The sequence below is a fragment of the Silene latifolia genome, chromosome Y (assembly GCF_048544455.1).
Source record: "Silene latifolia isolate original U9 population chromosome Y, ASM4854445v1, whole genome shotgun sequence".
NCBI lineage: Eukaryota > Viridiplantae > Streptophyta > Magnoliopsida > Caryophyllales > Caryophyllaceae > Silene > Silene latifolia.
The window spans coordinates 135,237,421-135,309,509 of record NC_133538.1 but is presented as its reverse complement, the minus strand read 5'-3'; the positions used below and the strand labels follow the sequence as shown (position 1 = coordinate 135,309,509).

General features: G+C 38.4%; 4 protein-coding genes across 4 annotated transcripts; 1 reads left to right on the top strand and 3 right to left on the bottom strand.

Annotated features, from left to right (window-relative positions):
- Positions 1–9,897: 9,897 nt before the first annotated feature.
- LOC141626378 (uncharacterized) lies at positions 9,898–14,691 on the bottom strand. The gene is made up of 6 exons (XM_074440231.1): positions 14,496–14,691; positions 12,964–13,091; positions 12,175–12,341; positions 11,819–11,896; positions 11,149–11,293; positions 9,898–10,495 (listed from the first exon to the last, which is right to left on the bottom strand). The coding sequence occupies exons 1-6, from the start codon at positions 14,629–14,631 to the stop codon at positions 10,082–10,084; spliced, it is 1,068 nt and encodes a 355-aa protein (XP_074296332.1). The 5' UTR covers positions 14,632–14,691; the 3' UTR covers positions 9,898–10,081.
- Positions 14,692–17,970: 3,279 nt separating this feature from the next.
- LOC141628987 (uncharacterized) lies at positions 17,971–20,493 on the top strand. The gene is made up of 4 exons (XM_074442067.1): positions 17,971–18,618; positions 18,726–19,001; positions 19,137–19,649; positions 20,359–20,493. The coding sequence occupies exons 1-4, from the start codon at positions 17,971–17,973 to the stop codon at positions 20,491–20,493; spliced, it is 1,572 nt and encodes a 523-aa protein (XP_074298168.1).
- A 17,575-nt stretch (positions 20,494–38,068) lies between these two features.
- Positions 38,069–42,512, bottom strand: LOC141634126 (vesicle-associated protein 4-1-like). Its single transcript, XM_074446418.1, has 7 exons — positions 42,080–42,512; positions 41,112–41,182; positions 40,902–40,983; positions 40,689–40,807; positions 39,220–39,297; positions 39,015–39,134; positions 38,069–38,637 (listed from the first exon to the last, which is right to left on the bottom strand). Exons 1-7 carry the CDS (start codon positions 42,390–42,392, stop codon positions 38,578–38,580), a joined length of 843 nt encoding a protein of 280 aa, XP_074302519.1. The 5' UTR covers positions 42,393–42,512; the 3' UTR covers positions 38,069–38,577.
- A 17,488-nt stretch (positions 42,513–60,000) lies between these two features.
- Positions 60,001–60,780, bottom strand: LOC141628986 (uncharacterized). Its single transcript, XM_074442066.1, has one exon. It carries the CDS (start codon positions 60,778–60,780, stop codon positions 60,001–60,003), a length of 780 nt encoding a protein of 259 aa, XP_074298167.1.
- Between the last annotated feature and the right edge of the window lie 11,309 nt (positions 60,781–72,089).

The window sequence follows — 72,089 nt, the reverse complement described above, 5'->3', positions numbered from 1 at the left end:
TGCCCTTTACACATCCATGTGGAGGGGGATATGGTACGGCCTAAGAAAGACCAGGCCGAGGTAAAAGAAGCCGCCGCAAGAAGCCGATGAGAAAATTTTTACAAATTACTTACGCAGAATATACGCTCAAACGTACATCGGAGCCCATACCACGGCATAGACTACGCCGGGGGCAAATTGATGGGGCATATTCGCACCGTGACCAAGTCAACATATCGAGCAAGGTCAAAGATATCCACAAAGAAGTCAACGACGTGACAAATTAGCCGATGCAGACCCATCGGCTGTCGCTGGTCTCGGCATGGCAACTCGCCACAATGGGACACATACCCGCGTACTCATATCCAAGACCCCTCGGCGGTGAGTCAACAGGGCCCGCCGGCCTGCCATAGGTCCCTCGGCCGAGGGGTAGATCAGTCTTTCCACCTGCTAGCCACTTGGCCATTTGGCCACTACGTGACAAAAGGTGAAAGTCTATAAATACTCCTCAACCTTCATTGAGAAAAAGATCCAGAACTTAACCTAAGAAACACTATTCATCTGGTATTATCTTCCTTATCTCTCTACAATATACATTCAGCCAAGTAACAACTTACCCCTTAAGTGTACTGACTTGAGCGTCGGAGTGAGTACGCTTGGCACAAAGCCAAGCCCTCAGTTCGTTCATTGTTGCAGGAGAGGCCGAGAGGAACAATTAAGGAAAGAAGGATTCAACCAAAGACGACATTCTACAAGCTACGAGTGGTAACGAATATCTGCTCTGGAATTACACCCGGAACATATATGATCATGTATCAATAATAACACTAGTGGAGTATGTATGTAACAGTCATAAATTATGAACTACTTTATGTATCTTTTGCGTGAAAGTACTTTAGTTATACAATTAGTCTTCCTCGTGACAAACGCTAACAGTTGTTATAATCAGGTTTTGGAACATTTAGGGAGCCAGCAAGTCTCCCATGTGACGAGTATATCCGTCACAAGCTTGCGACGGGTCAAGTATTACCTATGTGGGTAGATAAGACAAAACAGATTACTACTCTCTGGTAACTTTGCTTTTGTCTTATCTACCCATATGGGTAGCATTTGACCCGTCGTAAACTTGCGATGGGTATGCCTATGGATGTCATTGGGGCAGAGCGGTGGTGGATGTAGTCTCCCCCATACCCGTACCTACCAAGCAATTTTCATACCCATATACGCTCCACCATCCATGACGGGTACAAGTTTCTATACCCGCACTCGCCCCATAAAAAGCTAGACTCGTACCCGCCCCATTTACCCACCAACCACCTATGTCATAACTTATGTCGGTACTTCTTAATATAAAATGTAGTTTAATTTGTATGAATTACCACAAATTTCATTTTAAGATTTTCAATAAGAATTAAAAAAAGCATTATAAAAACCTATAATAATATATATTTTTTTTACAATATGCGTGTATTAAGTGGGTATGACGTAAAATCCACCCCACCACACCACCATGGCGGGTGGAATTCTTGTTCCCTTCCCCCCCGCGAAAGCTCTACCCATCCTCATCTCAACTTTGGGTGTGGGGCGGTACCCACTTACACCCACCCGTTGACATCCCTAGATATGCTCATCACAAATGACAATTTGTGTTAGGGAATATGAAATTTGTGTATTATTGTCAATTTTTTTTATTTAGTCTTTTTTTTGGAATTTTTTTATGATTTACTCTTATGTGACTTTTGTGACTGAATTTAAAAAATGAGCCTAAAAATGGAACAAGTGGAGGAGTAAACTCGTAGTTAAAATTTGGGTGAAATTCCCAGGAGATGCAGGTTCAAGTCTTTCAGGAACAAAAATCTTGTGGAGTATTCTTGGCCTGAGTCTATGCCTAGTACACTTCGAGACTGTCACCCTCGACTTACCTAGTATACGTATGTGCACCTAACGTAGCGGCTGCGGGTTCCCTTGTCAAAAAAAAAAAAAAAGTAAACTATTATTTTTTTTTTTTTTTTACAATAGAGTGATACTTATTCCATTCAACTCCACTCTACCACTTTCCATTTTCTACATTATTCATAACTTAACATTCAATTTTAATTTTCTCTCAATACATAAGCGAAAATATATTCATGTGAGATCTTATTTAATTTGTCTTTACGACAGACCCATCACCCCCAGTAATTTTAGGAAAAAAAAAATATTTAAAAGAAAAAAATATTACCAATTGTATTTTAGTGATGAAGACGAGTAGATGATAGAGGAGATGAAAGGATTTTATTTTAGTGATTATTTTTTGGATTGGATCGGGAACTTTTCTGGGTTGGAGATAGGGATGATGAATGAACTGATGAAGATGAATGAACTGATGAACTGTTGTGGACCGTGGAGACAAACAGTAGGTTGAATTTCTTTTGTAACATTATTTTACCAATTGTTAATTCATGGGACCATGTTTATGAATTATTTATTGTTTAGTGGTATGGACTGTGGACCGTAGAGACGTGGGTTTGATAGTTTTTTTTCTTATTATTTTTTTACTTGCTTGTTTTTGACATTTTCATTAACTAGTATTGGTACCCAGACTTGTTCGAGCTATCTTAATTTAGCATTAAAATTTATTTTTAACTGAATAAAACTACTTTAATGTTGCATAACTCATAAATTTATCATTAATATATCGACAAATTCATTACTCTCGCTATTAATATTTTACTTAAATCGATTGATTAGCTAATTATTCATATACACCTTCTTTTGTTGTTAGTAATGTTACTTTTATTCCTATCGTTATTACTACGGTTACTTTCACTACTTTCACCGTAATTATGGTTATGTAATTATTGCTACTTTCACTATTGTCGCATTAATATTGATAATTTCACTATTCCGTGGTTACATCTATCACTTTCACTACTTCCGCTCGCTGCTAATATTGTTACTTTGATTATTCAAATGAGTGATTACTAATATATTACTATATCCAATGTTACTACAATTTTTTTCACTAGTAACGGAACTACCAATTACTTTTACTATCATATTACTATATCGACCGAGATTTTCATCATACTATTAATAATGTTGTTTTACCCGTATTTAGACATAATATAACATTAGAAATATATATATATATATATATATATATATATATATATATATATATATATATATATATATATATATATATATATATATATATATATAGAAGGGTTCTAGTAAGGCCACTACATCTAATAAGTCCCTAAGTCCTTATAAGGACCTTAGGATGGAAGGGATGGAGGGATGAGATTTCATCTTGATGGAGGGCCACAAATCTCCCTCACTAATCTCCCTCACTAATCTTGTACAACTCCATCCTAATTTGTATAACTCCTTCCTCATTCTAATTCTCCTAACTCACTCCCTCATTATTCATTCTCTCACATTTCTCTCATCCTTCTTTCTCTCTCATTTTCCTCTCATCCTCTCAAAACAAAAAAACCCAAATAAAAACAAACTAAAAAAAAAACAAAAAAAACCAAACATATTCAAACAACAAAAATACCGCCACCCACAACAAACACCTCCCTCCCTCCCTCCCTCCGTCCCTCCCTCCACCGGACCCACAACAAACACCACCCTCGCATCTCACCACCTCAAACCGTCCTCCTCTACCTCACCGCCCATCACCATCACCGTCTCACCTCAGCAACCGTCACACAACCCACAACCACCCCCACGCTGACCCGCCACCATCCACCACGCCAACAACAAACCGCGACAACCATCACCCCAGAACCGGCCTACCACCTTTCTTGCAGCTCCGTCCTCCCTCCACCACCGCAACAACTCCACCGCAACAACTCCACGACAACAACAACAACACACCACCACACGCACGCATCACGAGTCCCGCCACCACCTCTTCAGATCTGCCACCACTGACCCTTTACTCCGGCGACCTCCGACCACCTCGACGCTGTCACACCACACTCTGGCCTACCACCTTTCTTTTTCTTATTTTCTTTGTTCTCCTTTCTTCTTTTCTTTTTCTTCTCTTTTTTGTTCGTTCTCATGCCATGGACGACCATTGCCTGCTGCCGTCTTTTTGTTGTCGGGTTGTTGTTTGCATTGAGGGGTCTTTTTTTTGTTTGTTAGATTTACTTTGATTTTTTTATTTGGTTTTTTCCTTTCTCCTTTCTCCTTTCTCCCTCCTGCTTTTCCTTTCTCCTTTTTTTCGTTCTTTTTTTTCATTTTTTTTTTAATTTTCGTTTGGTTTTATGTTATTTTTCTGTGGGTGTTGTTTTTTTTATTGTTATTTGGTTTTTTGTTTTGTTATTGTTATTATTGTTATTGTTATTTGGTTTTTTTTGTTATTGTTATTTGGTTTTTAAATTTTTGTTGGTTATTAATTTTTTGTTGGTTTTTTGTTTGGTTGTGTTATACAAATTTGGACTAAAGTTATACAAAAAACGACTGAAGTTATACTCTTATGGAATAAAGTTATACAATTTTGGACTAAAATTACACAAATTTGGACTGAAGTTATACAAATAAGGACTAAAGTTATACAAATAAGGACTAAAGTTATACAATTTTGGACTAAAGTAATACAAATTTGGACTACAATTATACAAAAAATGATTGAAGTTATACAAATAAGGACAAAAGTTATTCAAATAAGGACTAAAGTTAGACAAAAATGGACTAAAGTTATACAAAAAAGGACTGAAGTTATACAAAAATTGGACTAAAGTCATACAACAATGGACTAAAGTTATACAAAAATGAACCAAAGTTATACAAAAATGAACCAAAGTTATACAAAAATGGACTAAAGTTATACAAAAAATTGGACTAAAGTTATACAAAAATGAACCAAAGTTATACAAAAATGTACCAAAGTTATACAAAAATAGACCAGAGTTATACAAAAATGCACCAAAGTTATACAAAAAATGGACTAAAGTTATACAAAAAATTGGACTAAAGTTATACAAAAATTGGACTAAAGTTATACAAAAATGAACCAAAGTTATACAAAAATGAACCAAAGTTATACAAAAATGGACTAAAGTTAGTCCATATTTGTATAACTTTAATCCATATTTGTATAACTTTAGTCCATTTTTGTATAACTTTGGTTCATTTTTGTATAACTTTGGTTCATTTTTGTATAACTTTAGTCCAATTTTTTGTATAACTTTAGTCCAATTTTTGTATAACTTTAGTCTTTTTTTGTATAACTTTGGTCTATTTTTGTATAACTTTGGTTCATGTTTGTATAACTTTAGTCCATTTTTGTATAACTTTGGTCCATTTTTGTATAACTTTGGTCCATTTTTGTATAACTTTAGTCCTTATTTATATAACTTTAGCCCATATTTGTATAACTTTAATCCATATTTGTATAACTTTAGTCCATTTCTGTATAACTTTGGTTCATTTTTGTATAACTTTGGTTCATTTTTGTATAACTTTGGTTCATTTTTGTAAAACTTTAGTCCTTATTTGTATAACTTTAGCCCATATTTGTATAACTTTAATCCATATTTGTATAACTTTAGTTCATTTTTGTATAACTTTGGTTCATTTTTGTATAACTTTAGTCCAATTTTTTGTATAACTTTAGTCCAATTTTTGTATAACTTTAATCTTTTTTTGTATAACTTTGGTCTATTTTTGTATAACTTTGGTTCATTTTTGTATAACTTTAGTCCATTTTTGTCTTAGATGAAAAAAAAAGTATCTCACAAAAAAAAACGAGATTTAAAACACGAAATCTTAAAAAAAAACGTATAACAAGAAGAGATTTAAGAAAATGAATAAAAAATGAGAACTAACAAAATAAAAGACAACTAAAATAAAATAAAAGACAAAAAAAATAATGAATGGAAAAACAACTCAAAACATACAAATTAACACAAAACTGAAAAAAAAAAAAAACCGAGTTGAAAAAAAAAAAAAAAAGTTTCAGCGGCGGCGGTGGGGTTGCGGCGGTGGGGGTGGTGGGTTGGTAGTTGGTGTCGGGTGGGGTGGTGGTGGGTGGTGGTGAATGAGGAAGAGAGGAATGAATGATTTATTTGAGTTTTTTGATTTATTTGGATTTTTTGGGTTTTTTATTTATTTGGATTTTTGGGTTTTTTTTATTTATTTGGGTTTTTTTTTTAGAGTTTGAGAGAAGAGAGAAATGAAATGTGTAAGATGAAAGAGAAATGGATGAGTGGAAAACAAATATATAGTAAATTAGTGATTAATTAGAGTGGATTAGTGAAGGAGGAGAGAGATGGTGAGATTAGCTTATAAACACATTTTTTTGGGGTTGATCTCATCCCTCCATCCAATGGCTCATAATAGAACTTATGGACTCAATATATATGTTGGCCTTAGTTGATCTCTTCTCTCTCTCTCTCTCTCTCTCTCTCTCTCTCTCTCTCTCTCTCTCTCTCTCTCTCTCTCTCTCTCTCTCTCTCTCTCTCTCTCTCTCTCTCTATATATATATATATATATATATATATATATATATAGCCAAAAAACATTGTAAAAAAAAAAAAAAACAACCGCGACTAGCAATTTTGGTCCACGACAAGCGGTTTGGGAGGGATTCCGTGAAACCGCGATCGCGACCGATACCAAGATTTAAAACTCTGGCACCCACCAACCGTCACCCCCATTCCATAAATCCTAGATTCGCCACTGCTTTACGAGTACATTAAAAATATCTATCTTTTATAATTTCTGCAAATACGTAGCTAACGATATTTATCGCGTAAAACAGCGTTGACAAACGTGAAAAAGTAAAGTGGTAGAGTGGAGTTGAATGGAGGAAGTATAATGTTGTAATTATATCTCTCAGATTACTTTGTTACGGGAATATATTACGGAGTATAAATTTGTTTGTGAAAAAAAAACGGATAACTAATGATAGTCGCAAACATCTTCAGAAAATTGGAATATTTACAAAATATAATTTTAAATATCAAAATTTGCGAAACACTCCCTTTAATTCACGTCTTGTCAAACAATCCCATTAATAACATATAGTAACACTCGACTCCTCTCCAGTTCTTAAAAGGAACTGGAGGTCCAGTGCCAGCTTAATCTTCAGCCACGTGGAGGTAGAAAAAAGCAAAGGTCAAGATTACTCCTTCCTTTTTCATCCTATTATTTCTCATATTTTCCATATTATTACTCCATCTTCTCCATCATTCCCCCATTTTATTTTCTTGAACTTTCATTTCCATCATTCCATAATCCATCATTATAATCTCTCTTATCACAAAAAAGAGAAAAATTATAATCTCTTATCACAAAAAAAAGAAAAAAAAAATCATGAGCATCTCTTATCAATCTCGTCATTTGGCCTTTTCAATTAGCTTTGAAGGAGACGAAATAAGGTGGAAATTTGAGGCTGCTCCGACGTGCTAAGCTACTGTTTTGTTGGTGACTGGTGACGATTACGACAATGGAAAAACATTCGGAAATAGCTGAAGGCACGGAAGAGGTGACGGTTTTGGTGGTGAATGGTGACGGTACGGGAGAGGTTACGGTAGGATGATTTGCATGTGGATCTCATGGGGTGGGTATTTGTGATAGTGGCAATTTGTGTTGGATCACCAATCACCATTGATGAACTTAGGGGCCGTTTGGTTCAGACAGTTGGAATGGAATGGAATGGATTATAATACCAAGGAGGTATGGAGTTAGAACCCCAAACTTTTTATGGGGTGTTTGGTTGGCTCTCTTGGTATTAGAATACCTGACGTACATATGCCTTAATCAAAGCAAATAAAAACGAAAATTGAAGGCAAATTAAGCATACCTGACAATGAAGTTTCAAGGAATATCAATGGAGAAGTACCATTTTTTTTTCTATAGCTCTAGGGTTTGGATGGGGTGGAATGTATTTAGAATCTTGAGATGAGACTTGGGTATGGGATTCCAAGGGGTTGGAATGGATTTAGAACCCCTTGGGTATCAAACTCCATTCCAAAAGGGGCCAACCAAACACTTGAATGGATGGAATCCATTCAAATCCATTCCAAATGCCCCAACCAAACACCCCCTTAGGAAGTTGGGAGGAAGAGGAGTCTGTAAATTTTTTTTTTTTTAGTAATGAAAATCTATCTATCTATACTAAATAATAAAACAATAACCATCAACACATTTTTTTCCCGTCAAACTATCAACACATCATTTCCATTGAAAACTAATGTTTCCTAAAATAACTCCTAAATTGAGGTACTTTGTTTAGAAAAGTAAATTAAGTTTATTTTAATAACTATTTTTTAATCATGTTTATGATTTAAAAAAATCGCAACTTAAAAATACTTATTAATATTTATCCCATTTTTTATGCAAAAAAATTAAATATATTCCCTAATAATATATAGAAAGTAATTATTAATGTTTTAGTAATATTTAACATAAACTTATACTCAATCCATCAGGTAGAACGTGTCAGTTTTGATCGTGAACTATTTGATCGTGAACTAACGGGTCATTAGGAGTCATGGATCGCTGGATTACATGTCATAATTTACGGGACTTGATCTTAAAATGGATCAAACGTAGGATTTAAGGGTTGGGTTAAATTTTAAAAGGTTTAATCGTAACTGGGGCAGATCCCGTGCTAATGTACGGTATTTTAGATGGTGTTATATATAGATTTTAGCAATTAAAGAAGCGATACTTATTGTGTGACACTGTCTTACAATGTAAGACGGTTCCACTATAAAAAAAATACTCTGTAACTCATTAGCTTAATGTATAATGACACACAAATTTTCACGTTTTAAAGTAGGATCGAAAAATTAAATAAATATTATTTCAATAATTGATGAGATTCCATTTTGTATTTTCTTTTAGTGTTTGGGCCCACGTATTTTCATCCTTAACTAAGAGGATATACACGTTAAATTTAGCTTACCTTTGACCCACCTATTCTATTGAATATATTGAATTAAGATAACATAAGAGAAAGTCCATTTGCAGCAGCGTTAAGTTAGGTAGAAAAAAAATTATAGATTTCTTATTATTTTAGTTTAAGGGGATGCCATGATTACAACTTTTAGACGAGTTACAAAAAATATCATACCATTAATTTTGTTATTTTTTTTGCAATTAATTTTGTTATTTTAAGAACCTTTATTGCTGTAATAACCGCTGAAACCATTGAGTTAAAATACGATAAAGTTAGGTTCAAAGAATCGACATTAATGCTCAAGATATTTTCTAAACTAAAAAGTTTAAAATTGACGGAGAAAATATTAATTTGTAATAAATTTATCGGTAATGATAAATACAGCCCTAAGGGTTGTATTTAAAAATGGAATTAAATTAGGAATTTATGACACAATTCCGCGTAAATTGATGTCATTAATGCTTAATTTAAGTTTTTCTTTCCTTTTTAGTTACCTTAAATGCAGCCCTTAGGGCTATGTATCATTTTCCTAAATTTATAAGTCAAATTTTTAAATGATTTTATATATTTCCATGCAATTTTGCACAGGTTAAGCTAGTGGAATAATATGGGCCATTGGATTTTTAGAGCCAAAGCAATCTCGTCCGTTTAAAAAAACTGGACCCTCCAGTACTTTGGGTACTGGAGAGGATCCAAGTCCCACTCTCTGACCCTCCGCTTTCACTTACTAGTTACTGAGTACTTACTACGACGTCAAATGCCAGCTTTGCAATTTCTTCCCTATCTTAGTAAGATTGATCGCCTCCAAACTAACTTAGGAGTCGTTTGGCTACCACCTCTCTTAGCAGTTAGCAGACATGCTTTCAAGTTTCAACGTTCAAGGTCAGTTTCCACACTTGACACTTCTCGTCCAACCAATTATAATATCAGCCTATAAAGCCGACATTTTATGCCAGAAAGCGAACGCAGAGAACAGCGAACTTATATCCCCTAGCTCCTGATTTCTTAGATGATCATATTTTACAGTAACCAGCTAATGAAATATCTATATAGTGAAACGTGAATGGCAACAACAATCGTCATACCACGCTCTTGCCAATTACATATGTTACCTCCGTGAAAAATTATCACCCAAAAGATGGCTATACAGTATTAGTCTTGTTAATGTACAGACCACCAATTTTGATCCTAGGATGCTAGCTAATTTCTACCGCGCAAAATTTTAGTTGCCTGTGAGGCGAGAGAAACAGCTTTACCCTCGGCAGTCATCAGTCTCCATTCCTTCCCGGCCCGGCGCTGATGTTGGCGCGCATTCTTGGCTCGTTTAGGTGCTAACCTTGTATCTCTCTCCTCAAATGCCAGCCTAAATTTCTCGGCCATAGACAACTCATCTGGGCTACAGAATGGTTGAACTAAAATTCTTGAAGGACGTCCAAAGGATGCCCATGTACTAGGATCAATATCCTCAATTATGGGATCGTCCAAAACTATGTCTGGAAATGCTTCCCTAGGGACCACAGCTCTCTTGAACCCAAAGGGCGAAGGCTGTGGGTTTATCTTGATGCGGGGGCACTCAGAAGAGAAATCCTCCAAAAACTCAGGACCAATCTTCGGCTGCAAACAGCAGCATTACGAATGAACTAGGTAAGATATGATGGAAAACAATGGTGACTCTTACTAAAACCAAGATACTTCTATGAGTCACCTTACACTAACATCACTGTCATGAGCTTTTTTAAAAGGGTTATCAAGTATGGACCTCGTTATTGGGTCGCCTTAAATTATCTTACCATAAGACAGTTTCTCGGAATTCATACAGCAGCCAAAAACAGTTGTCAAGTGAAACAGTGAAACAAGAAGGTAGTGCTGGTTTCTGGTTAACCAGTTAAGCGAAACACCCATGACTGCTGATAGATGTACAAAATGGAAATTACAATGCAACTATCTTAAAGGTAAGTCACAATGCAACTATCTTAAGGTAAGTACAATGTGAAACTGTCTAAAGGAAACTGTCTTAAGGTAAGCCACAATGCAACTAGGGCAATCCTCCAGTGACACTGGCTGTTATTCTATGGAACAGGAAAGTCACAATGCAACTATTCTACATCTGCTCTAGAATAAGGGAACACATCAAAAATGTCAAAAGGTTGACAATGTGAAAAACTAAGATGCACTTATTTCGATCCTTAGTATTCTCCCTCATGCATTGATGCATATATAGAATTATAGAAAAGTAAATATTACTGATATGAAAGGCAAGCTCATACCCACACTATCCATCGAAGGGAGTCTCCGCCATCAGTGATCTTAGCAGTATCAAGCTCTTCCCATGAATCTTCTTCCACACTATTAAGCGCTGGTTTAAATAGACCCAGAGATCTTCGTGCAGTAAAATCACTCCGAGGGCAGCCTCTGCAATACCAAATTTCATTCATAGCCTCTTCTAAGTCAAAATCTCATTTCCTAGGTGGGGAACCCCCATGGTGTTAAATCTCGATTTGATACTTAACTTTGAATTGTGGCTCATATTGCCTCATATTGTGGTATCGGTAACTTTCAAACCTTGTTAACGCTTATCACAATTCAGTGTCACTTCAAAGATTTAATACCATGGGTTCAATGTCAAAATAAATAAAAATATAAACATATTGCTGGCAAATAATTTCAATAAGCATAAGCACTCTATTATTTCAAAATAGTAAACATCCTATTCACCCTAGTGGCTTGTGAATGAAAGAATGTCTTATTGTCACGGCAATGCCAAGTAAACTACTTTAACACAGACATAAGTTACGGTTGCATATAAGTCATAGTACAGAAAGATAAAGTATTCTTGAAATAAAATGAAAGACAAATTTGAATTCCCATATATAAGATTTGGCTTGCAAAAACAAAGCATTTTGGAACACTAAAGAGTTGGAAGAAGTAAATTCATACCCACATCTTAATGTCTCCAACGAAGGACAAAGCTGAACCAGTCGGGCGACCCCATCCGGCGTAATATTTCTGCACCGGCTGTAATACAGCGGACGAGACAATTAAAAATAATAATAACCTTCCCAATGACAAATGAGCGGATAACTTGCAGACTCATAGGAAAATGACAAGCAAGCTAAGCAAATCATAAATTCTTAACTGTCAGTCATCCTATAAAGGCAAATAGCCAACGTAAAAAGTTACTGCCAAGCAGGAAAACGTAAAAGGCTGAAAGTTACTGAGTGACAGTGAAGCTTCATGACACTACTAATCTACATCCCCAGTCAAATATTGACCCATAGATAACGATACTTAACCTTATGTCAACTGCACGCAAAGTACACATCTCTGCAATTTTTGCAAGGCCAAAATCTGAGACATCTGAAGAAGAAATATCAAGGATTTCCCACGTGTCATCAGCAAGCAAAAGAATCACTTCATCATTTAATAGCTTTTTCCTCCGCGCAATTGCTGCAATTGCAATCTATATTTCAATCACATTAATAGTAGTAAGAAATTAAACCCCTTCAGATACAACTGAATTTCAAGCAAAGAATACAAAAACTTTACCCAATGCCTCAAGGCTCCTACCTAAGGCAAGTTAAAGGGATCCAATCATCCAATGTATGCAATATTTTGTGTGTGTTAAAAGCGCAAAGAGGTAGGAGAAGACATTAGGTAACCCCAATAAATACTTCAAAGCTCTTAGTATAGAAACCATGGACATAATTAGTGATCCATTTGTGTTTAAAGACGGAAATTCTTAAGAGAAGGCATTGGTATATCTTGTTCCATAAAACTGAGTTTAGGCGCGCGCGCGCACACACACACACACACACAGTAAAAGGAAGAAAACAAAATAAGGATTGGACAAAGTCACAAAGTAAGAACATTGTGTTGCTCCTCAATGTTTTTCTGTAATGGGCCATATTCTATGAGACAAAGCTGCATGTATGAACATGTAGCACTACCAAGCATAAAATGGACAACACTTCCAGCACGTCTAGTTCATGAACATAAAGCTACCTTATATTGTCTAGATTACTTTCTACCAATAAAATACACTTGCATTCATTATTATCTTGTATCACAAAAATGGTGCAAACCTTGATATCAGCTGGGAAGCTAATAGCAACTTCTCCCAAATCTGGTATTAGATCTTCTAAATGCTTCCCAATCACTCCAATACACAAGCTGAGCAGACTAGGAGCCTTTGTCCTTTTAACTTGAAGAGCTGTTGAAACAAATGCAACCAGTCAAACATGAAAAGCTATAAACCGACTTCACATGACACAAGGGTACTTACAACAAACCCACATGCCCTCCTATGATCATAAGTCAAAATCAAAGTAAAAAAAAAAAAATAGCAATATATCACATTAGAAACCTATATGCATTACAACAACAACAACAACAACATTACCCCAGTGTCTCAATGGCTCCCGCAAATTACGAGGTAAGGGGGGTCGGATGTACGCAGCCTTACCCTTGTGTTAGCAACACAAAGAGGCTGTTTCCGAATGACCCAAGATGAAAATTGCGTCGAGAACTGCATCGAAGGACCGCTACATCACAAAAGAAAGAAGCTCAGCCACTTTAGTGAGCCATTTTGATTTATTCCATTACAATCCATAACCAAAGAGTAATGAGTCTTTGGCTCCATTATAATCCATAACCTATATGCATTCACTAAAGAAAATATTTGTGTAAAGGCCACAATTATCTGAGATGAATTAATGCTATTACATGCAAAGTGAAACACAAATATAAGTTGTTTCTTCTAGTCTAGCTCAACGGCCAGCAGAATTTTCAGGGAAAATAAGGGGAAACAAGATCACACCTAACATGACATGCAAATAAAATCAGCGTTAAGCAGCTAGAATCAAATACATCTAACATATTAATGAGACATCGTGAAATGAGGGAATGAAAACCAAAAAACTACATCATCAAACCAACAAACTTGACCACCCATAAGAACTATGCTCTTGCTTGGATTCGGTGTAATATAAAGCGGTAAAAGAAGTCAAAATCTAAACAAAAGGAAAGAGGAGGGAAGGGGTGGTGCAGGAACCTGCAGTAAGGGAGCTATTATCTTATCCATAGTATTAAATCTCAGTTCCTGTCACAGTATCAACTGCTGCAGCCTAATATTGTAAACTACGACCACAATTGCCTCAAAACATAACAAAATGCGGTCGAGGTGATCTTTAAAAACCCCCGACCATCACCTTCGCCTCAACTCCTTTGCTTTCTTGCTTATTAACACCTTAACTAATATCCTAAATCAAGCAAACCCTACAGATAAATCATGGAACCATTCATCCACCGTAGATAACTATGTAAGACTAAATCAGCCTAGCAAATCACTTGTTTAACATTGATTAAAATACCGCTAACAAAAAAATATAAACGACTGCGACGGAGGGAGTAGGGTAATTAATTCAGCCTGATTATAAGCCAGGCAGAATACAATTCACTTGACCCCTAATAGTAATACCCTAGTGAAAAATTCACATAATTTATCATACTCCGTCCGTTCACAAACACTAAAAAGGTAAACAAATGATCGGAACGAAAAGAGTAACAATTAAATCAAATTAAGATGAATAGGGGGAAAGAGAGAAAGGGGATAAACCTGGAGAAAAGGAGGAAAGAGAGGTGGAAGAGGTAGGGGTATTATTGGAATTATTATTAAGATTAAAATCATGGAAGAAAGAAAGCATATGGTTGATGAGATGTGTTGTTGCAGTAGATTTAGCCTTTGTTTCCATTATTATTATTGTTCGGTTGGTTGCCGGAGTTTATGAACCCCTGAGTTTTTTTACCGGTTGTCTTTTATATTGGTCGATTGAAAGTGACTCAATTGTGGAACTTGAGTGAGATCCGGGTTGAAATTGGCATAACCCGAACTTTGTTGACCTTTAAGTGACGTGTGCTTGTATTCCTTACTTAGCAGTTAGCACCTTCTAAAATATGTAAAATAAATTTTGCTTTATTTTGAGAAAGAGTAATTTCTTTTGAGGAAAAAAATGACTAATTTGATTGTACACAACTACTAAGTACTCGCAATTATTGAATGTGTGTTGGCATGTTTACATCGAGACTAGGTTTCGACAAATAAGATACATCAACATTTTCTAAGGTTTGCAAGCGTTTGTGACTTGCAATCGAATCTAGACTCCAATGCTTTTGTGTTGTTACAAACTGTCTTAGTAAACCCCACCGAAAATATGAGTTTGACACATCGTAATCGATACTTGCAATATTAAAGAACTGTAATGAGTGACCTAATTACAACTTCTGAATGAACTTGAAGTAATTTCAACTTTTCTCATAAACACTCTTCGTTGTATAATTTGTACTTTGCCTAAAATAAATTATAACTAGTTGAAAAGCCCGTGCGATGCACGGGGCTCCTATTAGAATTATCTGTATAAATATAGTCTATAGTTGCTAGAAGAAGTTCAATTATGTTAAATCATTGATATACAAAAGTTCGTAGTTGGTATAGTTGATCATCAATGAACTATTAGTGCTTTTAGCATAGACGTTTTGTCATTTAATAGTGTTATCATTTCAGTTGTTAAGCATCAAGTAACATAGTAAGAGTATGTAATTAGTTCTTCATTATTGTTATAAGTATCACTGGTTTTAATTAAATACAATAGGTATCTCCATAAACATAGTGCAGCTCACCAAAATAAAACTGCCCTTAATAAATGAGACAGACCTTTATGAGTGCAAATTATTTTAGCCTATAAAAACTACGTAAAACTAAATGGTGTTAAGTAAAGCAACAGGTATCATAATTATCTATATTTAGTGTGTTTAGAGAAATTTTAGATCTCCGGCCTATAGCATAAGTTTACCTTGACTATCTAAAATTAAGAGAGTATTTTTCTCTTTATATACTTCTCGTAAAATCAAATTCATACTGAATTCCAATAAAATTAATAGTCTCTAAACAACAGTACAAAAATATTCTTCTCAAAAAAAATATATGTGATTCTATTACATAGGATGCATGAGGCTTCCATTAGGATCATCTTTAACAATATGCACGTTGAAAGTTCTAAGAATTCACAGTTCGTTTACATTGTCACGGTTTGGTAGTAGAAGTAAACTAAGTTGAAAAAAAAGTCCAACTTTATTGAAAATCGGAACATAGAAATTACTTTTGGGTTGACTTAGTTGATTGTTGATGACTTAGTTGATTGTTGATGGATCATCAGTCCCTTTAACATAAAAGGTACTTTTTTTTGTATTAATTATATTAGTTGTATAGCATCCGAAGACACAGTTGTATTATGTAATTACCTATTTTTATTATACGCACCACCGATTTTAATTAATTTAAAACGTCATTCCCAAAAATGTGTTTTAATTCCATAAAATGAACACGTGATAACTGAGACTGGTTTTTAAAGATTCACAAATTAGATTAACTTACAACATCTACCAATATTCCATTTTGTAAGCTTGTAAGCATACGATAGTGTAAATCTTGAATGGTGGTACACAAAACAACATGTATCTTAATTATTTATGTACCATGTTTGGAGGATTTTTGTTAGATCTCTAAACAATACAAATTTGTTTTTGAGTATCTATCCTTAAGACTGGTTGTTCCCTATGAACTTCATGTGAACTATATAATACGAAATCAATTTTTTAGATCGATGTGAGATATATTTTTAAGTGAATTAACGGTCAAACTTTACAAAATTTGACCTCCAAAAAACAAACCAGAAGTTTTGTGTGGATTGTAGGGATTAGGATATTAGGATACTGTTAGGCCCAAATCTGGATATGGGCTGATCTGGGGCAGCAAGTCTGGAAGCAGTGTGGGACGCAGGGCATCAGGGAGTCAGGGTGACAGCATCAGCGTGCAGCGCAGAACGTGGGCTTTGATCCGCATAGAAGAAGCATATGAGAGTTCTATCACTTACCATATCCAGGGAAGGAAAGTCCTATTCTGTATCAAATTAGGAATAACTTGGAGGGAAAGCAAGAAACCCTAGATAGCCAAGCTCCCCTATATAAAGAGCCTCAACGCAAAGAAGAAAGATCATCAGAAATACGAGAACTACACCCTAGAATTCATAGCATAACGCACGAACTGTATTTCCTCCCGAACTATAGTGAAAATCTTGGTGGGATTCCGTCTCCCCCCGCGGTTGTTTCCCAAATTGGGTTTTCCGCGTCACCAAAATTGCTTGTGTTCTTTATTTACGTCGCACATCCAAATTAACATACAACAATCAATCAAATCATAATACGGACCTAACGCTAAGACCGCTTTAACCCTAAATTGGTAGAAATTTACCAAAACAGTTTGGCGCCCACCGTGGGGCATAGTGGTCGTCTTCGTTAGCCAGTCTACACAACAAGCATAACATGTCCGGACACAAAGAAACCAACCCAGGTAGCACCAGCGGTGCCCCAGCAAAGAACGCGGTACCGCCCCCTCGCGAAGAACACGGTACCATCTCCCTCGGCAACAGCAGCACGCGCTACCTCGATCCAGACCGCCACTGCTGTTCAGATACCAACAGTTAAGCAAAGCCAAAGTTCCCAGGTAGTAGCAAGCCCATCTTCGGAGAGTGTCCAGACTAGAGATTCAGGAGTCGTCTAGGGACGGCAAGGAGTCGCACAGCCTGAAAGAGGAACACAATCTAGGCAACAGGCTCAGGCTCCTCCGAGTCCCACCAGCATCATGATAAGCGGATTGGATACATTAGCAAGGACAATCCGGACTATGCAGAACGAGAATAGAAGCATGAGATCCCAGATGGAAGAGGACAACAATCTCCTCCGAGCACAGATCAACGAGTTAAGGAGCCATGCCGCTAATTCGGCCCCTTGGATGCAGGAAGACAGATCCGGGAGGCCACCAGGAGAAAGTGGGGATCGGAGGCAGACGCGGGTGTTGCCACGCGAAGTGGCACTTAGGCTAGACATGGACGCAACACCACAGCCAAGAGGAGGCCTGGTCCCAACAGGGCTGGGGGCATTAACACCAGATGAGGAGCCAGCCCACCAAGAGTCAACACCCACGCGGATGCGATGAAGGGCGCCCAGAAAGAGAGCGGCGAAGAACTGCGGTCCCGATGATCAGGGTCCCGGTTACAAATCAAGCTGAGTATACCTGGGAAAGCGGCCCGGCTGCAGTAGCATCGCAGATGCGCCAACCAGCAGTCTTGGGACAACAGAACTTCGTACGAGGAGTCGAACATCAGTCACAAGAGCACATGCGACCTGCCGGGAGAGAGACATACATAGAACAACAATACCAGGAACTACGAAGCCTCCTCCGTAGGGTCCCAGGAATGTCGTTGCCTATGGAGATGGCCGCACCAGAAAGCTACGCTGACTCGCCGTTTACTGACGATATAGCTACAGTGGCCTTACCAAAAGGATTTAATGTCCCACCAATGACCCTCTTCGATGGAACCACAGACCCCTGCGATCACATTAGCCAATTCAAGCAGAAAATGATGGTTACCGCTGCCACAAGAGCCTCAAAGGAGGCATGTATGTGTAAAGGATTTGGTTCGACCCTAACCGGAGCAGCACTACAATGGTTCGTCGGCTTGCCTAATGGGACCATATCTTCATTCGCCGATTTGGTCAACACGTTCAATCAGCAGTTCCCCAGCAGCCGGAGAACACCAAAGCAGCCAAGTGATCTGTATAAGATCGTTCAGGAAATAGGTGAATCAATCAAGGATTACGTTACCAGGTTCAATGCAGAGAAAGTTTCAATTCGAGGCTGCGATATGTCCACGGTCATCAACGCCTTCAGGCAGGGCTTGGATAAGGAGTCAAACCTCTACAAATAATTAACGATGTACCCTTGTGAGAGATTCAAGAAGTCCAAAGAGAGCTACAAAGAAGATTAAGATTGGAAGAAGATATACAAGCTATAAAGGGAATAACAAACTTCGACAAACCTGGCAGGAAAATCCCAACAGAAAAGAAAGACGAGCGAGCTAAGCCATACATCAGACCTAATATTAGTAGAATAGCAGAAAAAACCCAGCAAGTTGACGACTCCCAGCATCCTCCTAAGATATCTGATTACGGATTCAACACGGGAATGAAAGGATTGCTGAAAGCGTTAAGAGGCCTAGGTGATCAGGTTAGGTGGCCAAAGCCTCCCACTCAGGATCAACCCAACGACGACAGAGACAGCAGCAAGAGATGCGAATGGCATTAGGACATAGGTCACAAGACAGAAGACTGCTACAGGTTGCGAAAGGAAGTAAAGTTCCAGGTACACAGGGGAAACTTGGACCACCTGTTATCACGTGGGGGCAAGCAGGACAGGAGAGAAACAGCAAATCAGGTGCTTCCTTCTGTTCCACCCATATGCACGAAAATTATTAACGTGATAACAAGCGGGTCCGAGCTATCAGGTTTAACATATTCTGCCGCTAAGAGGAAAGCCACCGGAAGTAAAGGGGATCATCCAGAAACTTCATGCAGAGTAAGCCAGAGCAATTTACCCCCGGTAACTTTCGACGAAACCGACATAGAAAGCGGCGCAGAGCAACATGACGATGCCCTAACTATAACGTTATCCATTGGCAATTGCACCGTACGAAAAGCATTAGTGGATACAGGGAGTTCTGTGAACCTCATCATGCTTGAAACCCTCAAAACCATGGGTTTTGATAAAGAGAATCTGATAAAGAAATCTGTATCCCTGGTGGGATTCAGTGGTGAGACTGCGCATTCGGTGGGTGAGATTACCATCCCAACGTACATCGAAGGAGTTAATAAACTGGTAAGGTACTTAGTCATTGAGGGTCCGACCACTTACAACGTGATACTAGGAAGACCATGGTTGCATCAGATGAAGGCGGTGCCCTCAACATATCATCAGTGTCTCAAGTTCCCAACACCATGGGGTACGGTCACAGTAAAAGGGGATCGAGAGGAATCCAGGAACTGCTACGCTCAAGCCCTCAAAGCTACAACCAGGCTCCTCTCATACCAATTACAGGACCGGGGCACTTCGAAAGAATACAAGGAGCCTCCCTCAGAGGAACTAGACCAGGTCCACCTGGACGAGGAGCACCCGGATAAGACAGTATTAATTGGAGCAACTTGCGTGAAGAGCTACGCATCACCGACTCAATTTCTGAAAACCAACATGGACTATTTCGCCTGGTCCCACGACGATATGGTAGGTATAGACCCATCCGTTATTTCACATAAGCTAAGTGTGAACCCAGGCTGCACCCCAGTATAGCAGAAGAGAAAGAAATTCGCGGCAGAACGAAACGAAGTCATTAACAAGGAAGTAGAAAGTCTCTTGGCAGCAGGTAAAATTAGAGAAGTTAGCTACCTCGAATGGCTTTTTAATGTGGTAGTTGTGCCCAAAAAGAACGGCAAGTGGAGGGTATGCGTAGACTTCACCGATTTAAACAAAGCTTGTCCCAAGGACCCCTTTCCACTACCACATATTGATGCAATGTTGGACGCCACTGCAGGACACGAGGTACTTACTTTCCTTGATGCCTGGAGCGGCTACAATCAGATCAAGATGCATCCACAAGATCAAGAGAAAACAGCATTCATGTCAGAAAGAGGCATATATTGTTACAATGTCATGCCCTTTGGCCTAAAGAACGCCGGGTCCACTTACTAGCGATTGGTAAATAAAATGTTCAAGCAGGAAATAGGAAAGACCATGGAAGTATACATAGACGACATGGTAGTGAAGTCCAAAAAAGCAGGAATGCATATGGAACACTTAGCGGACACCTTCCAGACATTTTGGGAGTTTAAAATGAAGCTTAATCCGTCCAAGTGCTCGTTTGGAGCATCCTCGGGAAAATTCTTAGGATATATGGTGACCCAGGGAGGAATTGAAGCAAGCAAGGAGCAGATAAAAGCAATACTCCAGCTAGAATCACCGCAGAAGCCAAAAGATGTGCAAAGGCTGGCAGGGAAGGTGGCGGCCCTAAACAGGTTCATATCAAGGGCTTCAGATTGGTCTGTTCTATGATATATTGAGGAAAAGTCAGAAATTCGAATGGACCGAAGAACATGAAAAGGCATTCGCGGAACTCAAAAGCTATCTAAGCACGCCACCGTTACTTGCGAAGCCGGAGCAAGGGGAGCCACTATGCCTATACCTGTCAGTCACGGAAGCAGCTGTAAGTGCGGTCTTGGTCAAGGAACAAGAAGGAGTGTAGCATCCTGTGTATTACATTAGCAAGTCTCTGCTTCCTGCAGAGACCAGGTACACATCCTTTGAAAAACTAGCATTGGCTTTGGTTACTGATTCCTATAAACTGCGGCCGTACTTTGAATCTCACACCATCTGCGTAATAACCAACTACCCGCTAAAGACTATTATGAGGAAGCCTGAACTTTCGGGCAGAATGACTAAATAGTCTGTACATCTTAGTGGGTATGACTTATAATTCGAACCCAGAACAGCGATAAAATCCCAGGCCCTAGCAGACTTCGTCTCTGACTTCTACCCTGCTACCCGTGGGGAGGCAGAAGAAGGAATGCTGACAATAATGGGGAGTCAGGATAGCGAGATATGGACCCTATACATTGACGGAGCCTCAAATGCAAGGGGAGCCGGTGTAGGTTTGGTCCTTCGATCACCTAAAGGTGATATGATAGTACAAGCTATTAGGTGTGAGTTCAAGGCAACCAACAACGAAGCCGAGTATGAAGCCCTTATAATTAGGATGCAGATGGCGTCGGGGCTTAAGGTAAGGAACCCGAAGGTGTATAGTGACTCCTTACTTGTGGTAAATCATGTAAACAACGAATATGTGGCACGTGATTCAAAGATGATAGCCTACTTGAAGATAGCCATATAGCAAAAGTCAAAGTTTAGAACGTTCAAGATAACTCACGTGCCGCGAGATCAGAACGTGGAAGCAGACGCCCTGGCAACGTTAGGGGCCACCTTCCAGCCCACAGAACTGTCAAATATACCTATCACCCATGTATTGACCCCAGCCATCCAGAAGGATCCAGATCAGAATCCGGTGAAAGAGGCTGTACACATGCAGTATACGCAGGAGCCGGACTCGGGTTTCCACAATAGACAAAGGGATCCAGATTGGAGAGTGTCATACATAAATTGGCTAAGGGATGGGACACTCCCTGAGGATAGAAAGGAAGCACAAAGTTTCAGAATAAAAGCCTCCAGGTATATCTTGATTGATAACGTCCTCTTTTAGTTGGCAGGACCATGCCTCAGGTGCTTGAACAAAGAGGAAGCAGAGACAGTGCTGCAAGATATACACGGCGGAGAATGCGGGAACCATGCTGGAGGACGGAGCCTGTCTAACAAAATCTTGATGATGTGGGGCATGGACATAGTAGGTAAGCAGCCCAGGGCTCCAGGAAACAGAGTGTATATGCTAGTTATGACTGATTACTTCTCAAAGTGGATTGAGGCAGGTGCAATGACAGAGGTAAAAGAACGGCGGGTGATCTCTTTTATCAAGCGCAACATCATAAGCAGATTTGGGATACCATCTGAGATCATATGCGACAATGGATCCCAGTTAATATCGGATAGCACCGAGGGCTTCTGTTCACGCTGGAACATAACACTGAGAAAATCAGCCCCCAGATATCCACAAACCAACGGCCAAGCCGAGTCCAGCAACAAAATCATTGTAGAGAACCTCAGAAAACGGCTGGAAGAGTTGGGGGAAAAATTGGCAGATGAACTACCATTAGTACTCTGGTCAGAGAGAACAACACTGAAAATGGCAACAGGCCAAACTCCATTTAGCCTCGTATATGGAGCAGAGGCAGTGATACCCTCAGAAGTTCTGGTGCCCACGCACAGATACTACGGCAAACGGCAGAAGCGAAACAAGGTCGAAATGGCTAGGAGCCTGGATACGATTGATGAGTCTGAGAAAGCGCCTACATACGTATGGCGTCGTACAAGCAATCAGAGCAAGGACATATAACAAAAATGTCAAGATCGGGACCCTTGAAGTAGGGGACCTCAGACTCGAAGGGTATTTAAAAATACCAAGAACCACAAAGGTGCAAGTTTGCCTACAAATGGGAAGGGCCATATCAGGTCGAAAGCATTGTCAAGAATGGGGCATACAGGTTGATGACCATGCACGGTCAAATCCTGGATAAACCCTGGAACATTCGTCACTTGAAACGGTACTTTGTCTGACAAAGTGCCAAAACTTTAGTGTACAATGGACCTTTCAAAAGTCCGTGAAAAAAAAAAGGTGGGGGTTAGTATATGCTTTAGGTATTGGTGTGTTTCAGAAAACTTTTTTCTTTTGTTTTCCCTAGTTTTTTTTTTCAAATCAAATAGAGTCGTTTTTAAACCAAGTAGTCCAGGCTGTGGCTTCCTGGATCCAGGTGTTGCCCTGGAACACCATGAGATAGCACTAGGTAATTTGCACTACTTTGGAATTTATCATGCTTCTACGAAGAAAGGCTTTGGTACTAATGTTGGTTACTTGTCAGATAAGGAACACTTTGAGGGTCCAGCCCCTGCCATGTGAGGCTGCAAAGACGTTTATCTTAAGTCAAGCCACATGGGGAGCATACGCCGAGGTAGCGCGCAGGGTACGGCATACTAAGACCACCCATACCTTAACGTTAATCTCAGTAATTCCATAGCTATGACGTAGAGCAAAAGGTACACGCACGGAATTTCAAACGTCTGGAACCACAAGGAACGCAACATTCCTTGTTAGTCGAGACACATCAATGAAGGTATGCTCGATCGGCTAATCCTAGTGATAAGATATTTTACGTCATGGGTAAAATATGTTATCAAAAATCTGTCACCAGGAACAAGAGCTGTGCACCTGGAACCAGGTCAGCTTCCTGGATATACCTATGTGGAATCACAACTCCAGAAATCAATGGAAAAAAACGCAAGTATAACAAAAGGAGGGCCTAAAACATGGGCCCAGAACTACTTTTAAGTTAAGGCACCTCCTACCTGTAGCAGGCACCATCAGAGTTTAAAGCCTGCATACCAGCAGGCACAAAACGAGCCAAAATAAAAAAACGAAAAAGAGTTTTTTACAAACTTGCACCACACAGGGCCAAGTCCCTAGACAACTTAAAATTTAAGAGAGGTCAATCCTCTCGACAACTGCATCCTGACCACTGCTCTGCTCCCCGTGCTCCATCTGCTTCTCTGTTGCAGGTAACTGAACAGCTTCAGGAGTTGCAGCAGCAGAGGAAGAGCTTGGAATGGCGGTGCTTTTCTTCCGACCTCCTCGTGTGCGACGTCCTACCATAGTGGAGATGGGGATGTCGTCGGATGATGGTGGATCAGTGGGGTTCGGTGATGGTTGTGGGTTTGGTGGATCTGGGTTAGTTGAAGGAGTCATGTTTGAGGTTTGAGGAGGGAATGCGTAGGAGATTTTGGTTGAAGTCATTGTTGGAGTTGTTGATGTCGGTGGATTTGATGTGACAGGTGGTGAGGTAAATTTTGTTGGTTTGATGGGTATGGTAGTATTGAAAGAAGTTTTTACCATTGTGGGTTAAGGGAAGGTTAGATATGAGGGAGTTTGTGGATTTGGGAGATGAAAGGGTAAGTGGATTAGGAGGTTTGGACGGGTAGGGATAGGTAGTGGGTTGAAGTAGATAATGGCCCAATAAATGAGGGAGGTGAGGTAGTTGGCCCAACTTAAACACATTTAATTACTCGAAATAAAAACGCAAGGTAGCATATAATAAACGTAAATTTAGATATGAGGTTGAGTGATTACCGACTCACAAATACGGTGTCAATTTTTGGTCCAAACATGATGTCAATGCACTTAGAACACTTAATGACATATATCCAATTTTTAATTTAATCAATTAAGGAAATTTGTAAAACTCATACTAAAAATCACAAGCAATTAATTAACCCAATTTCTAGTCTAAATTTCTCAAAATGTTCTCTTGCAAGTGGCTTAGTAAAAATATCGGCAATTTGATTTTCGGTCTTGCAAAAGATAAGTTTAACATGTCCTTTCTCCACATGATCACGAATAAAATGGTGACGAATATCAATATGTTTGGTTTTAGAGTGTTGAATAGGATTTTTGGAAATATTTATTGCACTCGTATTATCACACATTATGGGCACGGAGTCAAAAATAATACCAAAATCGAAGAGTTGTTGTCTTATCCAAAGTAATTGAGAACAACAATGCGCGGCACTAACGTACTCACTTTCGGCCGTTGAAAGAGCTACCGTATTTTGTTTCTTTGAGCCCCAAGAGATCAAACAAGGACCCAAGAATGTTGCAATTCCGGAGGTACTCTTTCTATCAACCGTGCATCCCGCATAGTCCGCATCCGAAAAACCTATAAGATCAAAAGGACAATATAAGGGATACCACAAGTAAAGATTTTGTGTTCCAATCAAATACCGAAGAATTCGTTTAACGACTTTGAAATGTGATTCTTTCGGATTTGCTTGGAACCTAGCACATAAACAAACACTAAAGAGAATGTCGGGACGACTTGCGGTCAAGTAGAGAAGTGAGCCTATCATACCTCTATACACCTTATCGCTAACATTCTTACCGAGTTCATCTTTGTCCAATTTGGACCCGGCTACCATAGGTGTATCATGAGGCTTACCATTAGTCATCCCAAATTTCTTAAGCATTTCTTTGATGTACTTTTGTTGATGGATCATGATTCCATCCTTTGATTGCTTAATTTGGAGTCCAAGGAAGAATCCTAGCTCACCCATCATGCTCATTTCAAACTCCGATTTCATTAGTTCCGAAAAATATAAGTAAAGGAGTTCATTTGTTGCACCAAATGTAATGTCATCAACATATACTTGTACAACCAACAGTTCACTGGACTGTTGCTTCAAGAACAATGTTTTGTCAACGGAGCCTCTTTTAAAACCATTTTCAATAAGAAATTTAGACAATCTATCATACCAACACCTTGGTGCTTTTTTTAAACCATAAAGAGCTTTGTCTAATTTGAAAACATGGTTAGGCAAATCATTGTTCTCAAAACCCGGTGGTTGCTCTACAAAGACATCTTCTTCCAAATATCCATTTAAGAAAGCGGTTTTGACATCCATTTGGAAGAGTTTAATGCCTTTGTGAGCCCCAAAAGCTATAAGTAATCGTATGGCCTCAAGTCTAGCTACCGGTGCATAGGTTTCATCGTAATCAATACCCTCTTGTTGGTTATAACCTTGCACCACTAGTCTAGCCTTGTTCCTTACAATTTCCCCCGAGTCATCAAGCTTGTTGCGAAAGACCCACCTAGTACCAATGACGGTACGATTAGGCGGTCTAGGGACTAAGTGCCATACCTCGTTTCTTTTGAATTGATTGAGTTCTTCTTGCATAGCAAGCAACCAGTCTGCATCAGTCAAGGCGACTGTTACATTTGAAGGTTCAATTTGAGAAAGGAAGGCATTATGGGCACAATACTCATTGAGATGAGCGAGATTTTTGAGGGATGATCTTGTTCGAATTCCCGAGTTGAGATCACTTGTGAGATTAGTGAGTGGATGAGAGCTTTGATGTTTCCACTTCTTTGGAACAATGGTTTCTTGTTCCCCCTCAACAAAGATCGATCCACGGTGATCTGTTTCTATTGGCCTGGAAGGATCTTCATCCTCACTGTTTTGGATTGCTTCAGTTCTGGAGGTGGAGGCAACAGTCGTTGGGTCTGTTGCTTCTAGAGAAGAATCAGTAGCAGAGGTGCTACGTGTTCCCCCTGAGTTGCTGATCTCCTTTGAAGGTGACAGTCTCTGTGTCTGTTGCAATTCAGTGCTGGGAGCTTCTTCATCTGCGAATACGAAGTCCTTTCGAACAAGACCAATCTCAAACTCATCATCCTCATCCTCATCATCATCATCCATGTTTTGTACCTGTCCAAGCACACTAGATTCATCAAAAATGACATGGATGCTTTCTTCAATTAACAAGGTTCGTTTATTGTAGACTTTATAGGCCTTGCTATGGTCGGAGTACCCAATAAATACTCCTTCATCACTACGTGGATCGAACTTACCCAAGTTGTTTTTACCATTGTTATGAACAAAACATTTGCTTCCAAAACACCTAAAATATGAAATGTTGGGTTTTCTTCCACGTAACGATTCATAGGAAGTTTTATTTAATATACTCCTTATCATGACACGATTATGAATGTAGCAAGCGGTATTTACCGTTTCGGCCCAAAAGTTCTTAGGCAACTTACTAGATAATAACATTGTTCTAGCCTCCTCAATTATTCATCTGCTAATAATGGTTTCAACTTCCATCCTATGTGCAAGCAAATGAAACTCACTCACCTAATGTTTGCAGATGACCTACTCCTTTTTTGCAAAGGAGATGCCTACTCTATGATGACTATTCTCAGGACCTTTGCAACTTTCTCAAAGACTTCAGGTCTAAATATGAGTAAAGGCAAATCTAATGCCTATTTCAATGGAGTCAAGGACAGTCTGAAGCAGGAAATACTTTTGATTTCAGGTATGGTAGAAGGCTCACTACCTTTCAAATATCTGGGAGTCCCAATCAAAACCACAAGGTTAACAGCTAAGGATTGTAAGCCTCTTATTGATAAAATTGTACAGAGAATAAGGAATTTGGGTGCCAGGAAACTCTCCTATGCAGGGAGGTTGACCCTGGTTCAATCAGTCCTCATGACTCTTCACAATTATTGGGCTGGTATATTTATTTTACCTACAGGAGTAATCAATAAAATTGAGGCAATTTGCAGACATTTTCTTTGGGATGGAGGGGTTGATTACCTCAGATCTCCTCTTGTCTCTTGGGAGAAAGTTTGTAAACCTAAGCAGGAAGGGGGCCTTGGTCTGAAGAGTGCCATTCATTGGAACAGAGCAGCAGTTGGTAAGCTTGTGTGGTGGCTGACCTCAAAAGCTGATCTACTTTGGGTCAAATGGGTCAACACTGTATACATAAAAGGGAGGCAGTGGCTAGACTACTCTCCATCAACCAACTCCAGTTGGTCGTGGAGGAAAATCTGCCAAATTAAAGCAGAGTTCAGGGAATCCTATCAGCAGAACATGTGGTCTATGGATAAGGGGCATGAATACACCATAGCCAAAGGATATGATTTGATCAGAAACAAAGGGGAAAAGATTCAGTGGCAGGGTCTGGTATGGAACAAGTGCACTATCCCTAAACATAGTTTCTTAGCTTGGATCTACTTTCACAAGGGCCTAAACACCAAGGAAAAGTTATACAAATTAAGGATCACAGAAGACGATACATGTGGTGTCTGTGGGTCTGAATCTGAGAGTTATTCACACTTGTTCTTCGATTGTGAGTACGGTTCTAGGGTTATTTCCTCGCTAGGTTCACGGATTGGGGAGAATTTACCACACCATGGCACGATTGATTGGAGATTGAAGCTGACTGGTACTGGTACGAGGAAGGGGATCATCAATGCTCTCTACAATGCCTGCATTTACTACATCTGGAAACAAAGAAATGCGTGTAAGCACGAATTGAGTCTTCTACATCCCAACACACTGGTAACCCTAATTATCAAAGAGGTTACACTTAGAATCATGAACTTACCTGTTCAATTAGGGACACGGGATAGGGATTTGCTTAATCGGATGCGTGACTGTTTCTAATGAGTTTTCTGGAAATGAGAAGAATTGAGAAGAAGGAATTGGGGATGATTGAGGAAGAAGATGAGTGACAGTATCGCCTGAATTTGTTGCTCCCATTTTCTTTTGTTGCTGTCTGAGTGGAGTCGGGTCTCTTGGCTTGTCTGGTTGTTTTTTTTTTCGTTTTGGGTCGAGTATGTTGGGCTGGGTCTTTTGGACCACTAGTGTACTTGATGTATGGTGACTTTTTTTTTCATTAATATACTTACATTTTAACGAAAAAAAAAAACATTGTTCTAGCCATTCCTTCAAGGGTTCTATTCATCTTTTCAACCACACCATTTTGTTGTGGTGTTCTAGGAGCCGAGAAGTTATGGTCTATACCATTGTCATCACAATAAGCACCAAATGATGAGTTTTCGAATTCGGTTCCGTGATCGGTTCTTATTGAAACAAGTTTTAAACCAAATTTATTTTGAATCTTTCTTAACCAAATTAGAAACTCATCAAATGTCTCATCCTTAGAGCTTAGGAAGAGTGCCCAAACGAACCTAGAGTAATCATCAACAATGACACACACATAACGACTACCACCTCTACTTCTAGTTCTCATTGGTCCACACAAGTCGATATGTAAAAGTTGCAAAGGTTGAGATGTACTCATAATTCTTTTGGATTTAAAGGAACTTTTAACATGTTTACCTCTAGCACATTCATCACATATTTTATCAAACTCAAACTTTATATTAGGAATACCTTCAACTAAGTCAAGTCTTTTAAGGGTATTAAGAGTTTTTGTACTAACATGACCAAACCTCTTATGCCATAACCAAGGATCATTGTTCATTACACTCATGCAAGACATGGTGTGACCGGATAGAGTGTTCAAATTAGTTAAGTATACGTCTTTGACACGTCTTCCTTCGAGTATTAGTTCATTAGTAGTGGCATCAAATATTCGACACAAATTAGCACTAAATTCTAAAAAATTACCCTTATCACAAAGTTGAGAGATACTAAGGAGATTATGCTTCAAACCTTTGACAAGCCGCACGTTGTCGACACAAAGTAATGATGACTTACCAACCTTTCCAATGCCAATTACTTCACCTTTCTTGTTGTCACCAAACCTTACCGTGCCACCATCATATGCTTTAAGTGAGAGGAATTGGCTTCTATCACCCGTCATGTGACGAGAGCATCCACTATCCAAGTACCAATTGCGGCCGCCTCTCACCAAGCCCTACACAAGATTAGTTTTTGAGTTTAGGAACCTAAATGAATTTGGGTCCCTTTTTGTGATCAACATAACTTGTGGTGTCTTTCTTAATGCTCATTTGCTTTAAAGTTTTGGTATTCTTGTCAATGTCATCAAACCGTTTTGTATATCCATTAAAGACATGACCATTGTCACCACAATAATTGCAAATGGTGTATTCGGGAAGACCTACATACTTCCTTCCTCTAAAATCGTTTTTAGGCTTCTGGATGCAACAGTCAGTCTGACTGTTCCATTTGAAGCCCAAACCAGCAACTTTGTCACATTTCTCGGTTTGATTTGTGAGGAAATTTAACACGGTTTGACTTCCTTCCCATTTTTCAGTGATGTTCTTAGCATTAACAAGTTCATTGGTCAAGTCATTGACACGTGAAAGGAGATGCAGATTCTTTTCTTTTTCTCTTTTGAGTTCATCATTGTTGACACTTTCTATGGACAATCTTTTCTCAACAATGAAGTCATGGGTGTGGTTGTTGGGTTTAGACACGAGATATATGATTCTTTCTTTGGACTCTTCATATTTGGATGTCATCTCGTCAAGTCTTTTGTTTAGATCAACGACTTCATCAGATCTATGGTGAGAAGAAGACCTAGAAGTGCTACATTCGGGCATATCTTTTTGAAAGAAAGTAAGCCTATCATGGAGACCTTCTATTTAATTCTTGAGACAAACAATCTCACTTTTAAGACACTCGTTTTCATTTTCCAACCATTCACTCTTTTCTTTAGACTTGTCCAAATCATTGTTGGAAGCAACAGTCTTAGACACTGTTTCTCTTAAGTCTACAACTTCAACTACAAGGTCATAGATCTCATTTTCAAGAGCATCTTTGTCCTTCAAAATATCATCACGTTCCTTGGTTAGAGAGGAAACTTGCATCACCAAGGTAGTGTTGACATTTTCAAGGTCAGAGACATCCGTGGGGGTCAACCTAAGACGCTCAAGTTCTTTAGTCAAATGTTTGTTTAACTTGTTGACTCTTTTAACTTCATTATATGCCTCAGAGGTGACAGTGACGCCTGTCTGTTGCTTTCGATTCATTTTTCGATTAAAGTTCTCTTGAGCAATTTCCTCAATCTCATTTTGCATTACCTCGAGTTTATCATTTTGAAACCGACACTTATCAAAAAGTTGGTCAAGAAGCTTACATACTTTCTCTTTGGAGTAAGTTCTAGCCTTGGCCTTTAGATGATTTACCTCGTTGTCGGAATCGGAGTCGGAATCGTCGGGGTTAGCCATGAGGCATCTTAAGTGTTCAAATTTTGAGGTTTTTGAGACTTTTTCTTTACCATGATTTGCAAGACACATTTTAGCCTCAAGTTCCTCCTCGATGAGTTCCTCATCTTCCTCGGAGTCGGACATTCCCCAAATAGCACTCATGACTCTATGTTTATAGTCCTTTTTAACTTTTTCTCTTCTTTCCTTTGATTTGATTTCTTCCCACTTGGGACATTCTTTAATTTGGTGAGTTTTATCACCACATTTAAAGCATCCCACGGTGGAGTTAGGTCGTTTCTTAGGAAAGCGTTTTTTCGAGTAACCATTAGTGAACCTTTTGTTTCCTTGACCATTGACCAACCCGGCTAGATTCCTTGTGAACATAGCAAACTCGTCTTCCTCCTCATCTTCTCCATCACTTGGAGAGGATGTGAGGGCGAGACTCTTTCCCTTTGATGACTCACTAGAATGCTTATCGACGTTAAACTCGTGAGCCATTAGTGATCCCATTAGTTCATGAAGAGATAGGGTTGACAAGTCTTTAGCTTCCTCTATGGCAGTGACTTTAGGTTGCCATTTAGGGGTTAGACTACGAAGGATTTTTCGAATGATGTCCTCGGACTCGAAATTCCTTCCTAGACTTTTAAGCTCATTAATAATACAAGAAAAACGTGAAGAGAAACTATTTAAAGACTCGTCCTTTGACATTCTAAACATCTCATATTGTTGCATGAGAAGGTCAATACGGTGTTTTCTTACTTGGGACGTCCCTTCATAGGCAAGTACAAGGGAATCCCAAAAAGATTTTGCCGTAGGACACCCGGAGATTCGACTAACTTCCCCCTCACCAACACAACGTTGAAGAATCGACATTGCTTTGGAATTCTTTTCGGCAAGCTTGAAGTCGTTCTCATTGTAATTTCTTTCCTCTTTTGTCTTGGTGAAACCGTTTAGAATATCGGTTTCCTCAATGGTAAGAGGTCCATTTTGGATGATGTTCCAACATTGATAATCGATACTTTTGATGTAATGTTCCATTTTGAGTTTCCACCATCCAAAATTCGAACTGGTAAAGACCGGGATCTTGGAGTGTTTCTCGGAATCCATTACCCACGAATCAAACTCTAAGGCGGTTAGCCTTGATCAAGAGCACGAGGCTCTGATACCAATTGTAGAGTTTATGGATTCAAGTACCTAAGAGGGGGAGGGGGTGAATTAGGTACTATTTTAAAATTTTATAACTTCAACCTTATTGAATTAAAGTGAGTTACGAGGACAAAATAAATGAAGAGATACTTTGAATAATATTGAAAGACTAAACAAGTATCACGATGAATGTTTGCTGAAGTATGAAAGTAACAATCGTTCTGACTGTAGCTATTTGTCTCAGTTTGTGGAATACTACTGCAGACCAAATGTGACAAAGATGATGAACTGAACTATTACTTCAAAGGTTTAAGCAAAGCACGACAAACAAACAAAGTAAATTGCAGCGGAAATAAAGAGAGACAATGAAACACGAGTTTTTGAATTGGTTCGGCAAGAAACTCAAGTGCCTACGTCCAATCTACCTTTTTATTGCTTTCTTTTAGTGATCTACTCCGACAACTAAAAGACCCTTACAATAAAAGACACCAACCTACTCCGGTTGTAAAGCTAGTACAAGAACTACTCCGTTCTTATGACAAGCTAACTCGCAACCTACTCCGGTTGCCAAGAGTTAAAGACTACTCCGTCCTAAACTCTACTAACACACTTAGAATGTTATAGGATCAAGTTTCCACTAACATATTCTTAGCAAAGAATAGAGATGGACAACTTTTACAAGATCAACAATTCTTAAGCAAGAGAGTTTAGTATAAAAGTAACAGTAGCCACGACTGTAACAACTTGAAGACTCTTTAAAGGTTTTGCAAATGACACACGGTTTCAAGCTTTGAAAAACAAATTTGCAAACTTGAAAATAATTTCAGAAAGAAGTCTTAGGTTTTATGAGGAAGATGGCACGGTTTATATAGAAGAGGTGAGTGAAGGGGTTGCTAGGGTTTTGAAGGGTCAAAGACCACACATGTGAAGGGCAATAGCAACCACCCAAGACTTGCACCAAAAAGGGCTCTTTTGCAAAGGCAAGAATAGGGAAAGATAGTTTGAAAGATATCCTTAAAAGCTCATGCAAATTCAGAAAACAAAGAGAGAAAAGACAAGTCACATGATGACAAGTTAACACCAAAATGGCAAAAAGCATTCTTTGTTTTCTTAAAGAACCAAAGGGTTGAATTTGCATAAAGAGGAAACATTTTGAAAATAATAATTCAAACCACTCTTTATTGAAGACCATCTCCTAATAAAATCTGAAGTTTTATCTTTGAAAAATAAGAGTCACGTGAAAGCTTTTGAAAGATAAAAAGGGACTTCAAGTATTACGAATTGTGGCTATAATCCAAGCAGCTGTTTACTTGTAAAAGTAACAGTCGTCTGGACTGTTTCTATTACTCTAATATACTCTACTTTCTTGCTTGTACATTAGATGATAATAAGACTCAATACAAGAGGATGATTAACAACTTCAACACTTCTTAATCCATGCTTGATTACATCAATAGTCCTGAAAAAGGTAAACTAAGATAATACAAATCAAATGGGCATGTCATCATCAACCATAAAGAACCCAACAGCCTATCTTCTCTTAACTTCTAGGAAGCAGGATGCAGGAGGAACCTGAAACGGAATTCCAGGGAGCAGGAAGTCGGAAGCAGGATGCAGGAGGAAGCAAAAGCGAAACCTGAGGAGGCAGGAAACATGAAGCAGAAAACCTAAGGAGGCAGGAAACACGACCAGATGAAAGGCAGGACCCAGAGTGAGCCATACTTCTGCGTAGCCCATTTGCAGGAGCCATCAGCCAAAGGAAGCAGAATCAGGGAAACCCTAGTACCACCTCTGCTGTCTGAGCCAGAACCAGAAGAACCCTGGTCACAGTGCGCCTAGTCCCTGTATCTGATTCCCCGCTCCTGGTCCCAGCACCTGTTCCCCATACCTATCGGTAACCAAGACATCAGTTATGTCATACTGGAACCCAGAATATTATCTCAAATAAGACTCTGCATCCTGCATAGACTAGGTACAAATCACTTGAAAAATTGTTTCTTGCGCTTGTTAGAGCTTTCTGTAAATTGCTTTCTTATTTGAGTCTCATCATATCCATGTTGTAATTGACTACCCCTGAAAGCCTATATGAGAAAATTAAAGTTATTAGGATAAATGAACAATGATCAATTGAACCATACGCCTAAGTTCTCACACCCTGAAGTTCGAACCTCGAATGACAGTTAAATCACAACCATGGTAGACTAGCACCTGACTTTAGTCCTGCACCCCAGACCTAGGTTGATGAAAACATCAGCGACCTAAAAGGGAAATAGGAACCAGAGTTGTACATGTCACACTAGTGGAATTTCCAATAAAAGGGACATGAACAGGCCTGGTACCCAGGTTCCCGCGAAAAGGACTGGGAGGGAACTTGGTCGTCCAAATTTGCAGCGACCCTGAGAGTCAGACACCTGAAAATATCTGAAACCAGATAGGTCTCCAGCCAGGGGCCACAACCCAGAACCTGGAGGCAGACATCCTTACAACCTGGGGGTAGCATTCAAGCTAGGTATCTTATCACGTATGCTCATCATTCATGTGCTAAAACCATCAGTAAACAAAGAACAGGAAGATTCATGTCCATATGTCGCTCTTAAAGTAATTCGTAACTTTGTAATCTTGTTACCCTGTTATATTTTGAATAACTACTGTCTTGAGCATTGGAAGGTCGTTGGCTATGCCATCTGCTGGCCCTATTAGGATAATTTCTTGCAGGAGATCTCCCTACCAGTAGGAGTGGTTACTCAGGCTTCAGAACCTGCCACTCCTTCCCCATATAAAATCGCTCCTTCTGCAACATATGATGCAGAATGCAGGACACAAGGCGTAGAACATAGAATGCAGAACGTAGGACGCAGTATGCAGAACGCAGGACGCAGAACGCAGGACGCAGAATGCAAAATGCAGAGCGCTCCCTGCAACAAATTTTCGGCCTGCAGAAACAGCCTTCCCGCGCACAGGTCGGGCCAGCAGGACAGGTAGTTCCGCCAGCAGCTTGCAGGACATGAATCAATGGCATGGGGGCAATTCAATCAATGTACCGCTGGTACATAAAAGCTCCTAGCACCCTGAATATATAGGAGACAGGCAGCAGCCAGAATACTGCAGAACACATCTTTGCATCAGCTTCCTAAAGTGAAAAATCACAGCAAGACATGCTACCACCAGCCTGGTTCCCTGTACACCGGAACGTGAAAAAACAAATGACACTACCCTCAGCAAGAAATTAAAAAGCAAGCATGGGTCTCATATTATATTGCATGTCATCCACAACAAAGCCGTGAAAGTCATGTAGGGGGCAGAGACTATATCCCTCACGCGACAGCCAGAAGCCAACAGTCCATCGAGCAATCTTGGTCAAACAACAAACCCAATGTTCAAAATCTGAAAAGTGCAAAAAGGAAGAGCCACAAAAGATGAACTAAGAAGTGCTCACATACGCATGACATCGTACAAGCAATCAGAAGCAAAGGCATATGATAACAACGTCAGAATCAGGACTCTCGCAGTAGAGGACCTAGTGCTATGAAGGATATTTGAAAATACCAAAAATCACAAGGCTGAAAGCGCCAGGTAATAGGGTGTACAGATTGATGGTCATGCAAGGTCAAATCTTGTATAATCCCCGACAGTACTTTGTCTGACAAAATGCTAAAACCTTAGTGTACAGAGTACCTTTCAACAGTCCATGAAGCAAAAACCTTTTTACTAATATCTTTCGTTTTATCGAGTCCTTTTTCAGTTTCAAAATTTGTTTTTGTGTTTTTTATTTATTCCTCTTTATTTAAAACAAAATATTTTCTAAATACCCAAGTGGTACGCGCTGTGGCTTCCTGGATCCAGATGTTGCCCTGGAACACCATGAGATAGCACCAGGTATTTGTACTATTTGGTTATCTTTTACGCTTCTAGGAAGAAAGGCTTTGACACTGATATTGGTTGCTTGTCAGACAAAGGACACTTTGAGGGTCCAGCCCCTACCATGTGAGGCTGCGAGACGTTTACTAAGTCAAGCCACATGGGGAGCATACGCTGAGGTAGCGCGCAGGGTACGACATACTAAGACCACCTGTACCTCGACGTTAATCTCAGTAAATCCATAGCTATGACGTAGAGCCAGAAGTGCACGCACGAAACTACAAATGCTGGAACCACAAGGAACGCAACATTCCTTGTTAACCGGAAAAGGACAATGAGATGTACGCTTTAATTAGCTATCCTACTAATAAAATATCTTACGTCATGGGTAAAATATTTTATCAAACACTTGCAAACGTGGACAGGGACTGTGTACCTGGTACCAGGGCAGTCTCCTGGCAAATCAAAAGTGGGAACTAAACTCCAGACAAAGACAAACGAAATGACAGAGACACAGCATATAGTCATGGTTGACATTGCATTCACGACATATGATAGTTTACCGCATGTCTAATCATCATATGTCTGCATCATACATTAGAGAGTCCATGCATGCACACGCATTGCTACTAACATTTTGTAGGTATCACCTACATAACAAGTGTATAGCAAACTTATGCCGAATGCTCCAACCACCAGATTCACCCTTGGTGACCAGATAACAGAATGGTAAGGACAGGTGGGAAGTGCTTCCCAAGATTCACCGCCGACTCCCAAAGATCGCTTTCGTCCCCGTGTCACCGTCCAGTTTCCAAATTCAGCCATCAGGACCCCAACGTCAGCGATCAGGATCCTAGAGTCCACCAATTGTTCTGAGCATCCTCCAGCAGAAATCCGCCTGGAGTCCGCTTGCTGAAAAGTCTGCTAACAGGAGTTCACGTGTCTACATCAGAAAAAAAAATCAGTTTACATCTACTTCCCGACCAACAGAACCAAGGAGAGCCAGAAGTCAGTCTACAGGGACAGCAGAGTACGATTCAGCAGAATCAAGCAGGCCAGGGTACCAAAATTCTGGGTACAGAGTAGGGATGCAGAATTATCTTAAGTATATCTAGCGAGTCAGATCCGGCAAGCAGCCAGCAGCTTGCTCCGGCATCATTCCAACAGACTTCTCCATCAGAGCTTCAGCAGTCTATTCCATCGGTCTATCACAGTAGGTTGGTTGCACCTCCTTCCAGCAGAATAGCACCATAGTCCAGAAGGATAGCAACGGTTTACCAGTAGCAGAATAGCGTCATTAGGCAGATCTTGAAGAATCAATTTCCCTCCTCAACAAAGCTGAGAAGCGAAATTGGAGGCAATTGTTAGGAATATATATAAATTTTTATTTTATTCATTTCTTTTTTGCTCAATTTGCTTTCTTAAGAATATATATATAAATTTTTATTTTATTCATTAATCATTTTTTATCTAGTTAAATTACGATCAACCGATCGGACCAAATTTAAATCTGAACCATTAAAAAGCACAAATAGGATTATACATCCAGTTGTACCATAAGCATTGTACAACAAGGTTTAAGAATCCGAGCTTATATGTATTTTTTCTGAGCTAATTCAAAGTTCATGTTTTTAATGTATAAATGGATGAGTGGAATACTTTCTAATAAAGCTCATATTATTTAACATAAAGCTCAGATAATTTATCACAAAACTCAAATTTTACACCGTACAACATATACAGCTGGTTGTATAATCCATGAATTGATTAAAAAGTTAATGGACCTTTATTTTATTCTAGGAAATGGAGAGGATCCTTACCTGTATACTTGTATAACTGACTGAGATTTTTTTTTGGCAACCTGAATTTCAACAAGGATCCTCTCCATTTTCTCTTACAAACCCATTTAATAATATTATCTCATCTATACTCTATTAACCCTTTATTTTTATACATAAATCGTGAACCGTTCGATGTTGACATGATACAATTTGCGCCGTTGATAGGTAATAACCTCTCCATTTCTTTTTAGGAAATGGAGAGAATTAAGCCAACACTGATTGATGATGCACCTGTTTCGACAATTTTGAACTTTTGTGGCTTCTATAGCTCAAAAGAAAACGTAGAATATTACTCCCATATAAACAAGGTCATTATTTGAGAATCAATACAGTGTGTACTAGGAACTGAAATACTCCTGAAATTCCCCACACAAAAAGTTGATACAACACAAAACCGCGAATATGATGGTAGGATAAATACATCCAATCCAACTTTTACAAACAACATATTTCATGAAAGATCCTTTAAAACTTGCAGTAATTTTCACAAAAAGGAAACAAAAGTGCATTATCTACACTGAGAAGAATGAAATCACGTTGGGCAACAAAATCCACCTTGAGCGTCGTCTGTGTCCGACCCCAACCCCAAACCGCATTTGATCTCCTTCATCCTAACCTCCATCATCACCAATGATTGTAACAAAAAAAGATGTTGAAGCAGGAACATTATTGATTGTACAGAATGCTTTGTAATCTCCCCGTATAAGCTATCTCACGAAGCCAAACATACATACATCTTCACTGCACGAAAGATAAAACTCCACAAAGAAATCTGAACATTTATTCTAATTCCATTGCATCAACTTGCTGCTGAGCCAGATACTTCTCTCTCCTCTCTTTCTGTAGTGCAATTTGATCAAGGCAGTCATTGTACGGACGTAGTAGGATAATGGAGTAAAAGGTATGTACTACTCCGTATGTATTATTCTTTTCCTTGTGAGGAAATAAAATTAGTTTGATCAGGGAGAACATGAGCAACCTATCTTCATCCTTGCGGATAAGAGAGGATAGTGGAAGTTATTGAATTTTGTAGCATTTCAAAAGATTTTTTTTTTGTCAAAAGATTTGGACATGAGTGCTCATATGCATATGTAGTCTGTGACAAACTTAATAGCCTCGCGAAAGTAGTAGTGATTAAATACTGCTCGATGCAAAAATTGGATCCCTATCTTAATGTCATCAATGATACAAAAATTTATGGGAAGATATGCACATACCCATTCATCAATGACAAGACCTTCGCCAACCACCTTTGGACCATCATCTATTGGGGGTTTCTTACGATCTTCAACGTGAGCATCAGCTTCAGCTAATTGACGATTCAGTTTTTCCAATGCCTAACACGAACTTAGATCAGTTCCGATGTACTATATGGATTCTAACAGCTCATATAGACAGCAACAAAATGGATACTGAACTTACTGAGCTAGGGCGTTCAGGATCGAGGAAAATGGCACGCAGTATCCGTTCTATATTGGCTTGATCCTTTTGTTCATCAAACTGCATAAAAGGGTTGGGAGGGATTTATAATTAATTTAGTTCCACAGATTTACTTAAAACCGAAACAAACTTTTGTTCATCAAAATTGTTAATATCCATTTCATGGACATTTTTCATCCTTCTTGACATCTCGGGCCCATGCAATGAGTAAACAAAACAAAGTGAAAAACTATTCAGAGACTCAGAATTCATCGACCAATCTATGTCTCTGAGGCACAAGGACGAATCATAAAGAATGTCCCTAAACTCTTGGTGTCTGAGCAGCCCAATTCCAACATTTTAAAGCATATTATGACAAAATTAATACCCCAAGTATCCTTTAACTCACACAGATGACTTAATTATTAGTCCTCATAAATGAAGCCACGAGTAATAAGATATAGCTGAAATTATGGAATAAAAAAATCAACTCCAAAAAAGCAGTAGCTAAGGCCTACGAAATGACGCATATGCGCAAGGTGGTTTTCATGACCATGTTGCTCATTTCAATTTGGTTTCGAAAAAGACGAGGGACATAAGACCTGACTGAAATTCATCTCACAGGTTTGAGTAACATGAATGTTCCAAGTTCCATGTGCTAAATTACTAACCTTCACAGATGCACATAACCCACATAAAATGAAAACAATCGCGACATTTTCATGTTAGCTTTAGTGACGACATCCCCTCCGAAAAAAAAAAAAAAAAAAAAAAAAAAAAAAAAAAAAACTTCTACCATGTCACATAGTCACAGGCAAACAACCTAACAAGGAGTATTGACTGAAGGCTCCATTTACTCCCAATATACAAACTGTGCTTACCAAGTCAGTAGGTAAATTTTCGCAGCAAATACAACAGTCATCCAAATTCAGAAAAAGTGCAACAAGTTACCTAAGGAGTCTGAGGTTGTGAAAATATTCGCGCTCTTGACAAACAGAGGCAAATCATCTCCAGATACTTCCTAGGTAGGCTATTAAACAATGCACTAAATATTATAGATGAAGATATAGCTTATGACAAAACATGAAAGCCACAAGAGATAGGACATACTTAATCTGATCACCTTACGGCAAATAAATGGCAATCAAACAGCTCAGTTTCAAACAGAAACGTCTGAAAACTATCTTTGTCAGAACCCAACCCATCTCTTGAGGATTGAAACTTTACTCCGACTCAAATAGTGAAAAAATCCACCCTCCACTGGATAAGATCCATTGTTTATTCATTTAAAACTGTGAATGTCGTAGGTCGTGAGTTGTAATCATCACATCAGTCCTAGATTTAAACTCAGCAAGAAGTATAAACCATGCAATAAAACCACCAAAGATAGAAGGGCAGAAAACAGTATCTTTGAAAAGTAATAAGATTATATACGACTTGTAAAAGAATTTTTTTTGGATGAGACTGCTCACCAACTCGGGCGCATATTCTGTCCCTTCTTTAACCTTCAGACTCATAATCTTAAATTTGACTTTTTTCTTCAGGTCTTGCATTTTCTCATTGTTCTCCGGCTGCTCCACAAACTTAAAGACTGCCACACAGAAATATTCAAGAATTGAATGAAAGACAAAACCCATGAAAAAAGCCTTCTTATTAAAGCATAAAAAGGTGCATGGCAATGTTACCCGCAGCAACAATATGCTCTCCAGGAGCAAGGATACCACCAGGCGGACGCATGTAGCAGCTTTTGGGTGCAGTTGTTTGAAACTGAGATAAAGCGGCGTGTGACAAATGAAAGTCAGAGTAATAGATGCTTTGCATCTAAAAGCTTATCCGACAAGTGGCAACTCACAAAATGAATGGGAAAAAACAGCCGCAGAATTCAGAAGTAATACCTTGAAAGCTACGTGGGATTTGCTCGTGTTCTTAATTCTCACGGCACTTCTAACTTGTTTGCCGGGCTCATCTTTACATGCACAAAGCAAGTAAACAAGTCAAACAACTAAAAGCAGCAATGCCAGCAAGAGAGACGAATTACCAAACCAAGTATAAATCATCACAAGGAAAGATTTGCTGCGCCAGACCTAAAATCATGCTTGTTCTTATAACGATAGTAGTAATGGAAACCCCAGAACAGTGTATATAGTTGGAAAACCCGCATTTTACTATCACGTTAGTAGTCCTCTGTCCAGCACAAGGATTCTTGGATGGTTTCATGTTTATGAATCGAGATAATTCAATTCAATTCTACATTCCTCCCCATTGTATCTTTTTGTAAAAGGGCGACACCTCTATGATATCTTTCTACATGGGCATCACAGCCTTGGTGTCTCCTAACTAATATCATGTGTTACTTGTCAAAAATTGAACAATCCTCATGCCGATCCCAACAATCATCAACATAGGAATACTAACACTCTCAACTGAGACTTTGACAGTGCAATCCAAAACTCTCAAGTCTCGACTGAGATTCGATAGAGTACGCTAACACAGTCAAGATTAAGGCCAACACTAGCTTAAATCCACTTGTTACTCCGCACATTTCAATAACTAACCACTCAATTCACAAATAGAATACAAACATAAACTCAACTCAATATTTTTCCAAACTAATTACACTTCGTCATCCATAGCACACATTGATACCTTAGCGGAAGCATTAAACTTTGTGAAGTCCGTCAATCCTATCACACACATACTTGGACAACAATAAACTCACAACGCACTTAACTTCCAACATTGCTCGATATAAACATCAGACAATTCTGAAATCGTAACAAATAACCAAAATTTCACAGTAACATTAAAAATCCACGAATTATAATTATAATTAGAGAAACAAATAATAAAAAGAAGAACTAACAAGGAAAGTAAAGGTGATTAGGAGGATCAAGCTTGAGTCGGCGTTTCGCAGGGAGAAGAGACCTAGCAACAGAAGCAACCGACGGCGATGGTGGCTTCGAGGTGACACCTGCACCTCCAGCACCGCGAAACGACGACGTATTACTACTGGCGTCGTAATTTCGGTGTCCATGTTGGTAGTAATTATAATTATTACTATTATTGTTATTACTGTTACTATTATTGGGAAGGTGTTGAGTAGAAGAGGTGTGAATCGATGAAGATTGCCAGAAACTGCATAGATTCCATAGTTTAGGTTCTTCGGAGGTCGCCATTGATTCCGGCGTATAAGGAGAAGTTTTTAGGGTTCCGGTGAGTTTCCGGTGAAACTGATTGAAGAAGAAATGGGGGTGTGTGGCATACTGGGAAGTGGTTACTGCTGTAAATGCCACTTTTTATTTATTTTTACTCCCTCCTATTCACTATATTAGTTTTTTTGCCCGTGCGTTGCACGGATATTAAAATAATGTGTGATAAATTTCACAATAAAATGAAATATAGATATATAGTACATCGTTCATGTCTCTGATTTTATGTATGCCGCATGACCAACAAATAATTCTCATTAACATAATATTGACATAAGAATAAAAGAGTGTTTGATTAATAAAATACTTTTTTTTAGAAAAATAAAATCAATATGAAGTTTATATATATGATACTTAGACTGATAGTTTTTAGAATTTGTTCATTAATACCTGTTTGTTTTTCAATTGGTCAAGGAAAACAATAATATCTACTCTGCATAATCAACTCAATGATGCAAAGAAATTTCCTCGCTTTCGAATAACAACCATAATTTAATCATTTCTGGATCAAATTGTAATTATGTAAAAACATTTAGAGGTAGTTAGAATATTATATCTCCTTGGTCAAACTATAAAAATACGTTTGAATGTGCACCAAATTCGACGAAAATACTACATGGCTAGAGAAATGCTTATGACACCCCCTATAAAGAATAGTCTTGGCCCCATCTTCTCATTTGAAACAAAATCTTTACGCAAACCCCTATTTTTCTTCCCTATTCACACACATGATCTAAAACAATCTCATCCCTTGAAAGATTGATCCTTGTCTCCGAAACTTTTCTCAAATTTATCCAACCAAGTGAAAAACTAAACTCCTACTTCTAGAAAATTCCACCATCCGATGGAAACTAACCCCTGCTCTCGATAATGTTGTTTTTTTAGGAAAATAAAACCAATATGAAGTTTATATATATGATACATGGGATTGAGGGTTTTTAGATTATATTCACTAATACCTGTGCGTTTTTCAATTGGTCAAAGAAAACAATAATATCTACTCTGCATAATCAACTCAATGATGCAACAAATCTCATTCTTTAGAATAACAACCATAATTTAATCATTATTGGGTCAAATGGTAGTTACGTAAAAACATTTACGAGTAGTTAAATGTTATATCTCCACAAACTATAGACGTATCTTTGAATGTGAACCAAATTCTAACGCAATGCTACATGGTCAAATGCTTATGACACCCCCTATAACAATAGTCTTGCCCACATCTTCTCATTTGAAATAAAATCCTTCACCCAGATCCCTGTTTTTCTTCCCTATTCACACACATGATCTAAAACAATCTCATCCCTTGAAAGATCGATCCTTGTCTTCGAAACTTCTCTCAAATTTATCCAACCAAGTGAAAAACTAAACCCTTGTCCTAGAAAAATCCACAATCCAATAGAAACTAACCCTTGCTCTTGACAATGTTGTTATAATTAAGATTTTACTTTAATTTGAATTAATGGGGTCAAGATTAAGTTTATCAGTATGATCTTTTGAGGTTTCTTGTTATTATTCATGTTACCTATATGTTTTAATGCGAGTAATATTTTGCTGATAAATAACCTTATTTATTATCACTATCCTCGTTAAACTCAACACCCTCCACAAATGCACCCTCCCTCCACCCCACTAATTTCCCCGCAAAATAAAATATCAGCCAATGTGATTAGTTCTTACTACTTGAAACAACCTCCAATCCACTATTACTATCACTACTTTTCTGCCACGTTTTACATCTAAGAAGTCCTAAATCACATTCACCTCCATGAAACACCATTCTTTACTATAGATGATATGGATCCTCGTCTACCTTATCGAAGACAATTTATTTCTCTTTCAACAAAGAAAATTTTAAGAAGCAATATTCCCTCTTATCTCTCTCCCTTTTCCTTCCTAGTCTTTTTCTCGCCCCCTTCCCTACCTCCATTCCAGATACTCAAACAAAGTGTTTGGGTACTTTGTTTGTAAACTAAATAAGTTTGAATATTATATATATATACACGAACTTTGCTATTTATTTCATTTTGCATAAATAAATCTAACTACCTTCATCTCATTTTTATTGTCATTTTTTCTTCAAATTTTATTATCTCATAATTATTATCCCCTTTCTAGATCTAGTAAGGAAAAATTTTAGTCAATTAACTCGTCGTAATCAACCGCATTCCCACTCGAAACAACCTTTAGCCCACTACTTAATCCCTTCGGTTCACACATAAAACGGTCTAAAATGTAAACCTTTTATCTCTCTCTTGAAAAGTCCATCTAACTAACAGAAAACTAACCGTTACTTTCTGAACTTTATCATTTTTACATCCCGTTAAGATTAAGTTGAACATGACAAAAAAATGCAGAAACTTAGGTTTTGTTTGATAACGACAGATTGAACATTTTTTTTTACCATTTTGAGAGTTTTTACACTATTTAAATAACAAATGTGTTATTTGTTGGAGCTGTGTCCTCCAGTTAGTGCGGATAACGTCATTGCACATATACTTGTACGGACAAGTGGGAGCTTGTTGGGGCTGGTGTCCTTTACAGTTAGTGCAAGGACTTATAAATCTCTAAAAGGATCAAAGGGTATACTTTTGTATCATAATCAGTTGGTCCACGTTTATCAATAACGGTTGGCTTGCTAGATAAGTTTGACGTTATTGTCATACAGATGGCGGTGATCAACTGGTCCCTAAAAGTCACACCTATAGGATACGTTTGAGAGATGTGACGGTATGAAAATACAGTCATGTAGATGCCAAATTTGACTAACCAACTAGTTCGAGTTATTTGACTAATAATTAGTCAAAATGTGATGTTGAGATATTTTATTTAATACGGATTAAATAATAATGGCTAAGGCGAATTAAGCAGTTAATTCGTAAATTGAATATAAGCGTTTTATATTTGATTAATGTATATTGAATAAACTAATTATACAATATTGTCTTTGTCGGACATGTATTAACATTTCAACTAATCCGTGTTATTAGTTAATGTTTTAATTACCGATAACCGATGACAATTTATAATTAAAAATCCGTCGTATACGTTTTAGCAATTAACGAACCGGACCACGAGTTAAAGTTAAGAGGAAGTGGAAGCCCACTTCCCCTTGATCCACTCGGTTTGGCCGAACCATGCCAACAAAAGAGAGCTCTCTCTCTTTTGTAACCTAATGATAATTCATTTGAAAAATTATTAGGGTTTTGAGAAAATTGCCTCTCAAAATTCGGATCTCACATCCAACGAAAACTCACAAAACAATCCTCTCAATATTGCAAGGCAATTAGAGGATTCATTCTAGCACAAGGGCATTTCTCAGACGATCTTGGGTGCAACAATTAGGAGGAGATCTACTTTGATCTCTCATTGCCGAATTGCACTAGGACCGGAGGTTATTACTTAATCTTTATCGTTTCATTATGTTTTTCGTTTATGACTATTAATCACGTATAAAATTTGCGTTATAATCCTTCAGTTTATGGGTTTTATACGGATATTACCCTTCAAGTGGTATCAGAGCGAGGCCACGTAAATTTTTCTATGTGATTTTCATCAAACGAATTTTGAATCGATGAATTTTTGTTCAAAAATTGTCACGGCAGCCATTTTTTTTCTCGGCAATTCTTTTTAATTGCTGCGTTTTTTTGTTTTTTTTTGTGCCTTGGGATCCGTGTCAAGTTTACACGGTGTTGGTTGTCGTTTGTTTTGTTTTAATTTTAATCTTTGCATATTGTTTTGTAATCGATATTCATTGCAATATGTTAAAGATGTATCAAAATGATTGCATAAAATTTCGTGTGACACAAATTTTTGTCTCGAAAATTTTTTTTTTTGGAAGAACCGTGCGGCCTCTTGGCCTGTTTTTCTGATTTTTGCATCGATTTGCGTGCCACACTATTTTGTTAGATCATTCGATCTATTGTTTTCAATCGTTCTTCACATGTTGTAATTTTAACCGATAATTATTGCAATATGTTGAAGATGTAACAATTGTAGTTTGATTTCTATACGGATTAGATTAAAATTGCAATTGTGTTTTATCAAACCGTTTTGTTTTGATCTCTTGTTGCTCACGATTTTGAGTCGTTTAATTTTTTTTTGGCTTTTGATGCTCTCGGCAATTTCAGCACTTAAAAAAAAAAAAAAAAAAAAAAAAAAAATTCTGGGTACTGTTCACGCCCAGCAGTGACGAAAAAAAAATAAAAAATTTTTTGTTTTTTTTTCGGCCTTTTATTGCATAAAACGGTTTTATGCTCTCGCTTGATAGTGAAACGGTTCACCCACGTAAAATTAAGTTACTTTAAAACGATTTATAGTAACGGATGATCTCGGATTAAAATTAACTTGACTAAAGCGGTTTTGTCATATAATTTTAATTGTCTTTGGTGGTTTGGATAAATTTAACATAATTACGGAATTATGTCACGAATAAATTTAATTTAGTTGATGCATTTTATTTATCGTTCTTATTTAATTTGAATGTTTTTAATTACGTATTTATTTATTTTTGCAAACGATTGTAACTTAGTGTGGCCTTAGTAGAACGTGTTACCGTAATGATGGAACACGGTCTTGGTTGTATTTTGAGATCTCGTATCTCCTTTTATTTCTTTTAATTACAGTTTTTATTTAGAATGTAAATAGGTTTATATTTTGTAAATTTTAATTGTAATTTTGAGAAGACTAAGGAAGGAGACCGGATGCTCACTCCCGCTACATGGAAAAAGATGGAACATCAAGACAAGCTTTTCGGGTCCAACGGTGGATTCCAAAGTTGTATTATGTTCTTTTTACTAGGATAGGCCACACTAGGAATTTTATTTACGTATTGCATTTATTTATTTATTTTATCGTAACGATAGTATGCATCATATTCCGCCTAAAAACCAAACCACCTAATAATTGCATGAAAACTGACTCATATAGAGGTCACGCGTTAGTTTTCTATGACATTCGTATGTCACACGATTTAAGCCATCATCTAAATTAATTCATTCACGCAGTTGCTAGTTATTCGTTCACTTAAAATGAATTCAAACTTAGTTGATGGGATCTTCCTCGTATAAACAAAAATTGAGAACGGTCTTTATAGGTCAAACTCCAATGAATCCCTTCTTCGTCGGTAGGCATAATATGACCCCTTCTACGTCGGGTAAGTTGGAACCGATTGACTTATTTTATCTCAACACTATGGTCACTCGTACGATCCTGTGATCATGGTGGACTATAGATAGGATTTACGGAAATCTATCGACCAAGAGTTTTTACGGAAGAACTAGCTAAACAGTTGGCTTATCAATTTACGAAAATTGAGTCTTGGGATCACTTGTATTATTCTTGAGGGAGATCAATTATACAAGTGCAATGAGTCTACACGATTAAAATAAATTTTAATAGACTTAAATCACCTCGATGAGTTGCTTATTTCGTTTTGGTTTTTCTTTCTTTTTCAAAGTAGATCACGTTCACATAAACCGCTAATAACATGGTGGTCACTTGAACGACCCAATGCCAAGTGCCACATTGGACCGTGAGTCCTGGCTTCGGATCTTCATGAATCGGATGAATCGACCAACTCGATCAAGAATGATGGATCAAACTTCGCGGACGGGAGGCGGCATTACGGAATGCCGCCGCCGACGGAAGCTCAAATTCTGCTGAGCCGATGCCGTCAAACCCAGGCCCCACGGCTGGAATTAACGAGATCGACAAGTATAACGATTTCGCCTTGGAAGCGGGTGCGATTAAAAACGTACTCATTTTTGCATTGGAACCCAATTTACGTAAACGCTTCATAGCCCAAGGTGCAAACAAGATTTTCACCACGCTCACCAAGGAATTCTCGAAAGCACCGAGAATCGTGACCTATGAGCATACCACTCGCTTCTTTGATGCGAGACTCCAGAAGGGCCAACCGGTTAGCCCACACATTCTCAGCATGATTGAGAATGTCGAGAAGCTGGAGACGCTTGATTGTAAGATCAGCGAGAACATTGTTATTGACCGCATGCTTCATTCACTCCACGATGGTTTTTCGCAATTTAGAGCGAATTACTATATGAATGATTTGAAGAAAAGTCCCCATGAACCGCACTCCCTTCTCGTATGCACCGAGAAGGACATGAAGTTCAAAGTGGGAGCATGAAACGTAATGTTCTCGTTGTGTCAAACAAGGGCAAGGGTAAGGGCAAAGTTCAGCCAGGCCTAGCAGTAGGCAAACCGAAGTTTAAGAAGTCGGGTCCAGGTAAGAGTGGGCCTGGTGAGTCGAGCACCTCATCAGGCGCGACAAAGAGCAAGAATGAAAACATGGAATGCCATCATTGCCACAAGACTGGGCATTGGAGGTGTACATGTCCTGTTTATCATGAGGACTTAAAGGCAGGTCGTGTTAAACCTGTTGGTATGTCTTCTTCTTCTACTTTTATTCATATGATTGAGATTAACCACGCAAGTTACGGAACTTGGGTACTTGATACTGGTTGTGGTTCTCATCTGTGTAATCATGTGCAGGGGCTCCGAAACATCGAACCCCTCGTAAAGGGTGAGGTGGACCTGCGTGTTGGGAATGGAGCACGAGTGGCTGCCGTCTCAAGGGGAACATATGTGATCCAGCTTCCTAGCGGATTTGAGTTATTTTTATATAACTCGCTATTATGTACCCTCTTTCGAAAAACATTATTTCGGTTTACGCACTTGACAAACTTGGTTTTTCATTTGTAATAGAGAATAATACTTGCATTTTCTCTTTACACGATATGATTTATGGCAAGGCAGTCTCCATGAATGGAATTTATGTTTTAGATCAGACCACCGAAATATTACACGTAATGAATAAAAAGTTAAAGGTTGGTGACAAATATCAAACGTATCTATGGCACTGCCGTATGGGACACATTAATGAGAAACGCGTAAAACAGCTCATAAAGAATGGAGCTATCTCGGCCTTTGATTTTCAATCATTTGGCACGTGTGAATCATGTCTCATCGGTAAGATGACTCGAATTTCCTTCAAAGGTGTTGGAATGCGCGCTGCTGACCTATTAGGACTCATACACACGGATGTATGTGGTCCTATGTCAATCACCGCACGAGAAGGCTATAGGTATTTCATCACTTTCACGGACGATTTAAGTAGATATGGCTATGTCTACTTAATGAAGCACAAAAGTGAATCCTTTGAGAAATTCAAGGAATACCAGAATAGGGCACGTAACCTATTGGGTAGAAAGATTAAAACACTGCGTTCGGATCGTGGTGGCGAGTATCTTTCTCACGAGTTTGATCAACACCTTAAAGACTGTGGATTGCCCTACGCTTAACTCCACCTGGAACACCTCAATTGAATGGTGTGTCCGAACGGAGAAATCGAACACTACTTGATATGGTTCGATCCATGATGAGTCACACCGTGTTGCCCGACTCATTGTGGGGTTATGCTCTTCTCACACCGCTCTAATACTTAACCGAAGTCCGTCTAAATCTGTTGACAAGACTCCATATGAACTATGGAAGGGAACGGTCCCTAACTTGTCCTTTATACGGGTTTGGGGCTGCGAGGCTTATGTCAAGTGGAGACACGAGGATAAGCTCGGCCCGCGATCGGTCAAGACATACTTTATAGGTTATCCTAAAGGAACACTTGGTCATTACTTTTATTCGCCAACCGAACAACGTGTTTTTGTTGCGGCTAGTGCGACATTCTTAGAGAAGGAATTTCTCGAGAATGCAAAGAGTGATAGAACCTTCGACTTGTCGGAGATTCCAGAACCAAATACCAAGCAACCATTGGAGGAACCAATTCCTTCAATCCCGGCTGTGGTGAATATTCCTGAGGAACCTAGGAGGTCGGGAAGAGTCTCTATTCCTCCAGACAGATACATTGGTATGGTCGAGGAACATGACATAGATGACGTTCTACTCTTAACGAGTAGTGAACCCGCAACCTATAAAGGTGCCATGACTAGTTCCGACTCAAAGCTATGGCTTGAGGCCATGCAATCCGAGATGGACTCTATGTATGAGAACAACGTATGGGATCTTGTTGACTTACTCGCTAAGGTTCGTCCCCTTCAATGCAAATGGCTTTACAAGATAAAGCATTTCGTGGAAGGTCAACAAGATATCTATAAAGCACGACTAGTTGCTAAAGGTTTCACCCAAGTGCCAGGTTTGCACTACGATGAAATTTTCGCACCCGTAGTCATGCTGCGTTCCATTCGGATTATCTTAGCGATTGCCGCTTTTCATGACTATGAAATTTGGCAAATGGATGTGAAAACCGCCTTCTTAAACGGCTTTTTGGAGGAAGAGTTGTACATGGTACAACCCGAAGGTTTCATCGATCCACAACATCCTAAGAAAGTGTGCAAGCTTAAGCGTTCCATTTATGGACTTAAGCAAGCATCTCGGAGTTGGAATCATCGCTTCGACCAAGTGATTAAAGAAAATGGATTTACTCGATCGGTCGAGGAACCATGTCTTTATATCAAGTCGAGTGGGAGCAAGATTGTCTTCCTAATATTGTATGTCGATGACATACTCCTGATTGGGAATGACATACCTCTCTTAACTTCTGTGAAAGTATGGTTGAAAAACCATTTCCAGATGAAAGATCTGGGAGAGGCACAAAGAATTCTAGGCATCCGTATCTATCGAGATAGATCACGACGGATGTTATCTCTCGATCAGAGTCTTACATAGACAAAGTCCTAGAGAGATTCAAAGATGACTAACTCCAAGAAGGGGTTTCTTCCTATGGCTCCAGGGGTGCATTTGAGCAAGTCTCAGTCACCAGAGACACCGGAAGAGAAAGAGCGCATGACACGGATTCCTTATGCCTCGGCTATAGGATCAATCATGTATGCCATGATATGCACACGTCCGGACGTGGCATATGCATTGAGTATGACAAGTCGATTCCAACAAAGATCCGGGTGAATCACATTGGATGGCTGTCAAGAACATTCTTAAGTACCTACGGAGGACTAAAGATTGGGCATTGACTTATGGAGGTGAACAAAAGCTATGCGCAACCGGTTACGCAGATGCCAGCTTCCAAACGATCGTGATAACTCGAAATCTCAGTCTGGATTCATTTTTACTCTTAATGGCGCTGCAGTCAGCTGGAAGAGTTCCAAACAAACTCACATTAAAGAGATTCTACGACCGAGTCCGAGTACTATGCCGCGTCTGAAGCTACAAAGGAAGCGATATGGATGCGTCAATTCTTACATGGACTATCGGTAGTGCCTAGTTCGAATGACCCGATCACCATCTATTGCGACAATAGAGGTGCCATCTTCCAAGCTAAGGAGCCAAAGTCTAGCAACAAGTCTAGACATGTACAACGGAAAGCTCATCTAATCCGAGATTACGTGGAGCAAAAGGAAGTAGTGATAGAAAAGATTGCTACAGATGATAACATAGCAGATCCTCTCACTAAACCATTACGACAAGATAAGCATGAAGGGCATGTTAATTCCATGGGAATTAAACGTGTTCCTAAGTTGTAGTACTCTTTTATGGATTAGATTCATTCCCTTTTGTACTCTATACGACATCATCGTTTTGATAATTTTTATATATTTTGTTTTTCATGTGGTTTTGTACGACATTTTTGAACACCACAAAGTGAACTGAACAAACATCATATTTTATGGTCCTTAATTACCCACGTGAGCTGATAACTCAAGGTAATTATTTTGTGACGTTGGTTGATGGTGGGTTCAATGAGCTATAAGTCAACAGGTTGACTGACCAATCACAGAGGCGATTTATACGGATATCTCGTAGGACACAATTGTGACATCAACGTGGAGTCCTAAATGTTTTACAACATTCGGTACCCGGTCGTGGATAGGACCTCCATGGTGATCCTAAGAGTCGATTCTTTTGACTATCGACTGTCTCTTGAGACTAAGGCAGATTTTGGGTGACTTTGGTTTCTTTCTCACGGTCATCCGTAACAGGGGGCCAAGTAGATTGTTTCTGGGTCATTTCATGCTGTGCTTAGATCGGAAGGAGTTCGAGTTGAAGGAAATATTCAGCCTTTATCGGTACTCGATATTTCTCGGGGCCACTCGAGGAGTCAGAATCGAAATGCATGGCCATGCTCGAATACGAATTCGTTTTATCGCTTAAGTTACTCTCTAGTCGGGAAACCACTCTAGATACGGATCGATTGTAAAAATACGACCTTTGCGGATCCGACCACCGCAAATTGTTTTACATTGAGTGGGAGAAATTTTAAATGAATATGAGAATCGGTTATCGCACATACACTTGTACGGACAAGTGGGAGTTTGTTGAGCCGTGTCCCTCCAGTTAGTGCGGATAACGTCATTGCACATACACTTGTACGGACAAGTGGGAGCTTGTTGGGGCCGGTGTCCTTTACGCTTAGTGCAAGGACTTATAAATCTCTAAAAGGATCAAAGGGTATACTTTTGTATCATAATCAGTTGGTCCACGTTTATCAATAACGGTTGGCTTGCTAGATAAGTTTGACGTTATTGTCATACAGATGGCGGTGATCAACTGGTCCCTAAAAGTCACACCTATAGGATACGTTTGAGAGATGTGACGGTATGAAAATACAGTCATGTAGATGCCAAATTTGACTAACCAGTTAGTCTGAGTTATTTGACTAATAATTAGTCAAAATGTGATGTTGAGATATTTTATTTAATACGGATTAAATAATAATGGCTAAGGCGAATTAAGCAGTTAATTCGTAAATTGAATATAAGCGTTTTATATTTGATTAATGTATATTGAATAAACTAATTATACAATATTGTCTTTGTCGGACATGTATTAACATTTCAACTAATCCGTGTTATTAGTTAATGTTTTAATTACCGATAACCGATGACAATTTATAATTAAAAACCCGTCGTATACGTTTTAGCAATTAACGAACCGGACCACGAGTTAAAGTTAAGAGGAAGTGGAAGCCCACTTCCCCTTGATCCACTCGGTTTGGCCGAACCATGCCAACAAAAGAGAGCTCTCTCTCTTTTGTAACCTAATGATAATTCATTTGAAAAATTATTAGGGTTTTGAGAAAATTGCCTCTCAAAATTCGGATCTCACATCCAACGAAAACTCACAAAACAATCCTCTCAATATTGCAAGGCAATTAGAGGATTCATTCTAGCACAAGGGCATTTCTCAGACGATCTTGGGTGCAACAATTAGGAGGAGATCTACTTTGATCTCTCATTGCCGAATTGCACTAGGACCGGAGGTTATTACTTAATCTTTATCGTTTCATTATGTTTTTCGTTTATGACTATTAATCACGTATAAAATTTGCGTTATAATCCTTCAGTTTATGGGTTTTATACGGATATTACCCTTCATTATTTTGAGTATTGATCATCGACATATTGAAATAGTAGATTGTGGTGTAATATCGTGTCTTACATTATGACCTTTAATTAGTATATTATTAGGAAACAAAATTTGATTTTTTTTTATCTCTGAGGAAATTAAAGATCAAAATTTATTTTTATCATATTTATAATTAATATTTTTCACTTAAAATATATAAATTTGTGCAAGTTCAAATAAGTTAGCTAAAGTTATAAATCACAAATTGTACGAAGCAGTATAATCATTTTTTTATTAATATGAAATAAATGTCATAAATTTCATGAAAATATTTAATGCGTTAGAGAACTATATAAGAGTTGGCAAGTACGTGACCCCCTTTTAGGGTTAAATTTTTTCATTTATTTTTTTATTTTTGCCTAAAGGTTGTTAAAGCATCGTATTATGTATGACGAAGAATATGTCTCACCCTTCTCCAATTCGTATCTCTCCCTAAATCATAGTGATGATGTGCTCAATTTACACAAAAAAAAAATATATAGCATCAACAATAATTAGTTTGCTCCATATAATTGAATAGTATCGTTTTTTATGCATGTAAAATTGTCAGAAGAAAAGTTTGAGAGAGACGGTCTTCACTATGTTAGGGTTAGACTACTCTTACTCTTTTATGTGTTTTTCATGACTTTTTTTTAATGTTAACCGTTGCTTGAATTGAATCTTAACCATATACATATTTCTATAATAAGTGTATCTAATTTACCTTCAAGCCTCATTCAAATCTATTTTATTACTCGTGGTATCATTTTTACTTTAAATTGTAAAATAATTGCACAATAAAGTTTTTCAAAACATTTACTCATTTGTCATAATATGATATTTCGATTCGCAAATTAGCAGCAACTTTCTTTATCTTTTAATACTCCTTGAAAAATAGATATCAAACTTTGTACTTATCAATAATTTGTGAATATCTTATTTAAATTTTGATTAATATACTTTTATATAATGACAAATGAATGTAAATAATATAATAATAAATCAATAGAAGTTGAAGTGTTTTGTGAGGGAAATAACTTTAAAATTAGTAGGAGAATACATATGACATTTGAAAAATAAACTTCGTATTATGTATAATTATATATGACATTAACAATAACAAAAGACGTATGGACATATTTCAGCGTTCATTTTACTCTTTACATGCGTAAATTCCATGTAGTACGTATTATGCATGCACATTTGTCACAACCCGGTTCGCCATAGGGCCTTTTAGCCTCATAATACCTCATTTTTTTAACCGGAAGTTGTTATAAAATTGGATATTATAAATATATTAAAGGTTTTTTTCCTTCTAATTTAATAAAAAGTGAACAAATACTAATGAATAATTTTTTATATTAATAAATTGTAGATAATTAATTTATTTCCTGTTTCTAATAATAAAATTGCAAAATAATTAATTAATTCTCATTTCTAATAGGAAAATCATATTCCAAATTATAATAGAAAAAATTTAAATAATTATTATCTCCTAATTCTAATAGTATAAAGGGAAAAAAAGTCTTAATAAATTGTTAATTTATTTCCTATTTCTAATAGGAAAATGGTAAAATAATTAATTAATTCTCATTTCTAATAGGAAAATTATATTCCTAATTATAATAAAAAAATTGTAAATAATTAATTATCTCCTAATTCTAATGGCAATAGTATAAGTAGAAAAAAAAGCCTCCTTTAGTTATATATATTAATTCTTCCCTATTTCCTTATTCGGATTATTCGTGTTTTCTTCCCTATTTCCTTTTTTGGGTTGATTTGTGTGGTCCAAATTAAATTGCATGTGGGGTAGTGTGTTTTGTGTGGTCCAAATTCACTTTCTTATTTCTTGTGCAAAAAGAAAAGGGGAAGAATATAGTGGATAGGAGGGAGTATGTTTTTTAAATTGGTGGTCATTGACTTTAAATAAAAAAACAAACTAAAGTAGTGTTGACCTAGAAATGGGTGGATCTGGTTGGTGAATTGTATTTGGGATTTTTGTGTTTATAATAAATAATTAGTTTTGTGGTCTGTGCAATTTTCGTGATTATTATTGAAATATTATTATATAAATCATATTATAGGGGAATTTAAAATATATTGTCTTATTTAAACTTTATCCTATTGTACGGAGTATTGTATATATACCTCTCGTAATGGAATAAGAAAATAGATCTGTCTCTCTTATATTCTATCTTTTCTCTACAATTGTCTATTCTCTTTATTTCATAACACTTTATTAGATTATCAGCACGAGTCTTAACCGACTGAGCGAAAAGGAGTTAATAGTATTTGTTCATATTATTATTAAGATTTGATAATCAAGAGGTTTATATAAGGTCTTATTCTATTATTTTTAGCCAATTCAGATCTGATAATCAGAAGGTTCATATTAAATCTTATATATTATTCACTGATCTAGGTACGTTTTATATAATTCATATCAATTCTTATTCTATTATTCTACTAATTAAAGTATCCATCAGTGGCTCAAACATCTAAGGAGATAGGATTCGTTTGGTTGATCAAGGAATTTAGTTTTCCTAGGAACTTCAATTTCATAGGAATTAAAGTTCCCGCATCCAATTCAGGTGAATTTAGCAAAAGTGTATGTCGCTCATGTAGGAATTAAATTTCATGGGAACTACCAATGACCAAGAGGGGAGTATGTAAGCCAATTCCTGCGTCATGTAGGCATTGGAAGTTCTTGTGAACTAATGCCTCCATTTTCCAAAAAATATGGCAACCAAATAACTCATGTTTTTTGCAAATCATGAGATTCTGAATTGATGTATTTTTAAAGTGTCAACTAAACGACACCATTATTTTTCTCCTAAGAGACTTGTAAGTATGTTTATTTGCTGTTAATTTATGGCGGTACGCATTGTTGTCAGAATCTCGATTCGATCCTACGATTCTACGATTTTATGATTAAAAAATGCTTGACCGATCCTGGATCTTACGATTTTATCATGGTTGTAGAATCTTACGATCCTAATCATCTGAAAATTTCTAGAGGTAGAATCATAATATGATCCTATGATCTTACGATCCTATGATCCGATTTCATAGCAAAAAAACTTAATATATATTTTTATATAATGACATCGTAAAACTCAAATTTCGGGTAAGTTGTAGAAACATGTTCATATATATAATAATATTAAAATCATTAATTATCAATATTTTATGAATAAATATTAATAAATAAGTATTTTGATCTTCAATGATATGTTTTTAACAAATAAAAAACTATAATTTGTGAGTTTGTAGAATCTTACGATTCTACGATCCGATTCTACCGATTCGATCCTACCCTCCCTATCGATCCAAAGTAGAATCCCGATCCTGACAACATGGAGGTACGTGATTTAAACAACATGCAATAATACTTAGGAATAGTTTCCTTCCTAATTTTTCTTTCCACTTTGAATTTTGTGGGTAGTGAGTGATTATTGGTTTTAAAATTAATTTTTTTGTGAACCATGTAATAACTAGAAGTAAAATTTATGTTTGTCTTAGTACTTGTCCGTAAATCACAAAATTGTTTAAATTACTAAAACACAAATTTTAACACTTATATTCTTGTTCTACAATCTACTAAGAGAGATTTCTTAATGGTGTATTGGTGTCTATTAGATATTTATCAGTCCTGTAAATTTTAAATACTTTGGACTCGAAGTTCCATATATGCGGTGATTAGATTTTGGGGACAGGATATATTATATAATTTTGGACCTGAAGTTTAAGAAGATCTATGTTATAAGATGAGCACATATGTCCATATTATGCGTTTGACCTGAAGTTCAAAGTTTTAAAGGTGTGTGTAATACTTTAACACCGTCTCATCAATAATACATTATATTTATATTGTTAAGTGCAAGTGGCCAGAAGTCCACATGTAAATGCTAGTGGCTAGAAGTTCACAGCTGCGATTTTTTGAACCGCATTTGAGTTTCAAATGAATAAAGCGGTTTTTATTAAGGGAAAATTATTTCCGAATTGATTCTTGTCTGCCTAAAGTTGAACAATATAATGAATCTGAAATTTGATCCATTCTTTGAAGTGAATGTGACATCTCATAAAGACTCTACCTATAGCAGATATCGAGAATATGACGTTATGTTATGCCTAATATTGCGACCTAAATTGAGCCTAGTAATGTGGCCTTGCTTATTGAGTCAAGCAAAGAAGCCTTAATTGTGCTTAATGATGTGGCCTTATTGAGTCATATATACTGCAAATTCGATATGAGAAAAGAAAAAAAAAATGTATACAAGTGGAAATTTTGATAAGCACAATATAACCGAAGTTCATAATGTTAAAATTATGACTAGAAATTCACATCAAAAAATATCTAACCGACTGGGCATGAACATACGGACGAGTCTCTAATCCTAATATGTATGCTCGTTCTAAAATTGGTACGCCCCTAATTTCCTTAATATTCGTGTAATTGAAGGGTTGCAGAAACTTTATACACGGAACACGTTGTATGCTATGTTAACTAGTGTAATACCCGTGAAAATTTACGGGATTGTCTCTAATTTTTTTAAACTAAATCTACTTACTAATTTTGTAAATTTAATGTAGTACACGCACACGATATTTCTAATACTGTTTTTTTACTAATCTTGCTATCACTATCACTACAACTCACGCCACTCATCCGCTACTATTGTTCCTTTTGTTACCATTCTAGTATTATTGGTTTTTTTAAAGCGGGACTCAAAGTAAATAATCAAAATAATTTCTTAATAGCTACGTCTCATAAGGTCATTTATGTAATTGATACGGAGTAGATGGTTTTTCAATAACTTTAGTGGAAAACCGTCTCACATAAGAATTTGTTAATTTGAAATTGTTTAGAGTTTGAGATTGAAATAGAGCTTAAATGTGTGTAATTTTTTTAGTTATTTTATATAATCCAACCGTAAAAACAAAAAACAAAAAACAAAAAAACAAAAAAACAAAAAAACAAGAAAACTATATTTCCTCTAAAAAAATCGGGACATATATGTTGACTACGATGGTTTTACTAACCCTCCTCCAACCCTCCGTTCTTCATACACTCTCGAAATACTTTTTACTAACCCTCCTTTCTTCAATCTAGGAAGGTTTTACTAAGCCTACGTCCTTCATTATTTAGAATTGAACCTTATTTCGGTTATTTATCACAAATTTCAGAATAAGACGGTTTTCATCTAGAAAAAAAGCATCATTTGTTGCTATCAATTAAAAAGTAATCTCTATATAAATGGACCGTCTTATACTATCAGACCGTCTCACATAATAACTATTGTATTGTTATTTATTGTTAAGCACTATATTGAAAATAATATCCCTTCTTATATTAAGGGGGTGTTTGACCTTGCTTATCTAAAATAGCTTTTCCTTTTTAAAAGGAGTTTTTTCATAAACTACTTCTCATAAAAACTGTGATCATTTGGCCAAAGTTTTAGAAAAATTATTTTTCGTTATTTTGATATATGTGATAAATTCTTGATTCTTGTGAAAATACTAGTAAAAGTAGAAGTAGAAGTAGAAACACCTATTTACTACTTCTACTTCTAAGGGTAGTTATTATTTTTTTTAGCCTTTTAAAAGTGCTTTTTAAATCCCTAAAACATGGTGTTTGGCCTAGCTTTTAATTTTTCATTTACAAAATCACTTATAAAGCTAGGGCAAACACCCCCTAAGACTTAAAAGAGGGTTAGGCAACAATTTTGATACAACATTTTCAATTGTGGTGATTAGAGAAAAAAAGAAATATATCATCAATTTTTGGAAATTATTACCGTTTACTTTATTAGAGTTTCTAAGACGAAACTTTAAAAGTAGTTTTCAACATATAAATGCTATTTTTTTACTTCACTTGAAAAATTCGCTTATACAATAACTAAATAATTGATTTTTTTTTTGTCAGCTGTAAATGAAGGTTTTACAGTTTCATGGCTTGCTTAGCAAGGCTATGCGCAAGGTCATTTAGCTGCCTCGGAATAAAATTAAAACATAAACAATGAAAAAAACTAAAAGAACCCCGAAGGTCCTTCAGAAGCCCCGTAATCCTGTGGTTATCTTTGTCCACCCCCGCTATTTGGCTGATAAGTTGCAAGCAATCCGATGAAATATCCAGGTGAAGAATCCACTCTTCACGTGCCCACTCCACGATATCACGAATCCCCAGAGCTTCAGCCTACAGCGGCGATTCAGCTCTGGTATGTACCTGTCTACGACCTAGCTCCTGCCCCGTGTCATCGTAAGCAATCCACCAGAAAGCCGCCTCAAAGGTTTGATTCCAGCTAGCGTCCACTTTAACACGTACCACCGTACAACCGGTCGGCTTACCTATAACACACACAGGATGACCATTTCGAATGTCTATAACTTCCCTTTGGGATGGTCCCTCTTCCTCACTTCGCAAGTCATTCCGAACCTGCCTCGAGTCAAGGGATTTACACAAGATGTGCACTTTCTCCCCGATGACATTATAGACCATATTCGTGATCACATGCGAGTTGACCGCTTGGTCCTGGAGTTTGATTTTGTTCCTCATTGTCCATAAGCCCCACAACGTGGCCACAAAGTGGATCACCTGGTACGTCCCCTCTTCTCTTTTGTTCAAATAGTGGATCCAGTCGCAAATCCAATTAGAAATCGGAATGCCTCCTGCACCCTCGACCCGAATGCTTAGAACCGATCCAGCCCAGATCCTCCCTGAAAAACCACAGTCCCTAAAGAGGTGTTCAGGAGTTTCCATATTTCGCTGGTCTCCTCTACGCATACCATAAAAAGTATCCGCTTCAATCTTCCGCTTAGCAAACTCATTCCCGGTCGGTAGAACATTAGTAATAATTTTCCAGAGGAGAAGTTGCCACATCTGTGGTACAAGCAACTTCCAAAGCACTTTCCGACAGAAAAGTCGTCCTCGATCGCTGAATCTACTGTTGTCCTTTACCGTTCCTGCTTTGTCCATGTAGTCTGTAAAGATTAAGCCATATCCACTCTTTACCGTATAGATTCCCGTTATTGTGAGTGGCCAAAAAACCTTATCGTCCCTTCTCATTTCACATTGCGGTATAGCAAGGATCCGTGTAGCCCACTCCTCCGTGAACAGGCCTTCGATGAAGACCTTATTCTACCTACCATCGGATTGGAAAAGATTCCGTACCTGTAGGTTAGCTAGGTGTCCGTTATTTTGGTTTAGCCATTCAATTTTAGGCTCCGGCCTCTCTCCCCCCACCCATCTTGCTGTCCAGATATTAATCTTCGAGTCAAAACTAAGCTTCCACCCCATATTCTCCATAATGACAGTTAGCCCATATAGGATGCTACGCGTACCCCATGAACACCCGGAACCCCTGATAGGAGTCATACCCGGCTGTATCACTTGAGTGCCAAAAAGCTTTTGTCTGAAAAGCCTGCAGAAAAGAGATGACTCTCCAGAAACGATTCTCCACCCATGTTTAGCCAATAATGCTTGATTAAGACATTTCACATTCCGTATGCCCAAGCCACCCGCACTCTTCGGTAGACTCAGAAAATTTTTGCTACACCAGTGGATATTATGCCCCATCTTACATCCCGTCCACCAAAATTGTGCCAAAATAGAATTAATCTTTTTTGCCACACTTACCGGAACTTTGAAGACCGATAGAAAATAATTTGAGAGATTTGATAGAACCGATGAAATCAGAGTAAGACGTCCTACTGGTGATAGAAAAATCCCATTCCACGAAGAAATGCGTCTGGTGACATGTTCAATAAGTGCATTAAAGATGCCTTGCTTTGAATCTTTAAATTCGGCTGGGATCCCCAGATATTTCCCAATACCATTGTTCTTCTTGATATCAAAAGCTTTCATAATCCTCTGTGCTTTGGCCAAAGTAGTATTCGGGCTAAAAAGTATCCCTGACTTATCCACATTCAACCTTTGACCCGAGGCGTCGCAATACTCCTTGATGATTTGAACCAAATGGGTTACCGTACTCCCCTTATCCTTGAAAAAGAAGATCGAATCATCCGCGAAGAAGAGGTGTGTAATAGGACGAACTTCCTTAACCAGTTGAACACCATGTACCAACCGACGCTCATGCGCGTGGTTTACATTTCGGGATAGTACTTCCATACACAGAATGAAGAGGTATGGGGATAGAGGATCACCTTGTCTTAATCTACACCTAGGTTTGAATTGTGGTAAAGGGACACCATTTACCAGAATTTCATAACTCACCGTCGTGACACAGCTCATCATAAGCGAAATCAAATGCTGAGGAAAGCCGTATTTTACCAACACCGCTTCCAAGAAGTCCCATCTGACCCTGTCATATGCCTTACTCATACCCGCCTTGAAGGCACCTAATGCTTGTCTCCCCTTTCCATGACTCGAAATTTTATTGATGGCCTCATGAGCCACCAGAATATTGTCGCTAATGTTCCTCCCCGGGAGAAAAGCATTCTGTGTTTCACTTACGAGCGCACTCATCACCTTTGCCAAACGGTTTGCTATACACTTTGTCACAATCCTCATCATCACGTTACAAAGGCTAATAGGGCGGTAGTCCGTAACCCCCTCCAGGTTTTATTTCTTTGGGATAAGCGTGATAAAAGTTCTATTGAGCTCCCGTAACACCCTCCCGGAATTCAGAATAGAAAGAATAGCCTTTTTAAAATCACCTTTGATCATGGACCAGCACCTTTGATAAAAGACTGCGGGGATACCATCAGGTCCCGGAGCCTTGAGAGCTCCCATTTGGAAAACCACCGTGCGGACCTCCTTCGGCATAAAGGTCTACCTAAGCGGTCTAATTCATCCTGAGAGAAAGAGTGATCAAGATGCTTGAGTATGAGTTCAAACCCAGACCTTTCTCGCCACTCCACGCTGTCATTCGAGGATAAATAAAGATCCATAAAAGTTTGCTGGAATTCATTTCGGATTAGGCCCTCTTCATATTTCCGAGTTCTATCCAAGTCTTTAATCCCATGTATATGATTTCTCCCCGCCCGACCCTTTACCCAATTAAAGAAGTATTTCGTGCAAGTATCCCTATCAACCATCCATTTGATCTTTGCTCGTTGCCTCCAGAATGCCGCCGCCGCCCTTGCAAACTCCGTCACTTCCTCATTTACTCTTGTGTATTCCTCATCTCCATTCCCCGTGGTGGCCAAAGTCATGCCATGTTCCAATCTTTGATCAAAATCATCCCATTTCATTCTCCATTCGGCGCGTTTATCAAGCGTCCAACGCTTAATACTCGTCCAGATTCTTGATAGTTTCCTATTTACTTGATACGCCGTTGAACCCCTGTCACTTCTTTTCCAGTCAACTCGGATTTTTTCCATACATTCTTCATGGTCTAAAACCCACGCTTCAATCTTGTACGGTCTATTTCCAGACATGGCTACAAGATTCAAATCAACTTCAATAGGCGCGTGGTCCGATATTTGGATAGGGTAATGTTTGATTCCAGTATGTGGAAAGATCGTAAACCAATCCTTCGATCCAAAGGCTTTATCAATTCGTTCATAAACCCGCTTCTCCCCCTTGCGATTATTACACCACGTGAAACATGGTCCCTTAAAATGTATGTCCAAGAGTTCATTGCGAATTTTCCATAAGCAAAATTCATCCACCCCCCCCCCCCCCCGATAGGCCTTTGGCTCAAACTTAATTTATCACATCGATACTCAACTTGATTAAAATCCCCCACCATAAGAAAGGGAGCATTATAAGTTCCAATCCATTCCTCAACCTCTTGAAGCACGGATGCACGCAAGTTTACACTCGGTGCGCCATAAAAAAGCACAAGATACCATACTAATCCATTATATTTTTTGACCAAAAGGATGATGAAGTGATTACATGCCTTAACCAACGTCATTCGAGACTCCTTCCACCATCCGACCCAAACTCCACCCGATGCCCCCACGGCATCCACTCCAAAACACTTGTCAAAACCTAGCGTTCTAAACATAGGGAAAATTCTACTAGCATTACATTTAGTTTCTATTAAAAAAAGAAAGTCATAAAACTTACTACCTACCAACGCTCTTATTTTAGGAATTGTAGGGGCGAGCGTGTTATTGAGACCCCTACAATTCCAAACTAATCCCCTCATGGTGACCGAGGAGGTTGTGAAGGCCCAACCTCCGCAAAGCCATTGAAATCAACATCAGCACCCCCTATTAACAGAGGGAAAAGACGAGTCACTTGACTCAACCACCACCACATCCTCCACATGAACCCTAAACCCCAAGTGGGTTGTTGATGCTCCTGTTTGTTCTGTGCACTCTCTGGACTCCAGCACCTCCTTTTCGCCATTTTGCGTAAGTACTCCTTAGCTTCCTCCATTGACCTTTTAGCAGACTCTGGAATAATATACTCACCAGCATCAGAGCATCATCTACGTTTCCTTGCCCCTCTGATCTCCTCTCTGTAATCATCCTTCAACTCAGAAACATGGTACACATCAATCAATCCCATACAGCCATCAGAGGAATTGCCAACAGGCAATGCAGCAAACAGTTTGGACTTGCCCCCCACCTCAGGTACATCAAATAACTTCACCCCAACATCTCTGATTGGTGCCTTGCCCTTACCCCTGTTACCAGTCCTATTAGTCTCAGCCTCTACCAATTTCTCCCAAGGGACCAGGTTAGAAGAACCTTCATCCAACTCCTTGCCTTTACTGACAATGGCAGTGGAAAAGAATGGGGTTGGTACCTGCTGGTTTTGGTTTTGCATGTCATTCCCAGTTGCCTCATAAGAAGTGGTGATAAGAGGCCCCATCTCAGAAACCCCACCCAAAGCTAGCTGCAGTTCTGTATTAACCTCAGTATTGTCATCAGATGAGATAACAATAACCTCCTCCCCATCCCTTTCATCAGAGTAGAATTCTGATGCCAGAGATTCAGATGCAATAATGTTTCCAGATAAAGATGGATCAGCATTTGGCAGATCCTCATGTTCATTGTTTGCTGCAGCATCTTCATTGTTGCCATCTTCCAGGTTATTGATCCCAGTATTGTCTTTATCTATTGCAGCCATCATGAAGTCCTCATTTCCTTCCCCATTTCTAGTCAGCTGTCCTGATCCCTGACCCACTTGCCTGGTGGACCCGTCAGCATAGTGATACACCATGGGCCACCCCTCTATAGGTGGGTCAAAGGTTTGATTGTAACCCCTGTGCTCATCCTCCATATGTGCCCAGCCCAGGTCATCTTCAATTCTGCTCAGGATAGCTGCTTGGTTTCTCTGATCACGGTCCAAAGCCCCAATAAGGCTATTGTGATTAGTATACATAACATAAGGATCCTCAGCTTGTACTTGTTTAAAAACACCTTGTTGCAAAATATTAAATTCTCCTTGAGTCTCCAACTCCTCCCCTGCACTATGAAAAACCTCATTATTGGCATCCCCCTCCTCTAACCACCCTCCAGCCCCAGGTGGTAGTTGATTTTCAGTTCCCATCACAATATCCTAAACCTGATTAACCTGCATTTGTCCCTGAGTTCCCTCCCCTGTTACCTCCTGTGCATCAGTCATAACCACATCATTCTGAACTCTGACCCCATTAACCCCACCCGACCCTTGAGTATTTTGCACATTGGTTACTGGATTAGCAGCAACCCCTCCTTCCCTATTATAAGCATGTCCTATCCCCGTGCCCTGACCACCCACCTCATTACCACCATGAAACACTACAGGCCCTGCAAAAGGTTGGGCAGTGACTGCAAAGGCCATCCCCGGTAGAACTCTCCCTCCATGAGTTATGCCTAGGTCGAAGTCCACAGTCCTCTCAGGAGATTCCCACCTCCTCCTTCTCCTATGAGTACCCCTAGCATTTCCTAGCCTAACTCTGGAAGACAAGTACTTAGTGGTGGATGGGGTAGCACGTAAGTCTAAGTTGAACATTGTGTGAGTACTGTTAGTTTGAAAGACAGGAAAACCATTCTCCACAGACTTATCCAGCATACGATTAATCCCTGATACTACAGTCATTATAGACTCCCTACATTGAGCTCCTTTGTGACCAATTTTGCCACATTTGATACAATATTTAAACACTTCCTCATAACGAAACTGAATCCATAAAAGATACCCCCCTCCATGGCCAAGAAAAAGCCAGGCATCAAAGGTTCATTTAATTGAATGTGAACCTTCAGCCTTAAATAGCCATTGTCAGGTACAAAATGAAAAGGTTCCACTTGATAGTTGTGACTCAGCAACTTTCCAGCAATGTGAGCAACCTGCATAGTCAGGTACTCAAAGGGGAGCCCACAAACTCTAACCCAGACCTCTGCATATGGGAACCTTATTGTACGTGGCACAGTGTCAGCAAACCATTTCGAAAAAACCATAACCGCACCATCAATCGTTGCTGTTATCCTCTGCAACAAAGCCACCATGTCCTCTGGTTCAGTACAGTGGAAAACATAGACCTCACCCATTCTAAAAGCAGTGACAGTTCCCTTAGTGGTCCACTTTTTCCTGATCACATCATTGATCAGAGGTGTTTCAAATAACCTGTAGTCAACCAAGAACCCCAACACACAACGACTCCAGAAGCCTCTAGACTGACCCAGTTCAGCAGGGTCTATATTAATGACCCCACCAGACCTGGGGTACCTCCAAATGTTTGCGTGGAGGGGATTCATTGGATTGAACTCAGCTGATGCATGGTCCTGATGGTAACCCTGGTGATCAAAAACATTATGCTGCACTTCATATCCAGGTTCATCATTCCCATGACCATTACCCCCAACTTGGTTTTCAGCCTCCATCCTCGTGTGTGAGAGTTTGTTTGAGTAGGAAAGGTTAGACGTATTGCTGGTAAAAAACTCGTGATTCTGGAATTTATGGCGAGTTTTCTTTTTTGGATTAACAAGGTTAATGAAGTGTGAAGATGAGTATGAAACACCAACAGCCATACTCGTGGTTTAAATAGGGCGATGAAAACACTCTAAAAAGACTCAAAAGCACTGGAATCTCCACCGTTTTGTCAATCAGCGGCTAACGAAACGCCAATCAACAGGAGAATGTAATCTCGAGCTGACCAAATTAAGTAGCAACCAATTAAGACCAGCTGCACTTAATGATGGAGAGGAATATGGAAGGATTTGGGGGTAAAATCAGCTGATTAAATTTTCTGACACGAGATTAGGGTTACGAGCCCCAATTAATGCCCCCAAATTAAAATGATTACTATCTTTAATAGGGTAGCTGAGAAAATCTTAGAACAAAAGGAATAAACTGGGCTATAGGACGCCCAATGAGAAGAAGAAGTAATTTGGGGGAAAGAAAAAGGTTGATTTTTGGTAGCAGAGAAGGTGATGATAGCTATACTAGGTGCACTTGAAAGCTCTCCAAGGAGAGTTACAGCTCTCTAGAATTTTAGAGAGACAAACTTTTTTACTAAATAATTGATTAGTTTGCTTTCTACTTAGCAAAAAAATTGATTGAACTTTTGATTGGGAGCCAAGTACGTTATTTGGAAATTGGAAACTGTGTCCATTATAGGGCACTTTTGATAGCCAAAAATCTTACGCCTCTTGACCTCCCATCTTCATCTCTATTGGCGTCCCCAATCTGGTTGATCACTGTCGTCGCCATAAGGTAACTGACATGGTCGATGTTGTACCTATTTTATTGATGATGACAAGTCCTTCACTCTTATATTCCTCTAAGTTAATGGTGTATGCTAGATGTGTGTTTGACAGGTTCAAAAGTCTTTTTATCTGTTCGGAAAAGAAGACGGGTGGAGCGTTGGATGAGTCTTGGTTCGTGTCTAGAAAAATTGTAAGAATATATATCTTGTGCTTATTCTTATTCGGTCCAATAAATCACGGCTTATCTTTTGGACAAATTAATTTCCAAGATAAAATATTTTTGCTAAATAATTGTTTTGGAAAAATTCATTCCGTTGGAACTTCCTATATTTGCTCAAAATAATATCTTAACTTTTTGTGGAGTTTGAAGGCAACTAAATTACCAGAGTCAAAAATTTCGTTTAAAAGATTGGTTGCTTGTTTGAAAAGATTTGATTTGGTCAATATTTGAATATATATAAGACGAATAAATCTTGGCGGTAAAGAGATACAACACAGACGGAGAGTTTAAGAAAGTCCAAAAAGAATTTTTTATGCAAAGTCAACTTTGTCAAACTGGTTTTTAAAATCGTCTTTTGCAAATCTGGTGAAAGCATTCTTTTTTGTTTTATTTGCAAAGTTTGTTTTAAAATCCGTGAGTTGTGGATTGAGTTTTGAGCACGCAAGTTATAAATTCATAAGGCTGATTTTTGTTCTCCATCGTTCCAATTGTTGAACCATATAAGGAGACAATTTGTGTTGTAATTTTACTTTTCGTGAGAGAGTGTTTTTAGGGTACGGGGTTGTACTCGAGTCGCACGATCGGGGTTGATCGTGGGGGTTTTCTTTGTAATCGAGTTTGGTTATAAAGGAAATAATAATAAGAGAGAGGGTGGACGTAGACCTTTAGAGAGTAGGTCGAACCACGTTAAAAATCGTGTGTCTCTTGCTTTCTTTTGTTTCGTTTACCTTTGATTTTATTTGTTTTTCCTTTTTGTTTCACGTATTCACTCAAAAGAACAATACAGCGCAACTCTGATTGTTTGAACAGTCACCGAGACTGTTCAATTAGCCTGTGTATTGTTTCAGAAGAAAATTCGTGAACGGCCTATCGCTTTAATTTCGCTTTAATTTTTAAAAGAGTACTTAATTCACCCCCTCCCCTCTTAAGTACAGGATCGGTAAACTCAACAATTGGTATCAGAGCCTCGTGCTCTTGATTACCTTACAGTAAAGAGTTTGATCCTTTTTGAGTTTATCTTTTTATTTCTTTCTCAATGAATTCCAAATCTGTCAAATGTCCTGTCTTCGATGGCACGGACTATGGCTGGTGGAAAAATCGTATGATGCATTTCATACAAGGAACAGATTACGAATGTTGGGTAATCATCGAAAATGGTCCCTTGGGTATCACTACCACCGATGCCAATGGTGCGTCTAGTGTAAAAGAGCCCAAGGACTACACATCCGATGATTACAAAAAGGCGGAGAAGAATGCTAGGGCTATATCACTCCTGCAATCCAGAATTGGTGATTCAGAAACCAGTCGGATTGCAGGATGTAAAACTGCTAAACAAATTTGGGACAGTTTATCACTAGCCTATGAGGGAATCGTGCAAGTAAAGAAACAACGTATTGATCTCTTAATGCAACAATATGAAAACTTTAAAATGCACGAGGATGAACCCATAAAAAGCATGTCTTCACGTTTTTCAAGTATAACTAACGAACTTTCAAATCTTGGTAGATAATTTGAAACTGAGGACATTGTCCGTAAAATCTTAAGAAGTCTTACCAGGAAATGGCGACAAAAAGTCACGGCCATTGAAGAGTGTAGAGATTTAGCCACTCTTACCTATGAAGCTTTAATGGGATCTCTTATGGCACACGAAATAACACTTGAAAATGATGCCGAAGAGAATCCCAAAGCTAAGGGTCTGGCCTTGAATGCCATCTCAAGTGATAATGAAAGTGATCTTGAGGAGGAAGTTGCCTTGCTGTCTAAAAGAATTCCAAAATAATTAGAAAGCAAAATCAAGGAAAGTTCGAAAGTTATAAACCAAAGAAATCTGTTTCTTCATCTTCCTCATCTCGTTCTACATCTAGAATGGGATGTTTCAAATGTGGTGAACGGGATCATCAGATTCGAAATTGCCCTAAATGGGAAGAAGAAAAAGCTAAGGATAAGCGTGAAAAGTCTAAGCAGGAGTATAAACGTGCAATGATAGCTGCTGTATGGGGTGAGTCCGATTCAGAGGACGAGGAACCTTCTGAAAATGAGAAAGATGAGAAATTTTGCCTACGGTCTACCTATAAGCCTAGATCTCAACGAAGAAGGGATGACAACTCTCTAAGGTGTCTCATGGCTCACTCTGATGCATCGGATATCGAATCCGAAGATGAGGTAAATCTCTCAAATCTCAAAATTAAGATTAGATCTTTGTCTAAAGAAAAAAATTGTAAGATTGCTTGATGAGACTTTGGATACTAGTTATGAACAAAACAAGCGTCTTGAGGCTATGCAATCTGAAATTGAAAGTATTGCGGAGGAGAATATAGAGTTAAGACGAAATCTGAAGAACATACAGAAACAAACAGTTGACCAGACTGTTCAATCTGAACTCACTGCTGAAAACGAGTCCCTTGTTAATAAAATCCACGTCTTAACAAATGAACTAGATGAGATTAAAAAATTGCATGTTACCAGTTCAACCACTTATTCTGAAATTTGTTCCAAATTTGATAGACTCAATGTTGATTATGTTGCTCTCCTTGGTAAGAATAAGAAATTACTTGTGAAAGTTAGTAATTTGGAGACCGATTTAAGTAATGCAAGAAATGTAGTTGCTAAATGGGAAGGTAGTACTATTGTCCTCGATTTTCTAGTCAATCAATCTAAGAACAACAATAAACTTGGATTAGGCTATGACTCACATTCTGATTTCAGGCAGGTCGGTTCTCAATATCGTACTGTCTGGATTCCTGAACAGAAAGTAAACACGCCTCCCGACTGTTCAATTAAGACTGACGCCATTACTGTTGAGATTAAAAGATCTAAACCCATTGAGAGAGATTTTCGCAAGCCTAAGTACATGGGTCTACCTGAATACATTCTTTGCAAATTTTGTGGACGCACAGGCCACATATTTAATGCTTGTAAAAAACGCTTAGGTCATTTGGATCGAAACATAAGAATTGTTAAGAAAATGTGGATTAAAAAAGATGTTTTAGATACCGTTCGTCATAAGAAGGGACCCAAACTTGTTTGGGTTCCTAAATCATCTAACTAATTCTCTTTTGCAGGGCCATGTGAGAGGAGGCAGCCGTTGGTATCTTGATAGTGGATGTTCACGACACATGACAGGTAATAGAAACCAATTCCTCTCATTATCGGCCTACGATGGTGGAAATGTGACATTTGGAGACAACAAAAAAGGTGAAGTAATTGGTATTGGCAAAGTCGGTAAGTCTCTTTCACATTCCATTGATGATGTGCTGCTTGTAAAGGGTATCAAACACAATTTGATTAGTATTTCTCAATTATGTGACAAAGGAAATAAAGTCGAGTTTCATGCAAACCTTTGTTATGTAATCAAAGAAAGTACTAATGAAATTGTTCTTCAAGGTAAGAGAGTTAATAACATCTATGTGGCTGACTTATGAAGCATTCCTAGGGAAACTATTAAATGTTTATCCGTAATGCAAAACGATCCTAATCTATGGCATAAGAGGTTTGGACTTGTTGGCTTTTCATCTCTAAATAAACTTTACAAACTCGATTTAGTGGAAGGCCTACCTTCTTTGAAGTTTGAAATTGACGGAGTTTGTGATGTTTGTGCTCGATGCAAACATGTCCGAAGCTCTTTCAAATCTAAAAGGTTCGTTAGCACCACCAAGCCTCTAGAACTCATTCACATGGATTTGTGTGGACCAATGAGGATTAGAAGCCGAGGTGGAAGTCTTTATGTATGTGTTCTAGTGGAAGATTATTCACGGTTTGTTTGGACTTTATTTTTACATGCTAAAAGTGAAACTGTAGATACCCGTATCCGTCGATATTGGAATTTATAAGAGAACCCGACAAACACCCGATGATGATAGGGCACATGTATTCTTTAGTTGTCATTGTCATTATTTGGAGCTCGTTTTACGATGTAGAATGGGCGTCGTCGATGAAGTATTTTATTAATTTAAATGATATTTAAATTAATGTTTTTTTTAAGTGAGTTCATTTTATTAATTTAAATGATATTTAAATTAAAGTCTTTTTTAAGGTGATTTCAATTTAATTTATTTTATTTTGAATTTATTTTCCCAAGTTTATTTTATTGAAAATAAAATAAATATTTGATTTGAAAAATCATTTTATGAGTATATTTGGTTTGAAAAATCATTTATTTTAATATGTTAATTGATTTGAAAAATCGATTTAAAAATCGAAAAGAACTCGTTTCAACCACACGTTTTTGAGCTCGATTTTAGCTCGGTTTTTGAGCCCGTTTTCTTTACGAGTTGGCACGAATATCGAGTACACTAATCAACCTAAGCCACTACCCATCCAACCCCAGTTCGAACCCCATAACCACGGCCCAAACCATGCCCCAAATCACCCCCAACCAGCCCGAACAAACAAGAAAGAGCCCCCCCCGTTTTTTGCAGCTCAATCCCGAGCCCAAAACCCGCTCCAAATACCACCAA

Coding starts and splice junctions, on each gene's coding strand:
- LOC141626378 (XM_074440231.1), bottom strand. CDS start 14,631: ATGGAAACAAAGGCTAAATCTACTGCAACAACACATCTCATCAACCAT. Junction 12,342..12,963: donor GCTTCCCAGCTGATATCAAG/GTTTGCACCATT, acceptor ATTGAAATATAG/ATTGCAATTGCAGCAATTGC. Junction 11,897..12,174: donor TTGCGTGCAGTTGACATAAG/GTTAAGTATCGT, acceptor GCTGTATTACAG/CCGGTGCAGAAATATTACGC.
- LOC141628987 (XM_074442067.1), top strand. CDS start 17,971: ATGATCAGGGTCCCGGTTACAAATCAAGCTGAGTATACCTGGGAAAGC. Junction 19,002..19,136: donor TAAGAGGCCTAGGTGATCAG/GTTAGGTGGCCA, acceptor GTAAAGTTCCAG/GTACACAGGGGAAACTTGGA. Junction 19,650..20,358: donor TCGAAGGAGTTAATAAACTG/GTAAGGTACTTA, acceptor ACGCCACTGCAG/GACACGAGGTACTTACTTTC.
- LOC141634126 (XM_074446418.1), bottom strand. CDS start 42,392: ATGGCGACCTCCGAAGAACCTAAACTATGGAATCTATGCAGTTTCTGG. Junction 39,298..40,688: donor CAGAATATGCGCCCGAGTTG/GTGAGCAGTCTC, acceptor CCTTTTATGCAG/TTTGATGAACAAAAGGATCA. Junction 38,638..39,014: donor GTCTTGTCATTGATGAATGG/GTATGTGCATAT, acceptor ATTGCACTACAG/AAAGAGAGGAGAGAGAAGTA.
- LOC141628986 (XM_074442066.1), bottom strand. CDS start 60,780: ATGGACAAAGCAGGAACGGTAAAGGACAACAGTAGATTCAGCGATCGA.